A 72,089-nucleotide genomic window follows, 5' to 3' on the forward strand; every position below is an offset into this window, starting at 1 on the left:
TGCAACCGTGGGTGGGGGACCTCAATTGCTTCAGTTCATTTTTTTTTTCCTGGTATTTTCTTCTTCTCTGTTCAGGTTATTAGCCGCTACATGACTGGATTGCCCGAAAATGGAAAAACACGAACAGAACCAGGTAGGGGTTGTGAATAGCAGGGTGGGGGGGGGAGACTTTTCTTTTTCCAATTGTTGTTATTTGCAAATGGCCTTATTGTGTAGAAGTGTTTGGGAGGAGGGGGCGCTAGTGAGGGGAAAATAGCCAGAGAGTATTTTAAAATGCTGACAAAAAGACAACAGAAAAAAGGAACACAACATCTGGTAATTTGTTTCAGCAAGCTTAGCCTAATGATATAAGCAGATTACTTTCCAACAGAGTGGGAGAGGGACGTAGAGATTTTTTTTTGTCCCTTTTTATGCCCTTTATGGGTCTGTCCAATTAAAGATTGAGACAGAAGCCACTGCCATACCACACAGTAAGTCCATATTGGTGACTTTGTGTATGCTCTCCCATGCCATTTTATTAATCACATACACATGAAGTGGATTGTGATCACATCAGAAAATTGCTTGGCACACAGTGGCGGCTTGGGGCTTGTTGTGCAGCCTATTTCAGCACTTTAAAACGGGGAACCTCCCTGAATATCGAAGGTGGGTTGTAAGCCACTCAGTGTTACGGGTGTCCCTGGCCCGATTTGCTCCCTCTCCTCAGACAGCAGGGATCAGTGGTATGCTCAGATTGAAAGGGAGGGCAGGAACCTGGTGTGATGAAGGACACTGGCTCCCAGTCAATGTGTGGAGGAGGCTGGAGGATGAAACACACCATTAAGACCAATTTAGAGTGTTGCTCTAAATTTCAGCAGGACTGATCGATCCTGACAGGAGGGCATCGTAACGCCTGCCAGATCACTTAAACCACTGCCCCTTGTCTCACATTGCTTAATGTCATGTCATTGGCTATCACTCCTAGTCGAACATTGAGCTGCTGGATTTGGTTTCAATTACTACTTGTAGGATTACCTTTTATTTTTACACATCAGTAATCAATGAGGATTTGATAATAATGTCATAATGCAATCTCAGTATTGCATTGTCCTTTTCTCCCTCAATTCTTAATCCAAAGTGAAATCCTGTGAGACTAGCTGTCCTGTTGGTTTATTGATTTTTCTCCCTTGCTCTGTGAACACTGGACAGAAACTTGAAAGCTAAGGTACAGAAATAAGACTATACCTTACTCAAGGGTTTAGCTATCAGACACGGAGTTTACATGATAATAACAATAACACAGAATAACACAAGTTATTTATAGATAAATGCAACTTGGTGTTCATCACTGAACAAAACAAGACAGATGTCCCAAAATATGACAAAATAATAAAATAAAAGACCTCAACTCATTAGTTTTATGTTTGTCTCAGTAGCAAAAGGAGAATAAAACATTCCAAGCATAAGGATGAAACATTACAAAGTAAGATAGCAATAAATAGCTGAAATATGTGCACTGTTTCTAATTGATGAGAATTAATTACATTACGGTTTATCAAGTATTCGATGTAATTAATATATTTGAAGAAATATGCCCTGCGGTGTATAAATGTAGATTGTGTATGTTGTGATATGCAGCATCTGAGCAAACGCTGTGTATTATTATTACAGTGCCACTATGTGCCGGCACTGTGCTGACATTTTATATGCCATCTATTTATTAGTTGGGATGTTCATTGAGGCAGCTCAGGTTAAGTATCTTGCTCAGTGTCTGACTGGAGATATTGAACCTGCAGCCCTCTTGTCCCAAGTTCAGTTCCCTAACCACAACCAGTTTGCCCCTTTGAAGGATGAGGTCTCAGGAAGAGTGGTGCTATGTATACCACACAGACAGTGATCTATTCCATGTGTGATATCATGTTGCTCCATGTCACTGACTGATGTTACCTGTATCCACGATGATTAGATCCATGACTGCGCCTACACTTCCCTTATAAAATCAGTTCCTTTCTTTTAACCCACAAGGTGCCGAGTAGAGAAAAACGAGCGAGCGAGTGAATGAATGAGTGAGGGAGAAAGAATAAGTGAAGTTATTTTAAAAGATGATATTGCTTCATTGTGAGCTGTCATTCCATCCTTGACAAATGTTCCTCATCTGACTTGGTGACATGCTCCATTGTATAAATAGGTTATGAGCTAGAATGTAAGTTATGTAAGTCACAATGCTATGAGACATCTGCTAAGCACATTCATATGTAATGAAACATAATGTAATAAAAATAATGGCAGCAACATAGAAGATTTATCTCCCATTATAAACATCCTTGAGCTGTTTTATTGCAACCTTCCACCTGCGGCCTGACAACACATGGATTTTTGAAAATGGAGAGCTACTCTTAACAACAAAATTTTTATCTATCCTATTAAAAGTCTGCACACTTGGTACTGTTAAACATATTTATTAATTTCCTGACTAGCCTCATGTTGACTAGTGTTTGCAATAATAAGTGTGATAAACATCCAGTATATGAATACGGTTCTTGTCCTTGGGCTTACAGGAACATTAATTTAACAAATGTTGGATTTTGTGTGATAAAATGTGTAACTGGGCAATTAATTAAGAGTGAATCATCAATGTTGTGTGAAGTAGAAAATATTTTAATGATCTAAACCAAACTCCAATCATTTAAAACACACTAGAAAGTATTAATCAAGTGGTTTAATGTACAAATTTTCAGATATTGAGCATGAAATTTCATTTTGTCCATGATGAGGGAAATGAACTAGTAGCCCATTGTACCTTTTAATGATTTGCCTGCTGCGTATCTTCAGGGGCTGTCTGTGCCACCAGCTGAGGCGTTAATACAAATATAGCAGATAATTTGTGAACTAACCTGTTTTTAAGTGGCTTTCTCTAAATGTGTGACAGGCAGGTGGGGAAACATGGAAGAAGTAATTAGGTATTTGCTGTTATTGAACCATCCTGAGAATTCAGATTTTTCAGGGCACACAACTTTTAAGTCATATGATTTGGATGTTGGTCTACTTTATTTTTCTTTAAGGCATTATTTTTTTATTTGTTATCCATCCATCCCTCCTTCCCTTGTAATTGATATACAGAAAAATAAGACAACAAATCATTCTACAAAAAGAACATCGTTAAATAATCTCATTAGTTTAGCTGTTTCCTCCTTAAAAAGAAATAGTAGGGCAATTGATAAAGTCTAAGCTCCACCATCGCCGCCTCTCCATTTTGTAATCACAGGCAGTTTGGCAGCACAACATAATTAGTTTGCACACCAGATTTCCCATGAGTCCCAACCCAGCTCAAAGCCAATCCCTTCCTCATCAGCAGCCCAGAGACTAAACACCTACTTTATCTGGTTCCCCCAAGGCTGTCCATCCATGGGGAGTCAGGGTGCCCTCAAAAACACTGCCAATGAGGGCTCCAATGCCTCAGGCTGATATGGGTGAAACTTCAGATGGCAGATGGCACAGGAAAGGAAAGGACCATATCTTTAAGGTAGAACTGCCAAACGAAAGTGGAACATCATATCCTAGAGCCTTACGTCCCAGGGCTGAGATTAAAGCATGAAATACATGTTGAGAGAAGCCACAAATGTCTTCATTTCAAAAACTGTATGTGATCAAAGTGTCTGATGTGTGGAGGCATGCTGCAGGGTATTTTTACGTATGATTTCACCAGTCGACAATAACCAAGGAAATATTTCAGAGCTTGTTCAAATGTCATCATTGATAATCAGAACCGCTGAAGTTGAGTGTGACTTACTCCGACAGCTATCTTTAATAGAGCAAGTTAGTGTTGTGCTTGTATGTGCTTTACTTTCTATCATATAGTATCACAACAACATCATATGTACAACTTATTATCTTTTTAACTCAGGTTTGTATTTGAAAGAAATTGTGCAGAACGATCTCGTCTTTTGTCTCAACCTTATGCAGTTCACTCTTTTCATAGTAAGTATTTGTACATGTGCATACATCTGAATTACATCTGCCAGTCAACAGCAAGAAGTGATCAGGCAGTTTTTAATACCACTAGGCCCATCTGGGAGAAGGACCCTTTTCATTCGACATACTTGGCTGTTTGTTGCCTCACCATAATGGGCACGTTGAACGAGCTCTGAAGCAATAGCCAATTAAATGCCTTGAAGGGGATGCCTCGAGGCCCTGCATGAAAGGCTTCAGGTGTGAAATGCTTGTTTTTCAAGAGTACTGCAAATGTTGGCTGCTTTCAAGTTTGCTATTGCCCTGCTGGCTTCCCCTTTCAGCCCACCCCAACAGCCCTTCTCATGTGGAGGAGGGTAGAGGGTAGAGGTGATAGGCAAGAGAAGACCACTTAAGTACAATTTTCTATTCAGTGTTCCAAACCTGTGCACTCTCATGTTTTTCACCGCTGCCTCGTAACAGCGAACAGAGTTTCAGATGATGCAGACAATGGCTTTTTTAGCGCACAATGGAGAAAAGAGGAGAAGCTGAAGGGCAGACAGGGGGAAATATGGATGAGACAGAAAGTCTGCATGAATCCAAACCAGAGTCTGCAGTGGTTGGGTTATGGCGGGGGTTGACTGAGAGGGCTTAAAAGGAGATGGATTGTTTGCTAATTGTGGTCATTTCTGACCAGAACATGACGGGTTCAATGACTACTTTAATGCCTTATTGAATACAACAGAAACTTGAAATGCAATTGTGAGAGAAGCTTCTGTTTTAGACATTTGTTTTCAGCCCCTTCATGGGAGGGAAGAATGTTCATTCATCGCTCAAGTGTAAGAATTAGCTGCCATGTCTCTGTGCCTGTGCAGTAAATGGTTGTTAGCGCCAGCATTTATACCTTTAGTATTATATCCATTGTATTTATCCATACTGCTATATTTGTACTACTGTTTTTTAAAACACAGAAGTTGAGATACAGTCTTAGATCATTGAGGAGTAACATTAAAAGCTGCCTGTTGGGACTACGAGGGGATAAAGCCAGGGGATATTAATCTTACTAGGATCATACATCACCATGGTGTCAAGTGAGGAGACAAATGAATGGGCGACTGTTTATCTGAGCTAAGCTATGTGGTTTACCTAGCCACTGTTCAGGGCACATATTGCCGCTAATAAATTGGTTAAGTCTAAGTAGAGTGATTGTAATGAAGTTAAGGGACTGGCTCATCTGAGCTTTTGCCACTACAGCCAGCAATTCTCGCATCCCCCTTTTTATCTGTCCAGGTTGGGAGAGCCCTTTCGATAAGATGAAGAGAGGAGAAATCAAAATAAATGGAGTCCATTAAAAGCGGCAATGCATCAACTGCTTGATAAAGTGATTAATAAACAGGCTGGGATTGTGATTGATTAAAGCATTTAATCAAATGGTTGAAAAAAAGGCAGTATTGGCAGTGGTGCATAAATGTCCTGCATAGCTTAAATGTATAAAGCACTACATAACCATTATGTTTTTTTCTCTTAACTTACAAACTGGTGGCCATCTGAAACATTTGAAGTGTAAATTTTAGGTACAAAAAAAAAAAAAAAAAGCAAAAAAAAAAAAAGCTATGCACTCCTATTTTTACATAATTAATTGTAAGTGTCCCCTGATATGTAGACTTAGTGGCTCTCTCTCAAGTAATTTTTTTCCCATTTAAACAAAAGAGCAGTGATTGACTTGAGTGATAACATGCACTCATTAAAGACGTTTTAAATATTCCTGGATACATTTGCATTAGACTTCCAAACACTTAGTAATCAATGACTAAAATCACTTACAAATTCTAAGGTGGCGGATGAGTGGGCAGTGACAGGCTGGTAAGAACGTTTGCGAGACTTAAATGTCATTCAAATTTACTAATGCAAAGGGAAATACATAGAGCAGATTGACACGTCGAGCTCGGTAAAGTTCAGCCTTGATGTATAGCACATTAAGATAGGAAATTACAGATGTTGTAATTATCAGCAATGAATGACCTCATGTGCAAAAGGGTGTTGGGTTAAAGTACTTGTACTTAGCTTTTAAGATGTGTAGCACAAGAAAAGATTGGTACGTATCCGCAAATGGCATGCTTTTATTAAAATGAATGGGGCAAATTGGTAGAAAGTAATGTTAAGAATAATTTCCACTGTGAGAAGAAATGTATAATGTTCATTCACCTTTATGAGCAGCATGAGTTGGGAAGAGAGTGCGTTTATTCTGCGAGTTATTTTCATGGTTGGAAACAATCAGTTTACAATTTACATTCACATTTTTTAAAGGAAGTATTATACTACATAGAAATTACAAGCACAAATAAACTATTGTTTATTGTGCACTTTGCATATTTTTTATATTCTTTGTTTTTTTTTAAAGGCTTGTTTGCAGTGTAGAAGAATTAAAAGTTAGTAACAGGATTATGTGAGTGAGTTAGTGGAAGATCTAGAGGCCAAATAATCGTACAGACACAGTTTTAACCTAGGACACCCATCACTTGATTCACACTTGCTGTCTCATCACTGTGTCTGCATAAAAGGGGGTAGTCATCTAAATAGATCAGTAGCCGTGGTGCAAAGTAACAAAGTACATTTCATTTACTGAAGTAAGGACCTGGTATGGTAAAATTTCAACCGTAGTTTGCTTGTTTTCTTTCGTCTTACACTACACTATACTTTATTTCCACAATACTTCAAAGAAAGGTGTTGTACTGTTGCTAATTCTTGTTCAGGTTAAGATTATATCTACAAAATTATAACAGTAAACAACAGTAAAACAGCAGTATTTAATATTTCAAAGTAAAATGATGCAAGAATCATTCTTATTCTGTATTGGATTTTTTATTTTATGTTTACCTGTTTAAGAATATTTTGCTGAATCTAGTTGGAAATAACTTTTCTTGGAGCAGAATATTTTTGCAGTGCTGTATTGCTGCTATATTTAAGAAAATTATCTGTATACTGCAGCACTGCATCAAATTATCTTTTTCTGTATAGTGCTGTAATAGGCTAGCAATTTCACTCGAACAAGGAAAGTGCCAGTTCTGCCATTGAGCATTTTTTGGTTCAGTTGGCTGCTTATGTAAATCTGCCATTGTTGAATTTGCATTCTCATATGTGTGCTGCACCGAAATATGTTTATATACATTTAAAACACAATAACAAATATGCTATATAGGAAATACAATCTTTGGCTGGATTATGATCTATGTATGACAGAGGTTTTGTCAGGTTTGTGTCAGTCCACAAAAACATACATCTTGAAATGATGAGGTACATTAGTAATAGATTTGTGTTTGTTTGAGGTAATAACCATGTGACTCAGTTGAAATTGCCAGATTCAGTGCATGCTATTTAATCTGAAGTCTCCTACAAATGAATAGAAGTCAAATGAATGACACATGAATGACTTGTTAATTATGCAAATAGAGTGCTGCAGGAACCTGGTAAGTTGCGGGAACTCTGTCATCTAAAAGGGTATGGTGAGTGTGATAATGTAGCGGCTTGGCATGGCTCTCTTGATGTAATGACAGGTCAATTTGACTGGCTTTATGCTTTGCACCCTGGTTCTTTTCTCCAGCTCTGGTTTGGTTGCCCCTGCTGCCTCCCCCATCTCTTTTCTCGTGTCCCTTGGACTTTGATTTCTTCTTTGTTCAACTGGCTCCTTTACTGACACTTCCAAAGAATAAGAGATGCCACACAACCATGACCCTTTCACACCACACTGATGACCTCTGTCTCTTCCATGCATGACCCATCACCTAGAAGCTGACAGCTTGATTAATTGAGGAATGTTATGATTTATGAGTATTTTCTCAGCACGATTAACAAGGCAACAGGTGGCACAACCAAACAGCTAGCAAGAACATTTCTAAGAGAACGGGAAAACAATGGAGGATTATATTTAGAAACCATGTTTTGTCCAACACTGACTGTCAGTTTGGTTAAGCCATATATCATTTTGACTTTTTTGTCAACCACTGCAGTACGAATATCTTCACAGGAAGGTTTCTTTTGTGTCTGACTTGTCACTCCTGTTTAACAATGGAGTTAAGTAAAACAGCTTATTCAGTGTTCTGATTATCAACCTGTCACATACCTGGTCTAGATTTTCTATTGGTCTACGAAGATGTAACGTGTGAACAGCTAAACACCCAGTGAAAAGGTTCGCTTTGCATTTGTTAGATACAAGAAAATCTTTTTTAAGTCAGAGTCTATATTATATCTTTGAATGGTTCTTACCCCATGTGATTACTGATGACAGTGTGGTAACGTTTGACTCTGCATAGCAAGGGTGTCATTTAGAGAGCTGCATGGAGGAGGAAACAGTGTCAGTAGTGACACAGGGCCACGTCCAATTGTCTGCCCAAAGCTTTGCGAGTTAACTCACCTGACAGCTTCCTAGATAAATCTGTCTTGTAGTCGAAGCACTTATCTGTGTAACAGAAGTTGGTGGTCCGACTCAGGTGACAAGGGGATGGGGTTATTGAAGAGGTCATATGAGACCTTCTCATCAACTAAGTCACTCACACAGGAGCACTATAGAGCGGGATAGCCGTCTCTTGACACAGTGTCACCAGCAGACTGTCCAGCTGTGCGAAAATGCATGATAAGATGTGGCCTTTCCTCTTGACATGGATTCGTTCTGACCTTAGTTTGAAGCTGTGACAACTGATGGATGATTGATGGTGCAGTTTCAGCAGTGTCAGAAGAAGAAAAGCCCAGTTGGTTGAAGAAAGTGTTTCTCTGATCTGTAGTGATCTGGTTCTGACTTGTTTTCAACAACAGTATTCCACTAGTTTAAAAGCTTCATTCTTGTTACTGATAATTGCCCAGAAAGGGCTTTTTGTTTGTTTGACTGTTTCCATCAGAAACATCAAGAAAAACTTCCTTGTGACAATATTGAGTTTACTCCGGTTATTTTATTGTTTAGAAACAGCTTTGCTGCTTTTCAGTTCAGTTAGTAAGACTGCTAGAAAAACAGCCTCGTCTTGTGAGGATGCCATGACAGAGAGTTACTGGGTAAAGAAATTGCAGTGTTTACAAAGAATTCCCATCAATGAAAAATTAATTATCTGAGAGTCAGCAAAGGTTAATTTTGGTCAGAAACCTTTCGATCTGGAGGTGACCCCAGCAGTGCTGGTTGCCTCACTTCTGCCTAGCTGAGATGACACATGCAATGACCTGTGACATGGGCAGTGACAGCAGAGTAAACTGGGCCGTGCTCCACTGCCTCACCATGCCTGGAGAGCTTAGCAGGCTCCCAGCTGAGAAGAGCAGGTTAAAGCACAATGCTGCTCCCATGTCGCCAGCCCAGCCCATGATCAGTAGCTCCATCCCCAACAAACACTCCCCAGTCCTGCCACCCACCTCTGTTGTCTCCTAGAGACAGTGCTGCCCACCGCTGGTTGCCCCATATGTTTGGGCTGCACACAAGGTGGTTTCTCGGATACTGTGGTTGCTAATTATAAATTTAATTTGCATTTTAATTAGAATGGTGGAAAATTAAAGCCTGCCAGCTGGAGAATTTCAAAACGCTTTCCCTCCCTCCTTTTTCTGTCTCCCTCTTCCTTCCTAGTTTAGACTGAGCATGACTCTGTCCTGTACTCATTTGTATGAGCACAGCAGTAGCACCAGCACCTTTTTTTTAGCATGGGACACTGTGTGGTGTCACTTCTGAATTTTTCTTTTAATGTACACAGTGTTTTGCAAACTTTCTGTATGTGTAGCAACAACACCCATGTCCACCATCTACGTCTATACTAATGAAATCATTTGACACCTCACATGCTCATATGAATTCCAATAAGTTATTGAAAACCTTCTTGTTTAGTGGTTTGATTAGTAAAACAGGGTCTAAACCCTGTCACGGTGCTCAATTGACACACTTTACACATGCTGGGAAGTAAGTGATCTGCATGTGTGGGCTGGTAATATCATTCAGTTTTGGTCATTATTTTCCAATCTCCATAATTCGTCCCGTTCCCCATGTTGTTCCCCCATGGTTATTCTCATTCCCGCTCTCACCTCCCACAGGCGTCCTTGCTCAATAATTGTCATTAATTGATTGACAGCTCTGATAGACCCAACTAACCCCAGTTCTGCTCTCATGTCTATGTTTTAAATGAGAGCTTGTACATTCAGTGACCTTGTCTGCCCATCAGCTGTCAACGAATGTGAAGCCAATCCAGGGAATGTCTCACCTTAGCAAAGTAGACCATCCTAAATGATTGTAATTGGTTTGTGAATCTATCTTGTGTTGCGCAGTGTTGTGCATGGTAAAAGCTGGTTAAAGTTTTGTTTAAACTCTTTGTGTTGGTTGTCTTTTTCAAAGCATGCATCTATTACAGCAATACCATGCCTCTCTCTTTAAACCCAATATCCATCCCATATTTATGTTTTTGTGCACTTGTGCAAACGTTCCCCAGGACGGTGGCATTAAATTAAACAGAATTCAAAGATGTGCTTAGAATCCTGGAGACTGATCACAGCAGGGTGTCCTCTCATAGTGTAATTTCTCCAAATTCATGTCGAATTATATAAACAAGAGCTTTCAGTAAAAATAAGAAAAATCTCACTGGTTTTATTTGATATGAATCCAGAAAAGATCAGTGTACAAACCACCAAACAGAATATTGGAATATTATGATCACATTGCTCATTTCCATTGATAATTTTTCTCAGGGTGTTTTGCTTTAGAAAATAAAGACTGCAGCATTTTATATGAACATAAACATTAATAGATTTTCCATGACACATCTCCACCTTTTTAATACCGCTGAACTACTGTTAAAATAGGCGCTTTTATTTTTAATTTTTTTGTTGTATTTTTATTTTTTTTAACTCTAAATTAATCCATGCATGTACGGTGTCCCAGGCACATGTAATGTCTGTCATTCTTCCAGGTTGTTTTGGTTTGGGAGGCAGCCAGCCCCAGTTTTGCACCTCTTTGCAGGCCCAGTTTGATGTGGTGTGAATAACATTCAGACATCCACACACGCTGTCATTAGCATTCATTCAGAGAAGCAATGCAGGACACCCTCTCTACTCTGAGGGTGGCATTTGGCAAGGGCCAAATACACCTGGCAGAAACTCTCCATCTTTCTCCAGCCCATCATGTTCATCACATCATGTACACAGTTTTTGTTTTATCCCAAACATGTTTTATATAAGCTGATTACTTGATATAGAGACTACAGATTTATATATTTTTTATTTTATTATTTTATACCGTGAGGAAACTCTTATTACTGTCAGATGCCACTTTAATGCCATGGGCAGGCCAATTCATATCACATCTTTGATGTGATACAGTGGGAAAATCTTTCTAAAGCTGAGACTAGACTAATGATTAAATATAAAATAAAAGCACAAGAGAACAGTCCATTCAGTGACCCTCATAAGTCTGGCATGCAGCAGCTTCTCCCTCTAAGGCAGGGATCCATCAGCCTTGGTCTGGAGCAACAGTGGCTATGTGAAAAAGGCTTGGCAAGGGGAAGGCACACATTCTCCAGATCAGAATCTGTGGGCTGCTGTGTTTGGTACTCTGTATAACAATCCCCCTGTTTCTTTCTTGTGAGACATATCCACACTCCTACTACTTGAACCTTAGCATTTCTTTTTAGATTTAGTTTGTTTAGATTTGTTGTTGTACCATTGATGCCAAGGCCCCATGCTGATGTCAACATCATATTTTATGACACTATATGGTTATAGGTGTTGAAAGGTCTATTAACCAAACAAGTCATAATTCAAATATAATTTTTTTTATTGTTTTTTTATTTAGTTTTCAGCTTTTTATTCACATTTTCTCAACATATTTAGAATTTTAGTGAATAATATTCTTTTAGCTGAAAAAGGAGCCTTGGTAGTCGGCTATTGAAGACAGCTTTTAGTTTTATCTTTGTCAATTGTCAAATATTTGAGTGTATGGAGTGGTGTGATGAGGTGCAGAGACAGATATTTGAAGGGATTTTAACTCATTTGAGCAATTACATGCTTAACTGGCCCAAGATAATCTGTCATCCAAAGCTTCTGTCTCGGGCTCTGCCTCTCTTTTCCGATCCTCTACTCTCTCTCATACCCTCCTATGTGGCACAAGAGAAGCTCAGAATAGTGGGATTTAGAGCACAAAAGCTTACCCTGAATGGAATGAAGGCCTCTGAGAAATTAATTGCTTCTAACAAACAGCATGACTGCTAGCATGTTTTGTGTCCCATTCTTACCAGCCTCCAGAGGTACAGGGGTGGGCAACAGTTCTGGAAAGGGTGACCCTACAAATGAGGGACGTAGGCCACAGGAATTTGTACTTAGTCTATTTTAAATTCATTAAATTTTAATTCAGTGATGGATGTCCGCAATGACTTTATGTAGTGTATTTTTATTGCCAACATTATATGCTTTATCTAGCACATACTCGTATGTGTCATGTAGAGCGTGCAGTAGATAATAATGTTCTCTGTTGCTGTATCTGCAAGGAGCATTAAATTTGTGTTGTGTAAAATGTGTTGACATTAGAGACTTAAATGAATCCATGCTGCTAAATATAATGTCCATGCAGTGTGGCCTGTGGGTGGCAAAATGTAACAGGATATTTTGACAAGACTGTATGATTTTTCTACCAGGTTAAGTTTAAACTGCCATTCATTTACTGCATCAGGGTAAAAATATGGCATCTCCGTTAAATTTTCACAGGGCTTTCATATCAGGAAAAAATGTGTAGATAATTTTGCCACTATATCTTACAATATATTCGAATATATAATATTGATGATTTTTATTGATGATTCTTTTTCAGAATAGCCATAAACAGCCTGTAAACCATGCATTTCTCCATTAATTGAAAAAATATCTGTTGCAATTAATTAACTGTATACTGTAGATCTGGAGACCATTTAGAGAAGCATTAGCTAGGGCAGTTATGGGATTTACTTTTGTGAGGGTGTGTGGCATATTTGCCCCAGTTCTGTTCGCTGCATGCTCCCACTCCCACATGTCACCATTCTGTCTACCACCACCAGTGTGGCATCTATCATCCACCACAGACGCTGCGGCACCCCACAAAAGGAGGCTGGAGCATGCACAAAGACATTTGCATTTTTGCATCTCATTATGGTTATAATTGCATGCCAGTGTAAGCAGCTCACTCTCCATTATCTCGCGTAATTTTATCAGTGACGTTTGAAACGTGTGTTTAAATGTCAATTATTGACTACAAAAAAAGGAGTGACCTTTGTGGAGTCATCTCTCTCTCCTCCAGCCCCTGTTCATCTCTCTCTCTCTCTCCCCAGCTATCCCCTAGTTTTATTGAGTCCTCTCAGCTGCCTACGTTAACCAAATTGACTATCAGACTAAGATAACCTATGACATGTCACTTTTATTGAAATGTATGCTGTTAAAAATGTTAATATACATACTGTCAGCAACTTTTCTTAAGATCTCAGCTTTGATAAAGAAGTGTCCACAACACATCAGCTGTGACCAGTATTTGATTTATGTACTTGACATACACAAAAGTATAAAACCTAGGTAATTTTTATTATTTAACAAATCAAAATCTGAATTGAAGCCATCTAAAAGGGATTTTTATAACAGGGAAAACATCCTGTTACAATAAGAAAAATGTTGAAACATTTGTGAGAGCATTTCAGATCACCTAAAATTAGTAAGTTCTTTTTTGGAGAAATAAAACCCGTTAAGTTATTTGAACCTTTGTAGTTGTGTAATCCAGGACATTGCATTATTAGTCGCTGGACAGCAAGTTCTGTTAACTACCCAACCTTTATCCATTAGTGTAATTGGAAAATTGAAATACAGTTGTTTTAACAATGAGCAAAGTCTCGAAGTCTAAATGCATCTTATTATATCAAGTTAACTTTCTTGTTAAAGGCAACCCTTTTTCATCATAATGAGATACTGTGAAGGTTCTTTCGGTCTGGCAGCTCTGTGTTTCCATACATAGATATGTACACTTTATCAGGCATCAAGAGGGAAGTTTCATATTGTTTGTTTAGAGGTGTTACCTTGCTGGCATATGGCTTTCCAAACTTTAGTTTCTCATAAAATATTTAAAATATATATTTTTCAAAAGCTTTTGAAAAATGTAATTGAGTTTATGTTTCGTCATGTTTAGAAACTTCTTCAACCTCCTCATTATATAAAAGGTCAATCGTTGTTTTTCACTTCAAAAATGAATAATAAATCAATAGAGAATTGGCACTCTTCATTGCTTATGACTTTTTTTTGAGTTATTGTTGATAATTGGAGACACTGGATGTCTTTATATTTTCGGTGTGAGAGGATATTGCACATATAACAACATGCTGAACAGTTAATGCAGTGTGAAGTGCTGCAGCAGAATGAGCAGACATGTAATGAGCTGACAAGCGGAGGAACCACAATCTTTAAGAGTTTATCAAACTACGTGCACCTTCTAATTAAAGGAAGCACAACCCACCAGGATACATTTACATTTGATTTGATCTGGAGCTGAAAATCTCCCTATTAGCATCCTTCTCCCCATGAATATGACAGTAATTGCAGTTCCTGTTGTCCTTCTCTAGTTGAACACATTTAGAAAATTTACCTCGTACTGTAGGTTATTATTGTGTCGTACAGTCTGGGGAATCAAATAAATCACTTAGGTTATCTTATTAATTAAGTCAAAATAAGTGTGCTAGAGCTAATTTTATTCCCTCCAAATACCATGGGATCTCTCACTGCAACTAATGGCATACTTTGACATTTCATAGACTTAACAAATAACCTGAAGAAATTCATTTGGTTTTTCCAATTAGAGATCATTTTCTGTCTGTGACACTGTGTGTGTCTTTGTGGGTGTATGTATATGTATGTATACAAACACAAAAACGAGAAGATTAAATGTTGCCAAACCACATAAACAGACCAAAATAACTTTGTTGGAGTCGGATGGAGTCCAGAATATCTGGTGTGAACCTGGCCAGGACTACCACAGTGATAGTGCTGACAGTGGAACATGGAGGTGGGGATATGTTTATATGGGTGCTGTATGACGGCAAGCGGTGTAGGGGCATTTACATTTATCGATAACACTATGAATTCAAGTTCATATACTCAAATGCTCTACAAAGACAACTGCCAGTCTCAACTAGCTCAGCAGGAGAGGAACTTTCCAACATGACATGGTCCTTTTGCATAACTGTAAAAAAAATTAATCCTTGAAAAGGTTGTGAATTGACGTGATCTCCTGTCAAAACTGTTAGTTATTTGTTACCGTGCCAGCTGGTAAAGATGAAATGCCTCTAGGGTAGGTGCACTAAAATGAAGAAATGGAATTAGAAAATAAAATATAGACCTAAGTGAATCAGAATCTAAATCACGCACAGCTGAGGCTGAAGTTTAAGCCTCGTTATTCAGTGTAACTTTTATTTAGTTTGCCCAAAAATGTAGAGATAGCTTCACTTCACTCTCCTTCCAACCTGCAAAAGTCTTTGCTGGAGTGTTAACTGACTGTAGACACTAAATTTGAAATGTATCTGTCGTAACCTGTAGTGTTGCTGCTGTTGGTTCACAGGGGGTTGAAGCAACATTAAACCTGGTGGTACGTAGCAAGTCATATCTTGGAAGTTCTTCTTACTTAAGCGTAAGCTAAGCTACATCCATAACAGTGACACTGCCTTTGTCTGTAGTTCACGGTCCTCACAAAAGGTAAATTAACACTTGTTTCATTAAATGTGAAATTAACAGCACTATTGTCATGTACTGTGACAGTAGTGAGCTTTTTTGTTGTTAAATTGTTCCTGCAGGTTCTGTGCCTTCATATGTTTTAAAATATTTTTTATGTTTTTTGTCAGGGCATATTTCCTTTTTCTGTCACTAATGTAAGTAAAACCAAGTTTTACATATTAGGTGTTGTATGCTGCTTGAGCTTGTTTCTGATCTAGTTAGCTGTCAAGTAATGATTGCAAGCCACCAAGGTAGTGAAGCAGGCCCAAACCATAATACTTCCATCACCATGTTTCACTGGTGGGATAAAGTTCTTATACTTGAATGCACTGTTTGGTTGCAGGTAGCAGTATTCCTTTTGGAGAAGAGTGACACCTCGCAAGTCTGTCGTGCAAACCAGTGTTGTTCAGTGTTTCCCTGATGATGGAGCATTGTAAGAAGCTTCCAGAACCTGATTGTTAACACCTCCGTCTAATTTCTCCTTCAATTGAATTGATAATCTTAAAGCATTTACTTTACTGAACACAAATATTTAACAGACAATTATGAAGGGTTAAAGAACTTTAAGTGCCACTGTATAAACAATTCTAACTATAAGTTCATCATAATATTAGGCATAAGTTTCAGTGAGAGTACTGAATAGTTATTACATAGTTTCATCCCACACATTTACTTTAGTATTTGTTACCTTCTTCACTGATAAACACAAGCAAATGTTCTCCCAGCAACAGCCTAAAGCAGACAGTGAGATTTAGAGCAACAGTAGAAGCTAGGCATATGACAGTGCTGAACCTTAGTGCCCCTGCCCTCACCTGCCCCTCAGGCCCTCAGTGGAATAACACTTGATACATATCTCTTGAGCTCTCTGTCCACGCCTCCCTTTTATGGCCCATGGGCATGTGAAGACCCCAAGCCAGCCGTGCTTATCTGACCCTAACCTTGGCGTATGGTGACCTTGACCTGCACCTCACCCCTTCCTCATCCTCAGGGCTACATCTGTTCCTTTCCTTAGGACACCCAAGTAGTTAGTGATATTGAAACATCACCTTGGGGCTCCATTTGTTTTCTCTGGAGAGGTCAATGAGAGGCTGTCATTAGGACTGAACTTGATCCTCTGCTTCCCCATAAATTGGTCCATCCATGCAAGGAGTGAGTACACTGTAAATAATGAGCACATAATACCGAACATGAGATGAAATCTCAAAACTGACACTCTATACTCTCTACACTCTTTTTATGAGATATAGATCATTTATTCCCAGTCAAACATGACATATTACCAGATTAAAACTAAAAAAACACAAACAGGTGTGGAGCAGAAATTTAGCAAGCTAGGCTTGCAATGTTTTGTACAAAGGTTTCTGAAACAAAGAAACATGCCTTTGATCAAGCTAACATTTATTCTTGTTGTGACTTTTTTTTATCAAGTATAGTTTATAGCAACTTGGAATATACTGTACCTCAGCTGAAATAAAGCATACACTGTGTGAGCCTCACATTTGTTTAACTCATTGGTTTGTCTCAGGATGAAATCTTGATTGTGATGCCCTTTATTACTTTGCTTATTGTTTCAGCAGTTCTGTGAATTGGCTGACCTTTTTCTGAGTCTTTCCTTTATTCTCTCTAGCAGAAACAAGCGTCCTTGCCATCTATACCGTGAAAGACAGGGTTGATATTAATATTAATGAACATACACCTCACAATGTCAAGTTTTAATGGCTCTTAAATAAAATGATACTCATTGATAGTTAGTGGTGTGGGCAATACATATCACCCGAGGAATTATTTTAATAAATTATAAGGACGATTGGAATGTTTTTTTTTTTTTTTGTCGTAAAGATCAAATTCATGCCAGACAACATAAAGGAAAGATGTGTTTAGGAAACTGATGGGAGGAAAGGAGTCGTATCGTGTTCACTAAGTATGTGAAAATGTATTTTCCATCTCTATCAGTCTCATGGTATCATATCACACTGGAGTCAAGGGGGAGGCTAAAGGTTACAACTCTGAAACATGGCATTGATCCTAACACCTGACAGCATTTCTCTGTTCCTCATTGTCTCTTTGTTCTTTGTTATTATAACACATCAGTTTCTGGTTCTGTTATTGTTCTTTACATTGTAATATGTTAAAAACCAAGAAACATGGATAACAACAAAACAATTGCATTATTGTTACCCAGTGGTATTATATATCCGTGATCTGTATCAAAGACAGTAGTTTAGGACAAATTATTCTTTTTCTTTTTCTTTTTTTTTATATACCAAATTGGCCCAGATGTGAAGCTGAAAGCAAAGGTGTTGTCGAGCCTGGTGTGCTCTGCATATCATAAATCAGACCTAACTGACATTTTTTTTAAAGAGAATGAATATCCACCCACTCTCTGTGGAAGGGCCATGGTATTTGTATGGTCAATGTGACCTTTCTCCATACCCTCTCAGATTAGGTGTATGACATAGAAAATTGCGCTCTTGCTGCAGTCCATAAATCATACCAGGCCATTTTTTTCTTAAAGAGGTATGTAAATACCAGTGTACTAGCTAGGTAAACAACACTAACCCTGATACAAATGGCTTGAAAATTGAAGAAAAGCACCTTATTTTTCAGCTGAAATTGCTTTTGAAACCCAGTTCTGGCACATGGGATGAAGGAGCCATGAAATGATTTGTGCTGGGGGAATAGAAATGGGTTGATGATAACCACACTCGACACAGTTCCTGTGCTGTGGAGTTCTAGCAATGATCAAAGATATCATTGTTGCACATTATTTCTCCCCCCATACATACCCCAAATGCATCTGTATTTAAAGTGACATCCACCCCCATGCACTCAGAGTATATTTAGTTTTAGGGGACAAAGGCCCTCCACCACAGTACAGAGAGGGCCAAGCTTAACCAGTCAGTCCTGCTGCTGCCAAACAAGCCTTCAGAGAACTTGAATTAAACATTGGATAACATGGTGAAAATATTTAACATGTTTGCTTTGCAGAAATTTTTAAAAGTTACTCAGTTATTACACATTCAGTTATAGACGAAGGCTTCATCCGATTTGCAGGTTGCTACTTCTTCACAGGATGCATAAAATAGAGAGGTGTCTAAGCAAATAAAATTCCTACATTAAAGTCTGTGTCCAACTTACTGGTTGCAGTTTTGTTCTGCAACTGAAATGGAATATTTTCTACTGTTTTAAATCTAAGTGTGGGTCCGTGCCTTTTTTGGCAACTTTTCAGGTTGAGTCTCAAGGAGAGATACAGGGCACAACCCTTAACGGCTAAAGGGACAGCTAATTCCCAACATCTGGTACAAGCTGGTGCTGTCCTTAGTATCATCATGATTGTGGTATCACTGTGGTGGACGCTGCTTGGCAGCTTGTGGCATCAGACTGTTGAAGAATCACCCCCATCGTGTTCTTAGCGGAACGGGCGGAAAGCAAACTGTTTCATTTCAGCACGGTGGACCATTGATGCCTGCAGTAGATCCCCTGTTATCTAATCAAACAGCACTGGTCAGTTATGATGCCAACTCCTAAATCCACAGCTGTCTGTAAAGCCGTGGGGGGAGATTAACTGCTACCGTGCCAATGTCCTACATTCAAAGACTTCCTCTTAAGATCTCTTTTCCTGGAAAGTACAGTTATCCGTACAAGCAAACACAGACAGAGACACAGTCATACAGCCTAAAGTGAGAGTCCTTCATGCTGTAATGGAGCTATCACAAAGACCACACAGCTTGCATTTTGGAAGAAGACTTGATGCTTTCTGAACCCTCTTTGTCTGTGACCAGTAGAATATCTCCAAGTGGATGAGCCTGTTTTGTGACAGAGCATTGGAGGATTGTTATTTTGTAGGTACTGTCTTGTGTTTAAGATCTCCCATGAACAGAAGAGAATTAGAACTTACAAAGAAACATGGCCCAAGACATTTATCCTTTCTGTCTTACAGTCTGCAGAAGCCCTAATAAGACCACACGTTCTCCAGTTACCCTTCTATGTGGGTGAACATCATTATAACCCGGGAATCAGAGGCTTCCACATAGAAAAGAGCTCTGGGCACTTTTTTAATATTAATATCACAGTCTGGCATGGCAGTAATGATATTAGGGAGCTGACGGAATTCTCCACCCAGCTGGACATGTTAATTGAGAAGCCAGGATTTAAAGGCAAAGTTCACATTTGTGCAGATGGTGGGACAATACAAGATGGCAGACCTAGGTCAGTGTCATTTCCAAGCTATACCTTAATAGTCACATTTTTTTCTCTCCTTTTTTTCCTCAAGTTTGACACATACTAGTCTCTGAGGTCCATAGCAGTCTTTGGAACTGGTCCTTTTACCTCAGTGCCCTTGACAGAGTACTCGACTATATTCTATAGCTGATATAATCAGATGGAGTTTTCTCCACTTTCGGTGCGTGTATGTTTAGTTTGAATATGTCTGAATTTAATTGGTGATCACAAAGAAGAAACACTTTTTTGTGAAAATTAAATGCCAGTAATGTAAATGATAACAAAATCAATTTATTGCCATGTGATTATCCCCTTATTATACCCTTTCATAAGGTATAAATAGTACTTTAAAGTGGCTGGCTCTCCTTGATATTAATAAGCTGTTAGGGTGAATAGAAACATTGTTGGTTTGAGCTGCTCATTTTTTATCAGAAATACGTGTAGCAGCCGTAGGTTACTACACACCCTAGAGAACTGTACCTGAAAGTTATTGTACATATATCACATGAAACAGGACATAATGTCAGTGCCGTAGGGCCGAAGTTTATCTTACCCCGGCGTCTGTCCTCATAAGTTACTATTATTATTGTGTGGTATAATGTGGCCATAAATCAATAGACTTTGCATGACTTCAAATAATAATGCTAAATTTAAAGTAAATTATTAAGGCTGATTAAATGTGCATGTTGTACTACAGTGTATTCAGGCATCAGTAAAAGCTTGCTGCTGGGAAGTCTAACAGATGGGTTTATCTTTGGCGAGACGGATACTGTCACACTAAGCATCTACATCAAATTAGAGTACCCAGAGTGAGTCCTCCCCCCATTCTGACCAGACACCGGAAAGCAGGTGTCTGCTTAATAATTTGGTCAAAGATCAGTGAGTTAAAGGTTGAGGCCAATGGGCAGAGAGGGCCAGGGTCATCCTGGTGGTAGGGAGGTGGTGAGACATGATCTCCTCAAGTCTGGAATAGCCAAACCCCAAGGTCATCCATTAGTGCTCTGGCCCATTGGTGCTGTAAGACCCACAATAAATTTACTGTGTACCTTTAACCCTTTTAATATTCACCATGACCCAGATGAACAGATCAGCTCCCTCAGGGAGGGGCACATTACATTATTAGCATTGTGCATTCATTGACAGCTATTATATTGTAACAGTGTGTTATGGGTGACTTCATACAGTAAATACTTCAACGCAAATCATGGACAATATTTTCTTTAAGTGTGACTTCAGTACATTTCAATCAGTAAAATTGCCTGAATAAATCAACTTTGGAGTTGTGTTAATAATATTGTGAGCAAGATTGCATCTTTAATATAAATCACAAGATATTTTAATATCTAGAATCCCTCTCTTTGCCATCTACGATCAGTTTTCAACATGCAGATGATAGTGCTGGATCATTTTGAGAGAACATCTGAATTTTCACTGATTATTATCCAGTATTTCAAACAACGAGTAGCTTATTTGCTTTTAAAATGATATGTTTTTCTATTCTTACAAGAAAAGGTGAGACTGTAAGGAAGAAGGAGAATGAAATGTCAACAGTGTCAACCACTCCCCTTAAATAGGACTCTCCTATGATCCCTTGCTACCATACTCAGTCAGACCTTTCCAGGTGTCAAGACTGGCCGTCAGAAAAAGAAATTAAAGTGACATAGTGTTGACAGGAAGGAAAGACATTCCACTTTTCACCCCACTGAGGACAATGAGAGAGCCATCACCTCAGCTCAGACACGGGCACTAATGAATCAAGCAACACCTTAACTTCAGCAGTGCAGGGGACTTTTGGCTGGGGGCACCCATATAGTGTCATTGATAATGGGATCCTGTATTGAACCGCTGTTGATTTGATATCTACTGCAACCTCCTCCATGGCCAGCCATTTTGACACAGCTTAATTTTTCCCCTTGCTCAGAAAGACATTCTGTTACCAGGTGTTGCACATGTGTTAGGTCATTGGCTTCCGCGCTCAGAGCCTGAAGGTCTAGCAATACTTTATTAAACAAAGACGGCTCAATTTAATGTAGTTTACCTACAAGGGTTATGTGTAATAATGCAGGGAGTCAGCAATGTGTTTAAAAAATGGTGGGGCTCTTTTACTATATAGGTTACTGCATATAATAAGAGTGTAATATTATGCAAATCAATTCAGCATTTTTTGGATTAATATCCAGTATGTGTTTTTTGACACAGGAGAGGAAAAACAAAAGAAAACATTTATTCTCCCATAATTTTCTGTTATTAAGACAATTTTGTGAATTAGAATTTAAAGGGAAATACAAAAAAGCCCTTTTTTGATATAGTACTATAGGCTTCTACTATAAACAGACCTAATAGCATTGGTGTAGTTACGGACGCTGTGAACATCTGGCACACCACACCTTTGTGAGTAGAACTTTTGAACTAATGTTCTGCATATTGTGGACTTTAATTAGACTGTTTTACACTAATGTTGTTATAATTATTTAGTTCAACCAAATTGAAAACAGTAACAATACTGAAAGAATGTCCTATCATCCGGAGACCTGGAACATTTTAAGTTTGGGTATATTAGTCATTTTTACATTAAATAAGTCTATTGAATGAAAACAAACAAACAAACACATACATGACCCACCCTTCACACTTGCTTAAAGATGACTATTCTATAGATTTAAAATTAATATTGAACAAATAAAAGTTCAAACATGGTGCCAAGGTTTGGCCAGTGCCGATAACTGCAACAGATACAGACTCACTGCTCTTTATTAGGTACATCTGTACAGTCCGAACAGAACGGTTTTCCACTTTGCCACAAACCAACTTAATGAGCTTTAGCCCAGAAAAAACAGCTGCTTTTCTGGATTACGTTCCTATAGGGCTTCTTCTTTGCATGATAGAGCCCTAACTTGCGCATCTGGATGGTACAGCAAAGTGTAGTCCTGAGCGTGTGCAGTAACCTCGATCACAGAATCATGCCTGTTTTTAATGTAGTGATATCTGGGATCACTGGAATCCAATATTCAAATATTCTCTCAATCTTTCAATCAATCTGATATTATGTACTTTAGATGATGACTATCTTTACATATGAGATACTGTGACTCTGTAAGATGCTCTTTTTATACCCAGTGTTGTTTCTGTCCGAAACCTAATTAGTTGCTTGTTAGTACCACTTACTTTTGCAGCTTTTTGTTGCATTGGTCCCAATGTTTTTGAGACATGTGGCAGCCAGAAATTTCAAAATGTGTGTTACCATTTCTCATTTTCAACATTTGATATGTTTTCTATGTTCTGTTGTGACTAATGATGATCACCATTAGTACAATGGTACTATAATAGTACAATAGAGCCGACTTTGTAGATTTTGTGTATGTCCAGCCTCTTACATGTCTCCACTTTTCCATCCTTAAGCTATCTTTCATCATCCCACCCAACCACCGCCCCCCCCCCCCCCCTTAACTCCACGCCACATCACCCCCCACACAGACACACACCATGCACCCCCAGCTTCCCCCCGCGTGCAAGGCTGGTGGCTCCTTTGTGTGACCTGTTCTCACACTGTTCCATCTCCACATCACGCAGCCAGCCTTTCACAGCAGCAATTCACCAGCAACAATCACACACTCACGCCTCAAAAAAAGACCTCTTGCTCCCTTTGCCAACCAATTAAGAGCCATCTGGGCTTGGATGCAGTAAGAAAGCGATTGCAAAATTATAACTGTTTTCATATTTTCATGATATGCTTTTGATGCGGGGACTCAAATGTTAGAAAAAAACAGCTTTGTTTCCATCATATGTCTTTGCTTCTTTGAAATAGCATGCTTATCAATATTTTGTTTTGCTAATTTACACAGAGCTGGTGGAGGGCACAACACAGTTTAAAAACATGACAGAGTCAGCCATTGCTTTTGAAGCTGCCATGCAAGTGTGTGATTCCCAGTGAACTTGAGGTCATAGATTCCCAGTGGCTGCGTAGGGCAGGGAATGGAGAGCAGCAGGGTTCAAGCCTTGGGTCAGTGAAGCTTCAGAAGTGGTCAGCCAGCTTTGTCCCAGGAGGGATGATGGTGACAGATTCACATGTGTTTTCTCAAGGTCCACTGAACCCTATAGCTAGGATTCCAACTTAGAGCCTGCAAAAAGAGGGAGCACTCCTCTCATCTCCAGTTCACAGAACTCTAAAAAAGGGGCAGTTTGGATAGGTTCCAGGATGCCCCAACATGCACGAAATCCAGCCACAACCTCATGGTGGCACTGCCAAACCTCGTTTCGTTATTTTCCTCCTTGAATAATATGCAGCCCACATTAGTCCTCTGGCATGTTGAACTACAGTGTTGTCATGTAAGCTTTATAAGGCAAAAAGTGAATAGAAGCCTGTATGTTTTTTTTTTTCCTTTCAGTGTAACTAAGTTAAAAGGCTTACTTACCCCTAATCAAAATGGCAGGCACACTGGCATGGTATGTCCCAGCTGTGGCCCTGGCGCGCCACTTTCCTTCTCCCCGTACATTGTTCTGGGCAGCACATCCAAGAGCTCTTGCTGTGTTATGTACTTAACTGAGGTCAGAGTTGTCATTATCTGGGTCTTGTTGGCACTAGGGCCTCCTCTGATGATAGGACTCCCTTTCAGACCTGCAGCTTTTAGCACTCCCTAAGAGTTAACCTCTTGAAGACCAGGCAATCGACCACCTGCAAATCTAGCCCAGGGCTGGGACTGTGTTTAAAAGAGTATTCTTTATGACATTCTGTCACATGTGTGCTATTTGCCCTGACCTGGTGTAAGTTTAGCACACATGCTCTACGATTTACCTCTGATCTTTTTTTTTTTCCTCTTTGGTTGAGAGGGATTAGTAAAGTTTATATCTACAGACAGGGGACTTATGTGCAGTTGTTAATTAGATGGGTCACAATGACTGGAGGCACAGGCCCTGTCATCTGAAAACAAGGTAAAATTCAATGCCTGGATTTCAGCTCAGCAAGACACTAGGTACATATATCTGTCATATCACAAATTGAAATCTTGAGCGACATAGATACATGTGGTCTTTTGGCAAGAAATCGGGGAGTTACAATATGAGCTAAGTATTGTAGAGGTTTGAGTTTTATTTCTTATTAATAATGGCCATTTATTGTAGTAGCTTGTCTTTATTTGTGGTTTTCTTTACTATATATATACAGATATATGCATGTATACGTATATAATATACATTTTATAAGATCCCCCGTGCCTCTCTTGTTCTCTCATTGTCTTGCTCTCCCTCTCTGTCCTACAAAGGCACACACACACTGCAATATGCACACAACCAGACATGCACAACCCCTCTTAAAACCTGTTCTCCCCCCTATAGCAATTTTGTCAGAAGTTGACAATGTCTTGATTTAGTTGTCTGGCTGTTCCGGCCAGTTTTCCCTGCTGCGCTAATGTGAACAGGACATCCCGCTGGGCACCAAAGAATACCACTTCACGGCAGCCGCATAGCTGGCAGCTTTTATTTATGGCGCTACCAAAATGAATGGGTATTAGTGTCCAAACATTTCACCATGCTCCTGCAGCCACACACAAAAGCCACTGATTTCCAGCAAATCTGCACTTATTTTATTCAAGAAGACTAAAGCTAGGGAGAGGGAGAGAGACAGACAGACAGAGAAGAAGGAGAGAGAAAACATTTATAATGACTTAAAAGACCCCAAAAGAAGAATAGGAATTGCGTTTGAAAAGGATTTATGAGACAGAAATGGAAAAGGGAAAAAAATGACCCCTCTATTTCGCTGCGTTTTTGGGAGAGTTGAAAATGGAAAATATCTATATCCCTCAAATCATTCAACTTAAGTGCTTATATTCACAAAAACTGCACTTTCTCCACAATCACCCAGTTTTCAGTTGCTGTGTTTTGCCTGAAAATACAAAGCATTGTATTTTATAGGACTGTACTAGGAAGGAAAAAGTAATTTTATCATTGCCAAAATTGTCGATTTAAAGTGTCTTCAAAATCACTCTTGCTACCATTTTGCAATCCGGGCTGTCTCCTGTCTTGTTAACCTGTGAATTTTAAGTGGAAGGTTCTCATTAGATAGCAGTAGCACTGCTGACTCCTCTTGGCTTTTCTGTATAGGGAGCAGGCTGAAGCAGACTGCTCTCCTGGCCCGGCACTGCACTTTGCCTGTTCTCTGTGTCCAGGACCTCATCAGCACAGAGTCCGCCTGTCCTTGTGTCCTTGCCACTCACCTCCCTGCTCTTCATCTGTCATTCCTGCCCTTCTGCAAACACATGCCACTGACATTTTCAAAAACTCTGGCATTCACCCTCAATATGGATTTTTGTTGATTATAGCTGGTGAAGATTGCATGTATTATTGACTTTGCAATCCCATGACTATTTGCACAGCATTTTGCTCCCCTCTGCATCTCAGTGAAATCCAGCAATAATATCCCCCATGGTTTCTCATAATCTTTTTTCATTATCCTTTCTTTTTTCATATTTTTCTTTCTTTTATTTTTTTTCTATATATTTTACTAATCCCCTCTGGCCGCAACCCTTTCTTTATGCCACCAGAGATCAGCGTTTCTGCAATGCTTCGGTCACTGATGTCATTAAGATTGGGATCTGATACACTAGATGTCCATTGGTTAAATGCCCCTGGCCTGAACTCCCTATTGTCCCCTAATTCCAAGCGGCAGCTCTGTTTCACTTGCTGCATAATAGCCCATAGGTTAAAGTTCTGCTGCTTTTGCTTTGAATTTACATCTTTCACAGGCTGCAGTCTCTTATTCTGAACTGGCGTCTTTTTTTTTTCTCCTTTCATTTTTAGCCAGCCTCATTGCCTGCAGGCAGCACGTCTGTTCGTGCAGTAGCTTTCTTCACAATCTCCTACATCCAGGCATCTTTTGGAGGGTCAGAGGAGAACAACTTGACTTAACAGGTCAACGTAAGTGGGCTCCGCCCTTCACCAGAGGGGAAGCTATGGAGCCCTCCATTAGGAGCTGACCTCCGCGTTGCACCAGTCTGGCCCCATCTAGGCTATCACATGGCTCTGCCTGAGACAGGCTGCTCATTAAAGCCTGCTGCCCATAGCAGGATTAGGCCTTTTCATGGTTTATCCTCTACTCTGACAACTGACAATAGGCAAGGATAGCTGCTTCAAATGGAGTGTGCATATGAATCATGGAATTATAATTGCTCTTTCATGATGAGAATATTGGAAAATCTATCCACATGCACAATGCAAAGAATTAATTGGGGTCTGTTTTCAAGGGCACATTGCTACACTATATGAGCCCAAGAAAACGGGAAGGGTAGTAATGAGGCATTTCCAATACAGCACGGCATCTCTTTCACAGCACCTGTACACAGGCTGCTGTTTGCACACACACTCAAATACCTTCTGCCTGTAACCTTTACCCACATGTTACTTTCACTCAAGGTTTCACTTCACTTAATACACAATGGAGTACCGTGTTTACTTGTGTTGTGATGTTTTCAAAGAGCTACCCCATTAACAGTGGTGGCGCATTCCACACGGACCTAGTGGTAGCTTCCTAAGGGTGTGTGGGTTATGGAGGGCTGGAGCTTGGGCACCAAGTAGGAAACTAAGATGACACTACCTCTTGAGCAGTGTGGGAGGGAGAAGGCTCATAATAGCAAAGCAACAGAGCTGCTATCTGCAGCTCAAAGCCCCAGTCGTGCTTCCTATTTACACCACAACTCTGTCTGTTTTCATTATTCATATTTCATGTGGTATCATGGCATGAAAGAGGGTTATTTCCTTCATATTGGAGGGCAGGTTAGAGCTGGCTCTCAGGTCACATGGCTCGCAACAAGTCGGGGCGGGGGGCAGCTTTTCTGGATTCAAAGCATCAAAACAGCCTGCACAAATAGAAAACAACAACAATAAAAAAAAATACTTATATACTTATATACTTAAATAAAACCCAGTTCTTGTAGAAAACATAGCTTTATATTAATCTGGTAAGTGAAAACGTCCATATGGAAATCTAAAGGTAAAATTGTCACTTTTAAGTCATTGCTTATAATTGTGCAATGAATTAAAAAAAATCATTACCTAATTAAAAGTGTGAACAACACCGTCGTCATTTACATATGACGCTTTTTCACACTCATCTGTAATAACCACAACGTGATAAGAACCAGGTATATTTAAAAGGTGTTAATGAACTGCTGATTTAATACTCTCCTTTCTATTTCAAATAATTCTCCTATCAATAACCACCTGTCAATGTTCTGGAAAAACAATGCATGTTTAGTGTAGAGTAGTGTGTTGAAATGGAGGTTGTGTAACTGAGAGATTTATTTTAGATGAACTTTTCCGAATGTTTTGGAGGCTTCACAAAATATATAAATATGTTATATTTGATATGATATTCATAGATTAGATTTTATACTTTACACTCACTAATTGATCAAAATGTTTAGAAAGTCACAGGGTCTCAGTATTTTCTATTTTAATTATAAAGATACACATACATGATGATTACATGGTTAAAAGGACAGAACATATGGGAAGTTCATTTATTTTTCTAATCAACAGAGAAATTCTTTTGGAGAGCTGTTAAAAACAAAACAAAAAAAAAGGCTAGAGAAAAGAAGAACTGAAACTCTGTTAGCAACACAATTAAACTCTGGTAATGAGGTCAGACATCAGATCCAGTGCAAGTGATATCATTACACAGGCTGAACGGATCGGCCGCTCCAGCTGCTATGCTCTTGCTGTGGGATTAGACTCACTGTCTGAGGGCAGCACTTCTACTAGGCTGACCTTTGCCTGCCACTGGGGCACCATCCACCCCCTGGGCTCCTGGGGGCTTCGGCCCCAGGTCCTGGTGCCAGTGGCACCAACAGGACTGCAGAGAGGTGAACTGTGCTGCCACGTGGAATGACAGGACTCGCCATTCTATTAGGAAGCACAGAGACAGGCAGGCACCAGCACACAATCCGCTCTGTGTTGCCAACTATGAATTACTGGGTTCCTCTATTTCTGTCAGCTCATTTGTAAAAAAACAACTAACATTGACAAGGTGATAAAAGGACATTGTATCAGTGATTAGACTGCTTCATTTGAACCTGTTGATGGTTAAGATATGGCTCACAAGTAAAGCACAACCTCATGCTGTCTGGGAAAAGGAATCCTTTCTGTTTAGTTAAAATCATGGTTCATACTTGCAAACAAGATTGAAATAATGAAACATACAGATTGGTAGCTGTCTAATTTTCTTTGCCCATTGTCTAAAGCCTCGTTTGCAAAGTCCCTAGCAGGAGTCGGCTTAATTTGTCTTTTCTTATTTGGTCTGCTTGTGTGTTTTGTGCTGTTCTCTTTTTGTCTCCCATGATTACTTTGAGGATATCGTTATGACATTCAGCAGCAACAATAATTCTTCTGTTCTAATTCATATCAATTAGTAGGGGATGGTAATTCAAACTGACGGCACAGTGTATCTTGAAAGGCTTGTGAGGATGTTGTGGCGGCAGCATCACTGTGCAGCCAAAAGCCACCCTCCTTTCCCCTTTCTTCCCCCGTTCTGTCTTTCAGTCCACAACAAGGGGCTCCAAGCAAAGAGGACAATACGAGTCGGAGCCAGTACTTTGATAATTAGTTATTGATTGAGAACAATGGCAAGGCGTACACTGTCGTATTAGCTAGACGCCAGTAGGTCGCGACACCAAGAGCAGCCATCAAGAAACGAGGGCCAAAACATGCCTGACTCCCCTAATAAGATATTCCTTCATGTTTTTCTCTTTCATTTCCCTCCTCTTTTTCCTTCCTCAGGCATGTTAGTGTTTGGGCTACATGGGGTCAAAAGTATTAATGCTTGTGCACAAACAAGCGTCTGATGAAGGAGAATTTAATTAGAGAATGCCCACTCAAGCTTCTCATACCACATTGCATTTTTTTTTTTTGTGTGTGTGTTTTTTTTCCTTCTTTATATTTTCTTAGTAGAACGTTTCATTGCAAAATAAATAAATAAATACATTAAAAAAATATTGTGACATATCTATCTTTTTTGCAGTTGTTTTCTTAAGATATAAAAATAGCAATTGCCAAATGAAGCATGCAAAAACAAATTGAGAAACTTGAAACTGGATTGGATTTCAAAGACCACCTATTCATGAAGCATATGTCTGTATTAATTATATTTCATAGCAAAAGTTTGTTGAATAGGTATAATCTATTGTTTTTCAAACCTGAAATAACATTTAAAAAAAATGAAACAGAATCTGCAATAACCTGAGGTGTGTGTGTGTGTGTGTGTGTGTGTGTGTGTGTGTGTGTGTGTGTATCACATTCTGACTATAGCACTTTGTATCTATATTGATGACTTTATGATTAAGTGTAAGGTGTCATTTGGTGAAAGTTTTGCTTTTAACCAAGCTGTGTTTACATATTATAGAATATCCTCAAATAATTGGTGGGTCTGTTTGCTAAAAGGGGATATGTCAGGCTTGGTATTAGTGTGAAAGAAGCACCCGAACTCACTTCACCTGATCCATGGCCTGTAAAGATGCACCTGGCATTAAACAGACAGGGCAGGAGCATCAACTGAACAATGGAGGACTGTCAGGACCGACAGCAGGGCACGGCTCTACCATCACTGCTCTGACAGGGAGGGCCTCAGAGGGTAAACTGCTTTGCTGGAACTAATTAAACAGATGAAGTTATGACATGAATATGCAGATGTTGTTTACATTTTACCATATGGTATTATTTCAGGTAATAACGCACAGGAGAGCCTTCCCACTCATTAATGTGAAGGGATGGAGTGAAAACACTGTCTATCAGGAGACACTCCGAGCGTGTTCGAGAAATATGATCAGACTGACAAATTTATTTCAAGCCACTCAATTAGCATACGTGTAGATATTGTTACAGTTTGCTTTTATTTGTTAGCATACTAGATGTTGGACAGGCTATTTAATTTATATTTATGAATTTAGCAAATTTCCTCAAATAGATGTGTGAGATTTCGTCGAATTTAAAATGTAAAACTATCACAATATTGGCAGTGTCTTGTTAACCAGTATAATAATGTTTTACTATAACTTATCCACAGACTCCTGTTGGCAATTAAATTCAGGCAAGTCACTCATACGGTTGCAGAGATGTTACTCCTGCCATAAAACATGGTTTCATTCTTAATGCATAACCTGCTTTTTCCGGTGTTAAAACTAGTAGAACTGTCTCAGTTCTTTTCCCCCGGTTTTGTGTGCAGCCTTACCATTCCCCCGGAGCGGGTGCTGAGAGGTTAAGAGGGAAAGGGCCGATGGAGTCGCATTTAGCAAGAAGTGTGGGATCACGGGGGCCAGCTGGCGGGGTGATGGGGAGCGTAATTGTGCCCGCTGTGTGGATAGGGTGGGGGGTGAAAGGATGGGGTGAGAAGCCCTGTAAAAAAGGGAGGGGAGGGGACACCTCAATTACCTGTGCTCCCTCTGACCCCTCTCTCTCCCTCTGTCTCTCCATGGACAGACCCACTGTCTGAGAGGCGGGGCGCATTTCCACAGGCAGATGCACATCCCCCTCTTTTGTTGAAGATAGCATTCGCTGTGTTTCCCGAGCTGCAGAAACTTAATTGCAACAGTGAGGTCTGTAACGTGTTTCTCCTTTATTTGTCACTGTCAACAAATTTGAATTTTCTTCACAAAAAATAGAAAAGGAAAAAAAAAAAAACAAAGCATTTTTTTTTTGCTGTGTGTTTATGTTTGATCACGGTCAGGTGATATTAGATTAAACATGTACAACAATATAAAAAGCAAATTTATCTAAACTGAACAGTCCCCTCAAACATATTCAGCAGGTTACATGCAGCTGTCATAGTTTATTTTGGAGCTCCTGCTTGGGCTAATACAGTAAGTGACAGAGACCGGTGTAAAATCAATACTTCACAGGAGTGTGATGTCTTAATAAACTCTCTGTGTTGTTCAGACAGGAAAGCTAGACATGTACGAGAAGGACTACAGCGCGGGCCATTGTGAAGCTGTCAAGTCTACCCCTCAAAAGCAGATGAAGCTGTCAGATTATTAATATATTTATACTGACAGGCCCCGAGTCCACCCCTAAAACCCTCCCCTCTTTCAGAGTCTCTCAAAAAATATGCTCAGCTTCAAAGACAGAGGCCACAGGGTTGGATGCAAGGTCATAGGCCAAATACATTTTGAAAGCAAATTCTCTTCCTTTTGCAACCTGTTTTTATTGCTGTCGCTCCCCTTCTCTGTGGCGACCATTCAGCTGAAACTTAGGCTGAATTGGCAGCAGCTTTCAAAGCGCTTGGCAGCCTGGTGATCCTCAGGAGCTCTCAGCTGACATCTCTCTGGGCTTGTCTATGCTCAGGGGTCAGCGCAAGCCCTGACTCCCAGGACCCACTCACTCAGGCGCTACCATGAGTCAGTCCCGCAGACCGAAATTAAAATGTGAAAAGCTGCGCGACTGAAGGCATTCCTCGCCCCCCATGGCATTTTCCTTTCTCTGTGACAGTTCCTCTGAGACTGCTTTTTCTTTCATGTTTCTTTTTTCCCTTTAGATTATTTAACAACATGCGAACAGAGCTGTCAAGGAGAGACATGCTTGATCGACAGAGCAAGGGAGTGTCTAGTCAACATGGGGTTAAATTCGATTTTCTGCATGTTCAGTACGCTAGTCTCAAGCCAGTTATTGCTGTGGCTTGATGTTTTTTGATGGATCAATTATCCATTATAACATGTTGCGAAGCCAAACATAACGGCAACTATGACACCTGTCACAATGTTCTATTAGGGTAAGGAAATTGAAATAATTTAATGACAGCTAATTTAGTCTCTGTTTTGAATCTCATTATGGCCGCAGTAATTGTGTTCTATAAAAAAAATGAAAGTGAAATATGACTGCACACTCAAAGTAAGTACCCCAACTAGAGCTATTAATTTTATATCTCTCGCTGAAAACAGAAGTGAATAAATTGCGCTTTATCAGATTCAGACAAACACAAGTTTGAAAAGACTATGAGATCTTTTTTTTATTTTCCACTTTAAAGTCCAGTTTAGATTAAATTAAAGTCAGAGATAAACAGTAGAAAGCAGAGACTAGAAAAACAATGATAAAAAGTAAATGTCAATGTTATATGAAGAACTAAAGTTAGTGAACCTATAAAATATCTTGGAAATATATGTTTCATCTTTTCTTCTTTCTTTTAAATTAGCAATACATCTGTATCATTCAGGATTTTTTGTACTACACACATATGTGAACACATGTCAAAAATACCTTCCAAGCAGTTAGAAACCTAAATGAGAAATTAAAATTATTACCACATCATACTAATAACTAATAAGTCAAACACTTTGCTTGAGATTGGAACAAAAGTGCCGAGAGCTGAATAGATGAGATATGCTCGTCAATAACACGCATGTGAGAAAGCTGCGTGGGAGCGTCTTATCGGTACATGCGTGTATATACTTGAATTTGCAAGTAAAGAGCCTTATTGGGATTACCCACGGTACATTCTAGTTGGTATCATAAAGAGAAAGAGGGAGTAGATGTGTCTTTCCTTTTTTCAGGGATTTGGTAAGCTCTGTGTCAATGGTTTGGAGTTGAATTGCCTTGGATAGGTCCCCTCATTCCATGGAATGATCTCAGACCTAATTTACTGGGCAGCTCAGGATCCAAAGCATACAAGGCTCTTCTCTGCATAGAATGTGTGAAATAGATAGACCAGCCATCCCTCAGATGTGCTGAAGTAATCTTCAGCCAGAGCTGGTCCAGCAGGCCTCACCCCTAAAGGGATTGATGCAGTGTCAAAACCTTTGGCTCAGGGGTCATCCTCTCTTCTTGCCTCCAGAACTTGACAAAAGCTGAATTTCTTTCCCTCACTATTCGTTTCTCTTTTTTCTTCTATTGAATTCATCAGCAAGGGAGGCATGAGATGTGAGATGTGAATGAAACATTTTCATTAGAAGGGAGGAGAATCCCCGGTCAGAGACAAGGCCGGGGCTGATCTGAGCCAATGACATCCCCACCAATTCTTTTTTTTTTTTTTTTTTGTCCTTCTTACTTTCCCCAGCTGTCACTCTCTTCGGTATGTGGCAAGCTGATTGAAATCAGCACTGTGTCAGGGCCGTCATATCTCAGAAAGACATAAAACATGCAGAAACATCAATAAGCAACAGGACGCTGACAGCTCTCAGGCACTGATGGCGGCGAGGAGAGATGAGGGGAAGGTTAGGACTCTGGGGGGATGCTGTGCAGTTGAAGCGTCTTCTTCAGGCTTCACTGAGACTCAGGAAAGACAAGATAAAGTCTATCAGGTTATCGCCTAGTTCAAGTTGCTTCTCGGACAGCAAGGCCACTGGGACACGGGATGTCAGAAGATCTTTGCGTGTGTGTGTGTGTGTGTGTACAGTAGGAGTGTGTTTGTGTGGGCCTGGGTGCTCATGCAGGCAGGGAAAGAGCTGGAAATGACACTTGCTACCAATTGCAAACCTAGTTTCAAATGGTATTTTCAAAGTTAGGACAAAATCACTTTCCATTGCATAAACTTGTGTCATACAGTAAATGTAATTTTATCATATGTTCAAGCTGTCAAATTAAGAATTTAATTACATTTCTTGTTGTTTTTTTGTTTTGTTTTTTTTATTTTTAATTTACCAGGAATATTTTCTACTGCAGCACAGCGTATGAGCTTTTTTTTTTGGTGACACATTTGCTTGTAAAATGAGATTCATAATACACTAGTTATACCCAGTAGTGATGGCCAGGAGATGCTTTGGGAGTTTCAGTGTGTATTTAATTCACTAATGGGAGGTAAAGGTGATAGTCTGTTAGATCACAGCCTGACACTACCTCTTACCACTGCTAATTAGACAAGTTTTTAGACCAGAAAAACTGCTGAATCTCTTGTTTCTCACACCCGATAATGGCCATCACAGTGCCCTAACCTACCTGTTTAGAATGATGATACAGGACAAATAATCAGCTTTACAAGATCCTGACATTGACGAGGTAAATTCACCAATAATTAGCATGACACAGGAGTTGATGAAGGGAGTGGAGTTTTGACTGGAGCTGAAGTTTCCCCAAAGTTGAAGCCTATTATTTTTTTTTGTGTCGACAGGTTAACATTGTGGACAGACACCCATCTGCATATCAAATGTGACTCCCATTATTTTATGTTTCTCTCCGCTAACAGCGCCTCCCAGCACTCCTCCATGTTCTCCTCCATCTGCCTCCTGTCCATTGATCAGCCTTCCAGGGCATCAGTCTGTTTAACATCTGCTACAAGTTGCAACAGCTCAGGTAACTATCTAACTGCTCTCCAACGCCTATTGATCTTCATGTCCACCTGCAGGAACATCTGTTTCAGCATGTCGTTTGTCAACGCGACGAGCTACCTTGTTTCGCTTCACATCTTGTCCACTTTCACTATCTCTCACAAAGAGATTTTACTCCTAAATGCTTGTTAAGTGGCTGTTTGCAGTGTAATGAATGGTGAATTTTCTCATTCATAATTATTGTAGGTATAGTAGCTATAATGGGAAAATTCATCTTTATCTTAGAAGATTATATTTAAAGATTAATTTCCCAGTACATCTACCCAGTTCCCAACTAAAATCAACTTTAAATTATGTTATGAAAAAACTATATTTAATTGCAAAAACTTTTATAATTTTACTTATTACTATACTTTTGGAGACGTTGCTGTGTCTAGTGTAAAGTTTAGTTTTTCACTCTATAAACTATCCATATTGATTGAGTATTATTTTTTTCTGCATAATGATCTAAATAATTGAAAACTATTATATTTTCAGAAAATCTAATTTCAACAGGATGTCATGCACAATGCAAACTGCATAATAAAATACTTTTATTGAAATTGAATAATTATCTTTTGACTTAAATTTACCAAATACATATTGAAATGTGCAAATAAAAAAATCTATTTAAAATTAAAGTTGTTTACCAGCTGGCATTGAAAGAAAACACCTCTTTTCATTGCTTTTAATGTTATACTGGGCAGAAAGCACAAGAGAGAGTCATGGGCCAAGTGGAACTTGCATCTTCGAATTTGTCTCCTTCGCAGGCTTCCAGAGCTCGGAGGAACCGCTGCTGCACTGTTTAATTTGCTCCTTTGTAATGATGGGGCATAGGTTAGTTAATTTCAATTTTTGATTTCAAAAGCTATCAAATACAGCTCAGATGAGAAATCAATTTTCCCAGCTGCCCTCGCTTTGTGGTGAAAAGAACTCCCTCCATTGGTGAACAGCCCATCACATGACCGAGTCAGGGATTAGCTCAGTAGGCCCATGTTGCCACCACCTCAATTACAGACTGCCTCTTGTCATTTACCTCTATAACATCTCATTCTCAGACACAACTCATATTTAATTCATGAAAGCTTGCTCAAAAGTAATTGTAATATATTGTCGATTTATAGAATACTGGGCCAAATTTCGACTGCAACATAATGCGTTGCATACCGGCAGCAGTAATTGTGTCATTTTCTTTAATTCGGATAAACAAAGCTATAGCAGAGAATACGTATTTTAGGACTAATTTAAATTTCTAAAAATATTGTAATATAAAAATCGTGCAACTTCTGCAGATATTATAATATAATTATGTAACAAAGTTGATTTTAATTTGAAAGGCAGTATCTTGTGTCAGGCTGCAGATAGTGACCACCACTGATCATCAGTGTCATTATTAAGACTGAAAAAGCGACACAACAACACTAGACTAGACGGTATATAAGTCTTTCTGTTGCATTGTAAATACACTTGTTACATATCAGTTATACATAACATATTGCGAACCATGCAGCTGCACAGTAGCAGTTAAGCGGAGCGCTGCGGTGGAGACTACTGAACCACTATTATAGAAATAAACATCCTAAATCATATTAGCTTTATATTTTTTTTACATTCTCATGAAGCTTTGGGTTTGGAAATTAAATCCGTTCCAACATTTCCTTCTCTCAAACAAACCCTCCTTTCCCAAAATCCACAATTTGTCCAGCAATCAAAGAATCCCCCTTTCATATGGATCAGTTCATCAGGCACAAAGTAGTGGTAAAGGAGGCAATTTCTGAGCATATCATGAGATTATATCCGTTTGACAGTTGCGTTATTCTATGTGGTTTCCATGACAACTGTTTGGGTGAGGCCTCCAATAAAACCAACCTCAGCTGTCATCTCTTCACCTAAAAGCTTTGTAATTGCTCTCATTTGCATACTACAATTAAGTGTGTTAGCTCACAGCAAGAACAATCAACCTCCACTAAAGACTGGGGATAGTATAATTATTATATCAGTGGATTTGTATAAAACATTACTGACGAGCCTTTGTTTGACGTCGGCATTGTGCTGTCAGGCTAGTTTTACCACGTGTATATTCTTAAATATACATATTTCACAGACAGGCATGGGCAATGCAAAGATACTGGTTAAACTGCGGTGATTACTATTTTCAGGCATTGCCTTACAACCACGTAAAAATATACTTTTTTCAGAAATGATCATTTAGGTTTCTGCCTGTCGGTCAATGCAGTGAAATATATTTTTATCCATTTTGATAGGAGACTTTTTGACTCCACGGTGCACTTGACTTGCTAGAAACAGAATGATTTGCAGTAGTTGGAGACAGTTTGAACTGCTGCTTGAATGGAAAGGTTATGTGCTACTGGGCTCTAAGCATTGTTTCGCTTTCCCTCAGATGGGCAGAGGCTGTAATGAAGAGCTCTTGAACTCCGAGTTAGAGAAGCTGTGACAGGAGTTCAGGAGGATGCCTCTTTGGCTCTGCTGGACTTAGGACACGCACACACACATAGATACGCACACTGGTGCATATACAGACTGGGCACAAATGCAAACGCAACAACAAACAGCTGATGTAGAAATCAAAATGAAGCTGTCAGTCATACAAACTGTTTCTTTTCATTTAAAGTGTTTAATGTCCAATGTTCCTTCTTATACAGGAAAAAAATGTCAAATCTACACTGCACCCCTGGCCTTTTATTTTCTGCTTTCCTCTGAATAATATTTATTTTGCTTTGACATGAAATTAGAGGTTAGAAACTTTGTATCAGAAATATCTTCATTGAGGCATAACTCGAGTTTGTGAACCGTTACAGCAGCCGTATTTCCAGCCGTCTGAGCTTTATCAAGCTTGTGACACTGCAGCACATGTTTAGACAGGTACATTTTATTTGGAGTTTTCTTTTTTTTTTTTTTTTTGCCTTCGGGCCCTGAATTGAAATGGAAGACCAAATGGCACAAATGGCAAGTGCACCATTCCTAGCTCTGTGCAGCCTCCCAACACAAACTGGTCAAGCAGAAATGAGACCTGCATCAATTTTAATTTGTATTTATCCTGCTGATGACCTGCTCCTTTCACTCTGCCGTTGGTGGCACAAATTACACCCATCATAACTCTGATTCTAATGGCCCACGGTGTGCTATCAGAAAATTAACATGGTTATATACCACCGGCGGGTTCAAGGTGTCACAACACAATTATACAATCACGCAACCTGACGAGCTCTGACTGGTCGCTGGTGTATGACAACTAAGCTGGAGGGCTACACTGTCTGTCACATCCAGGCACGTAAGATAAGTTCAGTGAAGAGTAGACTGTGCCTCAGTGTCTGCTTCTCTCTATCTAAATCAGTTAAATATCACAAGGCTGCTGGAGTCTGGGGTGATTTATTTTTTCTTTTTGGAGGGGGAGGTAGAAAGACCCACATCTGAACTTATCTTTGACTTGTCAGGTTTTTATTCAGCACAGCAAATTGAGCTTGCAGAATTTGTAAAAACATAAATCAAAGTGATATAACATGGGCTGCCTGTGTATCATTAATAGAATTAAGCCATCAATGAGGTAAGTTTAATGTAAAACCTTCTACATACTGCAGTGCTGTGCTGCGGCTCACTTTGACTTTCAATCAACCCTAATCCTTGTATCTCATAAAACTTAGACCAAGAAAAAGAGGGGAAGCTCCCCTGCCTGGATCCCCAGTGTGCTCTCAGTGTCAAGCCATTAGGATGTGTGAAATGAGGTGCCACTCATGAGTTATAATGCTGCACATCTGTAGATGCAATGGTAAAATATAGCCCTTCAATGCTCAGTTCTCCGTTGGAGTTGGGAAAATAATTCGGCTCTGATAGTGGTCCATCTAGCAATATCCCAATTCAAAGTCACAAAGATATGAAGAGGGCTGTTGGATAAATTCAAAATAATCCACTTCAGGATTGCTGTGAGATTAGTGGGTGGGTGTGTATGGGGGGGGGGGGGGGGGGGGGGGGGGGGGGGTTTGCTTGTGTGTCTGTGTGCATAAGCAAACGTGTGTCTATGTGAGAACGATGAATAAAATACAGTATATGAAAAACGAAAAACTTTCACATAATGTAGGATGATGTTACTAATGCGATTATCAGCCTTGGTGATGAAAAGAAACGACGCACGGGAATAAGGAAAATGACAAATGCAATGTTTACTTTCCCAGAAGAATTAAGTGCCCAAACAACTTTTTAAGAGCCAACAGGGACTTTCAGGAAATCTATTTACAGTTTAAAGTATGTCTATTGTATCTAATTTGAAAGCACATCAATAGAAGACACATATTTCTGTAACCAGTTGTTACAGAACTGCAATCAATGAAAGTTATATTGACTACTGCTATAGTTAGATGCACATAACAAAAGCATGCTAGCAGCAGTCTGCTCGACTGAAATATTTACCCAGAGGTACTGTAGATGTAACAATGATACGGAAATAAAGCTAATAAGTGTCACTTTGATGTGACAACAAATTATACATGGTTCTATCAGATCTCATTTCCATTCCACAACACAGAGACAGAGAATACCCTGAAGCATGGCTGTTAATGGGAGCCTCTATCAAGCATCATGGAAAGCCTGCCTCATTACTCACTCCAGCACAACTGTGCCCAGGGTGGTCGATTTCCCCAATGGACACTGGTTCACAGACCAGAAACGCACTGTGAGGCATATGACTTGTTTTTCAATGCACAGGGCACAGATGCCATCATGCTGCAAGTGTGTGAAATCACTTTATGAGGAAATTCATTTAAGCTAAACGAGAGACTTTCTCCTTTACAAAAAAAATTAAATATCAACTTACACATTTAAAAAAAAAATCATTTTTAAAAATGAATTTCTCTTTTAATGATGGACAGATGCACACACTGACCATTTTATTAGCTACACTTCTACAATCTTATGCAATCCAATTCAGCACTGCTATGAATTCTGCTTTTACTAGGTTATAATTTATCTGTTTTGTTGAAACTGTAAGAAAAGTTATAACTCTACTATATGTTTAATATTTAAGTCATAATAGGTGGTGGAGTTGTACTGGAGTGCATTATATTAAGAGGTGTTAGTAGTGTTTTATCCATCCTATTTACATAAATGTCGCAGCTGCTGCTTTGGGTCGCATTAAATTGTAGGTGTACCTAATATAGTGGCCAGTGAGTGTTGCTGGTTGTTTTCCAGGCTATAGAAAATTGCCATATATATGTAGCTATCCACTCATCTTCGTTTTCGTTGTACCTTTGATGCTATATGACCTGATTGGTATTCAGAGAGAATTTTCCATTTGGGAGGGCACCAAAATACTCACATAACCTTCCATCCCTTCCAGCCCGAGTAATGAATATTTCAAAACCTTGATGCATATTGGTCATCTGTATTTCGTTTGTCTGTATAATCTTAGGAGCCCGTTTCCCACGGTTGTGGCTGTAACAGAGAATAGTGGTACTCGGGTTATTTGTCCTCACAATTTGCAGTCACCATTGCTCTCTGGATTTACTATCTCTACCCCTGTTTCTAGCTTCCCTGACAAAGTCAATAGGGGGCATCCCTCATCTGTCAAAAACAAACATCAGAATACCTCTCATGCTTTTTTTCTTCCTTCCCCCTTCTCTCCGTGTGTGTCTCTCACTGTTTATTAGACATACTGTAGGTTTTTCACTCAGTGCACATTATGAGATTATTAGTCGGGTGCCTTGGCAACCCTAATCAATATAAACAAGTAAGAGCAGTCAAAACGTATGAGGCAGAAAGTCCCAGAGAAGTAGCTGACCCTCTGGTGACTCTCTCACCCAGAGGGGTGGCAGCAGCACTTGCTGTGTGGGTTTCAGTGCAATCTGTGGAGCAGATGGCTGGAGTCCTGGGCAGAGAGCAGCAGGTCTCAGCCTGCATGTCACAGGGATGATGTGAGCTGGCTCCCTCTGAGCTTTAGTTAATACCTTCCAGTATCACAGACTTGTTAAGGGCCTGGGCAAAACTCACCAACTCTTTACAAAACAACAACAAACTCTGTTTGTGTTTCTCTTTGTCTTTCTCTCGCCTATCTTGGGAGGCAGTACATGTTTTCTGGTAAGAATTGCCCTGGTTAATTAATATTATTTAGAATTGAATTTATAGAATTTGTGAGAAAAAAATATGTTTATTCAATCTTGGTATTGATATACTGTATATAATATATTAGATGTTGAATAGTTTTATTGCAGAACCTTTCAATAATAATACTCACATGGCAGTATATGTCATTGCCACAAACCAACTGACTTTAACATTGAATATTCCTTACAGTGGCATAATACATCTAAGAAAAGTGATTTAATTGATTTATTATGATGATTATAAAATATGTAACACATTATAATTTACTCAAATAGCTTAATGCAGTAATAATTATCATTAGTGTTTTTCTAAGATAATGTCCCTGACTAGATAATTTTACATTAAAGTTCTGATTACAATGAAATCATTAAAGTAAAATCACCAACTTGATAAATAAACATTTGTTTGACTTTTGTTCATCACCATCTCTCTCTCTGCCACTTACTGGCAGGTAGAGTAGGCTAGGCCAAGCCTTGTGAGGTGCAAGTGCTGCTGCCTCTCCTCCTCTCTCTCCTCATATTATATAAAGAGTGGCAGCAGGCAGAGTGACAGACTGCCCCAAGAGATGACACCTGTCACTGAGGGGAGTGCTGCTAATCTACAAGCCTCATTTTGTTTGAACTCTTTGTCACCTTGCCGTCAAATCCTCATCTTCTCAGCCACTGCCAGCTTCCCTTCCCTCTGCTTCCCTGCTCGCTCTGCTTTGCCCAATCTCTCCACAATATATAGTACACCATCACTGCACACAGCACGCTCATCCAGACAAACCATCATTCCCTGCTGCAACATACTGGTGTAGCCTGCAAATATTTATTAGTTGAATGTCCTTATTTTTAATTATGTATAAATAAATAATTGTGAGTACTTTTTGACAAAGTGGGGGGGGGGGGAAGTCAAATCCTGACAGCTCAATGTCTTTTTCAGACGTGTGTAAAATTGCTTATGTTGCCGCAGCGTATGAGGAGATGAGGCGTCCTTGTTCAAATGTTTTTATTTTCCGAACAAAGCCCCATTCATTCGTATTGAGATTTGTCTAAGTTAAAGTGATCTGAATAGAAATGCACTCTGGAGTGGCCCAGTCTCTATGGAGCAGCACACTCCACCCCCTGGCCAAATATCTATATTGTCCACTTCTACAGACTGTGCTTTGTAATTATAATATAATTCATTATGTCTATGCTGCATGTGTCACAAAGGAGGAGTCCTCCCCAAAATCCTCCTGTGCTGTTCAAGCTGACCGAACACATTCTTGTTCCCATTTTAATGCCTGCGGCTTGGAAATACCCTCTCACACCCCCATAAACAATAGATTTTCCTATTTTGCTTAATTGAGATATCACCAGCAAATCTGACAGCTCACACCAGCCCCTAACTCAGGCTGAGAGAACTCTGTATAGTTTTAGGAAATGGACAGGAAAAGGAGGATAAATAAGATTAAATTATTAAATATGTAATATTATTACTACATCATCATCATTATTATTATCATCTATGTCTCTCAGAATGTAGAAAACAAGAGTATTTACCACATAATTCAAAATGGGTGCTGTAAACATTCATGTTAACGCTGAGTTTCCTCCCATTTTAAGATAAATTCTGACGGCAGAAAGAGAAAGAAAAGACATGATACTTTCCAAGTTTCAGTGGAGACAACAGCCAACTTCTTTAAATTCTTCCATTAAGTGGAATTATCTTTTCCAGACACATTTTGTATGAATGCGTCCAAAAATCCCCATTTCATTTGGATTGCACAGGGTTTAATTTAATCCTTTTGCTTATTAAAAAAATAAGATGCAGCATCTTTAACAATAGAAAGGCTAGTCTGCATCGAACACAATAGCTGAGGTTAAATTGAAGGTTGTGTATACTCTTTGCTGTATTAAAATAACATTCACATTCAGATAAAAACAGACATCACTTGTTCATATTATATAGCATTGCGCAAGGGAGCATTTGTACACACAAAGCAAAAATGCAATACAGAGGTACTGTTTTCTGTCTTCTGATGTTAAAAATATTATTTTCCCATTTTTTATTCTGTAGTTACCAAATTTTAGGTCTGAACAGTAAATACATACAGGCTCACGTGACAAGTATATTTGGATGGTTATAAGTTGATTTCGCACAAATATTTTTTGTTAACGTTGTCCAGTAGAATTCTTAATAATTTATGAGCATCAATCAGAAATTTAAACCTCTATTTGAACTCCTTCATGATCAGCATGTCAAGTCAGAAAATTTCTTATGAAATCCGCAACTCTTTTAACATTTGGATAAGACTCAATAGTTGTTATTGTGCATTAAATAATATCCTATGTACAGAATAATTATAAGGATACTTTACAAAACTGTATTAAAATTTGAAATGTAAGCTCTTACATTTAACTAATATGTATTTCAGTAATTTGAATACATATTTTTCTAGTAACAGAGAAAATATCAGTCAACATTAATCATGTTAACAAATACAATCTATGAGTATTGACAGTGATGAAGCTTTTGTGATTTCAACCATGTTTGCTCATCAGACAGTAGAGAAAAGGAAAATGTTTGTAGCCACCACAGAAAGAAAATTTGAAAATCAAACATTTCTCCCAGCATTTTTCTCACACCATGTTTTCATCAAGACTTTAAAGTTTCAAAGAGTGCTCCAAACATGGCTGACACAATGATTTAGAAGAATGCAAAGATTTCACAAAGGTAAGTTTGATGTCCTCCTTACCGCTTGTCACAGGCAGTATTATTTGGACATCAAATGTAACATTCAAACATTCATTTTAGCTTAGACAGACTCTACCTTGTGATGCATTGTCCACCCCATCCCCCTGTCTTTGTGTCTGGGGAAAGTCACATGGCTGTTGGGAAACAAATAATTTCATTGGCTATATTCAGAGCATGTCTAAAAAGGGCACAGCAGCTTGTCTTGGGAGTCAAGAACTAGGTACAGTGTCTTCTGCGATGGGATGGCCAACACAAATGGGCTGGCGCACCTATCCAATTAACACCCTGCCTGCCAATCCCTGTCAGGTCACATGCTTGACTCCCATGGCATGCTCTACCTGTCTCTGCTGCTCTCAACACATGCCCAGCTCCAATATAGAATTAACGCTGCTTTTCACCTGGTCACGCTGACATGCCATAGATTAGAATGGTGGAGCATGGAGATATGCTAGGCACTCCAAATGAGGGCACCTTGGGTTAAGATTTCAAATGCAGTGGGGCTATTGTTTTGCCACTCCTTTAATATTAATTAAACTCTGAGGTGAAAATGTTCTATACCAAACTCAGCTTCATTCCGTCACAAGTGAACACCTGATAAGAGATTTTATTTAATGACCATGTGGATGTTACAACTTATCACACCAGTTAAGACCTTAATAGGACACACAGGCTAAGTGGTTCTTTTGTTTACACTTACAATTTATAATTTCAAACAATGTTCCTTTGGGATTAATAAAGTTTTTTTTTTTTATCTTGAATCTTTATGACACATATGCATTTTTTGATAAAGATGTTTTTTTACTGCCCCAATCCTTATAGAAAACATAGTGCAGATGATTAGTATCCCTGTCAAAGAAACAGAACAACTCTACAATACTTCTCAGAGTAGCACATGATAGCTAATGTCTGCACATATTGTTTTAGAAGTGTTTATTTATTTGTGTTTGCATAAATAGTCCAGCTATGTAAAGCTCAGAGAGAAGACAGTAACATTCTTGCATCTTATATTAAAAGGCAGTTTAGTCACCTCATGTAGTAGTGCAATTTCATGTTTGCAAGTGCAGCTGTTGTATATTATAGTTTGCATAACATCTGTCAGACTTCAAAGATAATGACAGTTCAACTTGGTTAATAGTTAATAAATACAGCTGCGAGATTAAGTACAAGTATGGTGCATATCTTGTTTGTGCCAGGTTTTATTTCATATTGGACTAAAGCCTTAACAGCCACCACACTGTAGCTCCCAGTCATCTATCTATCAAAGCAGAAAGTTATTTTGTTGTTCTATCCAACATTGCTGTCTACAGAAGATGAGTACAGATATTTGCTTTGTCTCATGCATGTTACTGTGATGTCACAAGTTTTCTTCTTCTTCTCTCTCTCTTTTAAGTTGAGTTCTTGGTCAATTCCTGAATGTGGCAGAAAGATGTCTGGATAGAACCAGTGGAGACTGACACACAGTGCTGACCAGCTGGTATGTTTTGCTTACCCAAATTACCTCCTAATTACCTCCCTTTTTTAGGAAAAAAAACAAATATAATTTGTCCTCTAGTACAAACTTTTATTTAATGCTGCAATTATAATGTTTTGGCAAACAGGGAGCAGAAGAGGTCAAAAACGAACTGACATTCAATTCTTACATATAAACACACCATTATAACTTGAGTTTTAGCAAACATTTGCCTACACAGATATCTTGCAGACATAGAACAACATTGGAATCTGATTAGCGTTGTCTGGCCAACCAGCAAACAATATTAAATATCATTTTTACTCTGTTTTGGTCTCATCATCAGAATCTTGCAAGATGACCAGATAATTAGAAAAGATGTGCACTGATTTTATGAGAGCTCATTGCTTGTTTGCTAAAAGCAGCTGCCTGTTGCTGGAAAAGAGACAAAGAGCTCTGTGAGACTCATCGAGTAAATGGACAAGTTGTGAAATCGAAATACTTAACCTGAAACAAAAAAAAGGCCTGTGAAAAAAACCTGTGAATGTTAATTTTTGGTCAGTTGATCACTGGAAGCAACCATTACTTGATATCGAGTCACTTCATTCAGTATTGAATAACACTGATATATGCAATTTTAAACAGTCTACAATATGACATGAAGGTTTTATTTATACACTTTCATAGCATGTGAATTGTATTTTCCAAAAATTAGCAACTGTAGAAAAAAACTGAAATCCCTGGATTTGTAAAAAGTTTTTAATTTTATACTCTGGATAGTGTTAATTGCCAGTGAATTCAGAACATTGTGCCCAAATGCTAACCTATCAGCACTGGCTAACAGAGAACGTCTTTACGTTCGAGAAACACCAACTCTGTCTCCTACAAATTACATTTCTATAAAACTAATTTGCAACAGTGATTACATTTTGGGGAAAAAATAACAGTCAATCAACATAGAGGAAATGTTGTTAATTAACATCTGGCAAGTCTCAAAAATGTTGATAATGAACGTATCGGAGCAAAATGTTCCCAGACAACGTATTTCATTTGTTTTCAATGAACATATCTAATCGTGAAATAATATCTGCTTGAAGTGACTACATCATCATTAAACTTTTTATGGTTATGTTTAAAGCCTCGTAGCACTTGGATAAGTTTAAAGAAATAGTATAGTCTTGGTTTAATAAAGAAAAATTCTACAACTTAAATGTCAAAACAAAATGCAATTATCAACATTTAACTGAAACTACAATCTTTCCCTGACCTTAACCAAAGTTGTTTTTGAACTGTGATTACATTTTTACAGGGAATTTAATTACTGACTAGATTGTGTTCCAATGCAATTTGTAACAATTTCCAAGTGCTTTTTATATTAATGAAAACAAAGTCACAAAGGGATGGTTGGGATGGATGGTGGGTATACAATACATTACATGTCTGTCACAATAGAGATCTGAATTCAACTTCAGTCCCATGTGCAGTACGTCAATCTTTACTAAACCTAAAGTGCCAAGAGTGCCTAAATATAACAAAACTAAATTAAAAAAAAAAAAAGAAAAAGAATGGTGTACTCAAAAACTGCATGTTGTACTGCAAGCACTGATATTTTGGCAGTAGACAAATACTAATTAAATTTTACAGTATAGTTATAAATGATAAACTGATTAACTTATGTGAATGTTAACTCTTGTTTGGTTGGATGTGTGTTGCTTTTGCAAGTTGAAAGTGTTTTAATGGTTTTTTGAAAGTTAGTTTACTGTATCATGTAACATATTTTTATGTTGTGTAAAACTTCACAGAAAGGGAAACAGTGCAAAACGCACTGTTTGTCAGTTATTCCACACCTTAGTTCTGGACTGAAACTACAAAATGACTTGTAGATTGTTTCTGTGACACCAGGTTCAGATGTTCATGGTCCCATTGCATCCCAGTACATCTGTAGCCTGTAGATGTACTAAGAGAGTTACTGATAAGGCTCTGAAGTGCACTACTGGGTGTGTTGTGCTACCATGACATCAATAATAAATAGATCTCACATCTTTTGACATTGGGTCAACATAAGTCAGCAGTTTCACAGCACTTTAAGTAACAAAAATATGCACTGCATACCAGTTATCCCAAAATTGCTGTTCAGTTTATGGAAAGTGAAATATTTTCAAGAACTTAAAACAAGTCCAGCTGCCACTGAACACCAATTTTTCTATAACCATGACATGGATGATGGAGAATCCTCACTGATACAGACATAGACAGAATTGTTGGCATCTTTCTGTTAAAGAAGGTTACAGAAATAACATGGAACTGAAAAAAATTAAAATAAAAATGTACAAAAGAATTATTAATGAAAATTAAACACTTTTGACCCACTCCTCACAAGCAAACTGTGTCTGCTGTCTCGGGTTTGAAGGGTGCCCTCTCGAGACTGCATCTTTCAGCTCTTTCAACAGATGTTTAATATGATTTTGACCATTTTTGGGTATTTTTAGCTGTGTTTTGGATTATTATCCTGTTAGAGGACCATGACCTGTGACTGAGACCAGTCCTTCTGACACCTGGCAGCATGTTTTGCTCCAGAATGCCTTTATTTAGATTTCATTGTACCCCGCACAGATTTAAGACTCCCTATGCCAGATGCAGCAAAGCAGCCCCAGAACATAACAAAGCCTCCTCCTTGTCTCACAGTAGGTACAATGTTCTTTTCTTTGTAAGAAATTCTTTTGTCTCATCTGTCCAAAGGACAACATCCCAGAAACTTTGTGGCTTTGTCAATATGCATTTTGTCATTTTTTTATGATTTGCTTCCAACTGTGGAGTCCTCCTCGGTCGCCATCCATTAAGTCAACTTTGGCTCAAATAATGATGGTGCACTTTGAAACTGATGTACCTTGTCCTTGGATTTGACCTCTAGTCTCTTTGATGTTCCAGTCTTTGATTATCATTTGTGTTATCCATCTCTTTAATGTGTCACCGACTGTCCGCTTGCGGCCACATCCAGGGAGGTTGGCATCAGTCCTGTGGACCTTAAACTTCTGAATTTTATGTGCAACTGTAGTCACAGGAACATCAAGCTTCTAGGAGATGGTCTTTTAGCCTTTAAGTTTAACATGTTTGTCTATGATTTTTATTCTAACCTTCTGAGACAACTCTCTCCTTAGCTTTCTGTGGTCCATGTTGAGTGTGGTACACACTATGATATCAAACAGCACAGTGACTTTTTGCCCTTTAAATAGACAGACTGATTACAAGTTTGATGACATATGTGATGCCTATTACAGGACACACTTCAGTTTACCATGTATCTATGGTTAAAATATTTTCAGTCTTTTCTAGGAGTATCACCATTTTGAATCACAACTCAAAAGCAATGATGTCTGATTTTCATGAGTTTGATTTTAGTACATGTTTATTTTTTATTACTTTTGGCAATTTAAAGTTATGTTAGTGTCCTTTGTGGGTTATTCTTTTTTTAATAATGGAAGAGTATCAACAATTTGTCCATGTCTGTACATACCAGTTAATAACCTGATTCAAGTCCTGGCAGTGTTTGGTCTTTGGTCAAACTTGGTTGACCAAGTTTACATGGAGGGAAGCTGGTGAGGTAGAGTGCCCACTATAGTGTTGGAGGGCAACAACACGAACAAGGGCGGGGCTCTTGTAAGAATGAACACCTTGATTGTTGCAGATGGCGAGCATCCCACACGGAAATGGCTGAAAGTTGATTTACTTTAAGGAACCTCTAATGAGTCTATCAAATTTGCCTATCACCTGAACATGTGTTTCAATGGGAAACATAACTCAATGATATTTTGTACAGAACAATAGGCAATATGCAATATCATTGTTTTTGTTGTTTCCCATGGACAGTAAATAGGATGATATTGTAGGTTCGGCAGTAGCTCAGGGGGTAGAGCAGTCGCCTACGGACCCCAGGGTGAGTGATTCGATTCCCGGTTCCTCCTGGCTACCTGCTGAGGTGTCCTTGGACAAGACACCGAAACCCCGCAGTAGCACCGACTCAGTCTGGCAGCTGTCCAAAAATGAATTACCCCAAGGGGATTAATAAAGTATACATTATTATTATTATTATTATTATAATCGTTCTTCTCAATGATGAATACATACTACTTGAGGTTTTAGGTACTACCAAGTAATACCTTCATGTCATATTGTAGACTTTTCAGTACATGCCCTTAATAGTAGTACTATTAGTACTACTCCAACTATTACTACTACTAATAATAAAAAACAATGCAATAATACGGTAATCAGTAATAGATTAGATAGACTCTGTTGTAATATATAATATTTAAATATTTATTTATTTATTTATATTTTAGATGTGACTGTGTTATTGAATAAGATTTATGTGTGATTTTCTTTTCTTTTTTTGTTAATATTATTATTAAACCCAGACACAGCGTCCACTGTGTCCTCTGTGCAGATAAGAGTTGGATTTGATACATGACTCCCTGTATGTATGTATAAAGATTCAATAATACTTTAACAACGACTTTTCTCTCTGTCAACTTGAGCGAGAGAAATATCATTAGGCCAGGTTTGCCAGAGATGAATTTTGCTATCTTGGGATGTTACAAACCATTAACATCAAGCAAAGACGTATCACTTACCAGGACTGAGTATTGTATGTGAAAGGCTACACTCACCTCAGTGGATCCCAATGGATATTAAGCTAACAGTTTGGGATTCCAGTGGGCATCTTGGCAGAGATCCTCTTTATTAGAATGTAAGTCAATGGCACAAATATAATCTAGGTGATGTGAAGCTTTTTGGACAACTCAACCCAGCAGCTTTGTAGCAAAGGGTGAAGCTTGTCTACACCGCATGTAATTTGCAGATTCTTTATTCTGTATTGTGTACACTGACAGGTTTGTGATTTGTTTGCACTTCATGGGTGTCTAATTGATTAAGATTAAAGGAGGATGGTTTGTCTGGCTGTTGAAGAAAATTCTTGGCTGATTTGTATTTGCTGTGCCCATGCTTTTTAAGTGCATGGGACCCTCTAACTAACTACACACCTAACATGAGCCAACTCAGGCCACATGCTGGTCTGCATGCTGGTTCACATGCACCACATGACACAGCAGCTGAATAAAGCCATCAGTTACTTACTAAACAACTGGGCTCGTGGCACTGCTATCTGTTCCAGGGAGCAAAACTGAATTTAAAAGAAGATGCTAAATTAAATGTGTTCATATATTAAGAAATAACTAGAGATAAGAGTTGGATTTGATAGAATAAGTGGTGGGTTATAATAAAGTGGCATTCCTGGTTTCTGGGTATTAAGAAGTAAAAGCAATTTTATTTCCTTACAATATTAATGTTTGCAGTGAGGACTCTGTGATGTGCTTATAATTGAATGGGCAAAATTCAAGAAACCGCTACTTGTTTTAATTAAACCATAAATTTGAAGGTAGAAGTGAAGTGGGTTGAATAACAAAGGAAAATATGTCAAAGTGAGAGAAGTGGTTTTATTTTCCAGCTGCAAGCTAAAACTAAACTACAAAGTACAACAACTGAATCCTGTCCTACTTCACTTGCTTTGATAGTGGACCACCATGTTATAAATAATGTATTAAAGGATTTCAAATGCACTGAAAGAGAGCTGCTTTCAGAAGAATGAAAGTTCCTTTACTAGTGCATGAAAAAAAACATGTTAACTCTTTGCAGCCCAAACGCAATCAGAGTTATAAAGGACTTCATATATTTTCTTTTGTATTGTCCAGGTTAAGAGAGTGTTTGGTTTCCTTTTTACAGTTTGTGGTAGCTTATTTTTTTCTGCCAAAAGGTGTTTGAGGCCTACTGGGACCACTTAAAAGTTTATGCAGAGTACTAGCCAAGTTGGACAAAAAAGCCTTGAAGTATACACACACTGGCCCCTTTCTCAGAACCTCTCAGCTCTGGCTAGGGGGAGTGTTGTTGGTTTATGAGAGGGAAAATAGCCCCAGCCTTCTGCAAAAGTGAAATGGGATTAAGGCCTTTGTTCAGCCCACAATGGTGAGGGGAATTAGCAATAGTTGTAGGCACTTAGAAGAGCTCTCACACAGAAGCTTATCCCAGATTTTGCACAATAATCATTTGAATATCAACAGTGTTTTGCAACTACAGCGCTAATGTATAAACCTCTCTCTTTTAGATATCGAAATCCCCAAAAGGATTTTTTACCAATGGCTACATCAGAAATATTCACAGTCTTTATAAAGAATCATAATTTTGAGTATCATCAAACTTCATGTAGCAGAAAAGTTTAAATGGTGGTGAGGACAAGTTGACGCTCTGGGCAGCATTTTGAACTTTTATATTAGTTATGATAGAAGCTTATTTTTGTTTGTTTGTTGACTTAAATTGTAATTAAATCTCATGTGATTAATTCCCTTTATGTTATTATATCTTGTAGCCACTATTTCTTATGTCAAACCAAAGATCATCTGATGCTCATGTTATGAAATTTCAGCATTGCTGCTAATTTATTTAAAAGATTTAAAGAATTGTTACCATAGTTTTGCAGCATTTTAAAGCAAAGAATTCTATTGTGTACATTTTCACATGGATACTGTGGCATAACCCTTTTTATAAATGTACACTACTTTTTTCTGCTACAATATGGTGTTTATCTTTAAAAAATTGTTTTGGCCATATTAGTAGAAAATCAGAGGATCTCCAACTCTGTGTGACTGCGGCATAAGACTTGTCTGGGATCAAGCGGATCCACTGATAAGCGTAGCTCTCACAGAGGAGGAATAATTCAGAGCTTCTGCCTCAGTTGAGTCTCACAAGACGGGCTTCAAGAAGTGTGATGGCCTCAGCATTTTTGCCCACACAGTGAAAACGTATTGTCCAAATCACAAAACATTGAGTGAGATCAGCAGACTTGTCAAGAGGCCCTGGCTTGAATATGAATGATGAGAGAAGAGCAGGGTGGTCCTAGTGCTGTTTTGGTGTTAGGCAGGTGAAAATAAGCTCAACTGTCCCCGCCAGCTGCCCATCGCTAAATCAGAAATAGGAGAGCAGAGTTTACCAAATTAAAAAAAAAGGGAGAAAAAAGTAGCTGTTTAGTACTTTTATGCAAATTAACTCCAGTGACACACAGAAATCATCCACAGATATTGGTGTAATTGTACTGAATTTCCGTGGCATGATTGCATATTGTAAAACCCAACATGTAATCATAACACCATCTTTCTCGAATATGATACTTCAGGTAAACCCTGAGCTCTCCCACTGAAATGAAAAGGCAGTAGGTGTTTTTCACAGTATAGCCATGTGTGTATTTTCTGTCAAAATGAAGAAATTAAGACATAACACCTCCCCTTCTTTCCTGTCCTTAACACATGCACGCATGCTAGTTCAATTCACTCGAGTGTCTGCATAGTTTCTGCATTCAATTGGATACAATGATGCACAAGATGAATAAAGTTATCTCTGCAGCTGAATGGGATGTTGCTGGTGGGAGGGAACAGGGAGGTTCCCAATACGCCTGAGCTGAAAAGAGCTCAGCTTTGAGGGCCAGTGCTGCAAGGGTCAGGGCCCAGCTGCTTTTAGGGGTGAAAGGGACACCAGCGGGCTGGACTGGCTCAAGAAACCTAACAAAACCAATCGTGTCAAATAAAGACATCCCAGATTGGACGTTGACAGATCTCTTCCCGAAGTTGCTGAACACACTTCACACATTCAAACTCTGGTTTGTATCATGTGTCACAGTCAGAGTCCCATTCCACTTGTAAAGAGTCCAACATATAAACCTTTATTTTATTTTTTGGCTTTATTTTCTTTTGGTGTTTGGGTCTGAAATCAACAGTTCTACACAGGTAGGATATATATTTTTAATCATTTTAATTCAGTCAGTTAACTAATATTGTCATAATAAGGAAACCTTAAAAACAAGCTATAGTCAAACTTGATTTTATTTTTTATCCTTTGGGTCACTTTCACTTTCTAAAATGTTTATATGGCCTTGTTCAATGCAGATATTTGATCTTAGCATTACTATCAGGTGGTATGATGATTTTTTCACACTTTGGACATAGTCTGATGTGTTGAAGTGTGTTCGTAAAAACCACCACACACTGCTTTAGAAGTGGTTTGTTGATAGGTTTATTTTGCTTTCAAATTGCAATGTTAATGGTGCTTCTATCTACCATTTGGGGAAAAAAGACCTTAGGTCTTCTCTGTCTCTGAGTTTATAGATTTCATAGGGTGCAGGAATTCACTAAGTATGAATTTGTGGGGGGTAAGTAGGATAATCATCAGGCCACATTATAAGGAATTGATGGTTCATTTTCCCTGTCAGCAATAGCAGAGCTTTGCCCAAAGATGTGCCGACCTGTGCAGATGGGGTTCAAAGCCAATTTCCATGTTAAAAACTCCACACGCTCCAGAAATCCCTCTGACTGAAACTCGTTGATCAGTGTATGTGACAAGTCTGTCTTTTAAAACAGGTCTACTCGTGTAAGTAGATGGAAGTGTACAACTGTACAACAAACGGTCTGGCCAGGTTTGAGTGTAGTAATGGTGTTGTTTTCATGCATACCCAGAGGCAATGACATAAAGACAAAAGATGGCTCTGGAGTGTGCTGTCAAAATGGAAAATATGGGCCATTATATGTGTCATACAGTAATTACACAAACTGTAAAAAGTCGTCCTTTTTATCTTCTTTTTTTTTTTTTTTTAAGTTTTATTCTCCCTTTCATCAAATGTGTGTCAAGTGTCGTTACAAAGCTTTAGTTCTTGCCAGAAAATCAGTTCGGCCATTCATCATCAGCTCACATTTGAATTCATTTTCCTTCAGGCTGTTTTTTTTTTTTTTTTTTTTTTTTCCTCGCCTATGTGCCGAGTTTACTCAGAGACATAAAATCTGTGAGAAGAATAAAGAGATCACTGGGACGGCGGGAATTTGTTTGATGAGTTACGAGATGAACCAATTTAAAAAAGGAGAAAAATACATCTGCCAACTCTGATCCTTGGTATCCTGAGGTTCACAGCGTTTACGTCACTCTTTATCATGCTGTCAACTGCTGTCTGGATCCTACGTGTTTGCATACATGCACAGACATACATATAATGTGCATTGTGCAGGGAGAGAGGAATTTTACTTGTAAGTTGCACATAATTACTGCATCCCAGAATTGGCTTTGGCTTTTTTTTTTTTTTTTTAAGCCTTCTATCTTAATTGCAATCACATATTCTTCAAGAAGAGAGGCAATTGGAGAACAGTCTCATTTTTTAGACTTTGTTCTTTGTTCACTCTTATCACACGACTCTGTGTAATGGTGTCTGTGCTATAAACTGTTAGCCTGCTCCACTGTGCTGGATATATTATATCCATTGAAATGCCTGCTAGCTGCAGAGTATTAAGTATGGTGAAAACACAATCTTGGTGGGGTCTGTGCGACAAAAGATAGAGGCATGATGACTTATTAAACACAGCCAACCTGCAGCATGGCTTTTCTCATTACCTTTTCAATTCCCAGACTATAAAGCCTATGGATCTGGTGACAAAACTCTTGCCATGTAATTCTCTCTCAGGCTGCTTTCATCAGCCGATTTTGTGGAGAAATATGAAGCTGATTTTATCGTCCTCTATAAATTCACAAAAGGCCCTCAAGTTGCCCCCATGGAAGACATGCCTCGTCTCAGTGATGTGCCACCACTATTGCTGATCCCAAGCATTTGATAACAGTACCTCTCCTTTTTAATGATTTGACAGGCATCAGACACGAGCCCTATAGACACAGCATTTTTAATACACTTTTCTTTGCTTGTTTACACCAGGCTGCCCAGATGAAAGAATATATCTACCATCTCTTTCTGTCTCAAGAAGTGATATATAATATAACCTCTAGCAGCTGGAAAGCTGCTAATGTTTTGCTTCTGTTTTCAAAATAGTGATTTTTTAAAAAATAATACAGCTTTAAGCTGTAAGAGTATTTTTAATCAGGATTATCTTTAAGTTGTAGTCATCATTCCTGTTTTATTTTAGCATCATACATATAAATCTCATTTCAGAGTGCTCCACAAGTCTTTGTTCCAGTAGAAACTGTTTTATTTGTCCACAAAACAGACAAATAGCAACAATTCACAGCTGTCAAGTGACTTGTAAATAAAAAAAACATACTACACAAACTACAAATTACTTGTTGGGAAAGCAGAAGAAATAAGCAATAATAAGACAGTTACTGTCATATATTATTAGATTTCATTTGTGTCTGTTTTACCCACTTGCATTCACTTTTCCTCTCATCTAATTGTCTCGTGTGGTTTCTGGCTCATTTGCAGTGTCCCACCATACAGCAGGGAATGTTTCCTTTGAAATGTTTTGACTATGTTGTCATTTATAAAACTTTCATCATGCATATGTACCTAATCATTTGAAATTCAGATGCCTTAGCCCAAAGCTTGGCTGCAACTTTCATCAGCTCAGTCTTTTTAAAAATAGAAATCTTGCAATTGTGAAATTTCCAGTTTGAAATGGATACTCAGCTTCCCTACTGTGCTGTGGCTGTATTTAAAGTGAGAGTGCTTCAGATGGACTTTTACATGCACAGTTTTATCTACATAAATGTAAGTTCTGAGGAGGATTTGTTGTGATGGTTAAAATTAGTGGGCATGTTTGTGGTTTATAATATTTCTGTATACAAACATTTCTGCTTCATGTGCCAGTCTGGTTTTGATCAGCGTTGCTTGGACTAACATCCCCACCCCCCCACCCCCAGTACTAATTAGATTTCCTACATTATAATGTTTGATACTGCCTCAAGGTTCGGTCCCTTCTATCAAAACATTTTTGCAAATATTCCCTCCTGTTAACTCTTTGTGAGCCTGTGTTACATAATTATTTAATATTTGCTATCTTCGCCTCCATAGGGAAAATATTATCTGCAATAATCATTGTCATCATCATGATTTTCTTCGTGGTCTGTTGGCTCCAAATAAGTAATTTAGTTGTAAAGCAGCTTCATTTATTTTGCCTATTCATTTTTCTTCCTATCATATATCTAAATACAAATCTTCATTTTATAACTGACAGCTTATTACCTCTGAGCACATGCTGATAAATTTAATTCCAATGAGTTAGCTTCCATTTTCGGATCCCATTATCCACTAATATGGCAGCAGCGTGTGGGAGGAGAAAAACTTCAGGACAAGAACTCAGAAAATAAAATATATTCCTTTATATATGCATTATTATTATTATTATTATTATTATTATTATTATTATTATTATTATTATTATTATTATTATTTAGACATTTATATTTTGTCTTCACATTTTAATAAATAAAGAAATACAATTTCTTGCCTTTTTATTTCATAAGTTAATAACAACATTTGATCCAAGCCATTGAAAACTTGTGCTTTAAAATTGGTTATTTTATTTTATTATTATTATTTTTTATGTATTGTTTAATTTTTAAAAAAGATCTGACCTAATTATAGCAGTGGCTTTATTAGAAGCCCCACGTAAAGCACAACTCTGTGTGTGTAAAGTGTGATGTGAGACTTTTAATGATGAAAGTGTTTTTATGTGTGTGTAGTTTGTGTCGTCAGTTCATTGAGAAATATATGTTTCTTTATCAACGTATAGCTTCTAGAAGAGCAGTATAATGCCATAGTTGGGTCTATATTGGTGAAGTAAGTAAGTAAGTAAGTAAACAATTATTATTAGCTTTGATGTTGGCCTGAATAGCACTCAATTAACAATGTGGCTAATGAGCCCATTAAGGATGAAAGTGTTCTCAACAGGTATGAGAGGATACTGCTGTTTTTGGAGTCTCAGTTCTCAGCATTGAATGCAGCATGAATAACAGTGCTCGTTCTCAATCGCTTCAAAGGCCAAACCTCTACAGCCCAGAGTGCAGAGTTAAATAAAGGTTTGCTTGCAACAGAAAAGAAAATATACCATGAATAAATATTTTAAATATGACACGTTTCAGAACAAGCAGATGTCTTTTGAGAAATAACCTAGAGTGATTGTGGGACTTATCATGCTGTTAGAAACAGAAAAACTCCCCATTCTCTCCAGTTGTTAAGCATCAAAATGAAATCTTCTTTAAAAAGCCCCTTATATCACAATAGAGGAAATTAATTTCTGTGGTTTACACATTTCAACAAATTGTATTTTAATTATGTTTTAGTTAAAGTAAATGGAGTTTTCCTCAGTCTGGCTTGTCTGTCGCAAAGAAAGAAAACTGAAAAGGAAAAAAGACTGGGAGGCTTTCTGCAGCCCCAGCGTTTCCTCTGAAGGACTTCCCACTGAAAACGCACTGAAAGCCTGGTGGATTATTTCTTCATTATCTACTTCTGGATTCCAAAAGTTGAATTTAACTAGCAACAACTTTTTTTTTCTTTTTTTTTTACTTTTGTTTTGCTTTTAATTTTATAGACAGGAAACTGTTTTTTATTTTATTTTACAACGCAGAATAAAATAAAAATACAAAGCATGTCAAATTATCATTTCCCTGTAAACTGTAAAAAAAAAAAAAAAATGACCTCAAAAAATTTTCTTCCATGTTGTTGCAACATTGTGAGATGTTATTTTATTTATGTGTGATAAGGGCAAATCATTCAGTGGGACTTTTTGTTCTCTGAAACCAAGTAAAAAAACAAACACTCTCTATTAAATATTTAATTCAGCTTTTATTCATACACAGGTAGAAAGCTAAATTATTTTTTTCTAAAAGGAAAAAAACAGTGGAGAAAAAGGGCAGAAACTGTATTTAAAACAGTCACTGTGCACCAAAAAATGACAATAAGTAAATAAAATGATATAACAGTGTGTTGAATGAATTTATCTATTTGTAAAACCTGCTTGTCTGCAGAAGTTTCAGAATGTTATCAGTAGTTTCAGCTCAAGAATAGCTTGAGGTGTTTTGAGTGTAAATCCGTCTAAAGCTGCCAGCACTGACATACACAGCATATGCTAAATACAGATAAGAGTATTTTTAATAGATCTGCAAAAAGTCTCCCCACATAGCTCAATGGATGTGCTTTGAATGTATTTGATAAGTTGGCTTAAGCTGAATGCTGTATCCCAATGCAACATTGTGCTACTGGGTGAGCCCATCACAAACTAGCCTTCCAGTAAAGACCACTTCCAGGGGAGGGATTATAGAAAAGCCTTTGAGATCAGCTTCATGTCCTACTAGAGTTTCTGATTATAAATAGTGCGATGTTACAGAAAAAAATAGACATTGCCAAGGATCATATGGAAAATATGTTTTTGCAATGTTCTTCCCTACAAACCAGTCGAAAGACTTCAAAATCCCTAAGATGATATTGTACTGTTTAATTATAACTAGTAAAGAATTTTGATTATTGTCAACATATTTTTCTTCTTAAAATACATTTAAATACCACCAAAATCACCTTTCTCACAAATCAATCTCTTTAAATAGGAGCAAGGGTGTGGAACTGGAAAGTACAAAAGTCATATACTGAAAAAGACAATGAATGAATTGAATTTATTGCTGCCATTATACTCACAAGTTACCCTGTGGTCAGACTCCTGTGTATTAATTTATGTCTGTGCTGCAAGTTGAGTGAACTCAGGCCGTGAACTTTGCCTCTCATTATTTTGAATGTGAGGAGGGGACTTCTCTTACTTCCAGTTGTATTTCTTTACAGTGAAGTAGTAAATTAAGGTTTACCATCACATAAACAGAGAAGATAGATAGATAGATAGATAGATAGATAGATAGATAGATAGATAGATAGATAGATAGATAGATAGCGGTACATGTCCACTGTCTTTGTGTCCCTTTAGCTCTCATCAGGTCATCTGATTATGTGGCTGAAGAAATAAGAGGGGCAGATAAGCCTCTTTTATGCTTCCAAACCACTTAAAGAGCTGAAGCACCAGCTTCTGTTACTATACTGCAAGGGAAGAAAACAAGTCATTTGTGTACTACAAAATGGCTTCTCTCTAAAATGCCACAGAGCTATAATCTCATGGAGAACAGTTTCCTCAAATCCCTAATTATATGCTATTTAAAAAAAAAAGGGGGACTTTCACAACAATTTCATACATGGGAACGTGCAATAACACAAAATAAAGTAACATAACATGCTTTATTTAATTTTCCCTCATTTCTTTTTGATGTTTCAAGCTGCTTTTACTATAATGAAATCTCTTTTCTTTCTTGTATTTATTCTAAATTGTAGAATAGTAATTTTTTGTTCTTGCAAAATAAAGAAATAAATAAAGATATTGTCTTGACTTGTGGTGTGAGACAAATAAAATAGAATCTAAGATTGTGTTTTATTCTGTAATATGGAAATGTCCTCAGTTCCTGCTATATGTCACGAGGGCATCTCTTCTCTGCCTTCTTAATAACGTAGTTCTGCAGGCCTCTACTGTAATATATTTCACCAATAAAGCAATTCCAAAGCCAGCCTGGCCTTTTGACCACCACTGAGAACGTGGAAAGCAGCAGGCCGCCTTTGCTAACTAGGCTTACTCTCTAATATTAGATACCTGTCCCCTGGCTTTTCAGAGTGGGGCTTAGCAGTTGATATTTTCATTTGGTCCTGCCAAGATGCGACACCCCCGCTTTAATCTTGTGTTTGACGTTAAGCGCTCTGTTCATGAAAAGTCCTGATGAACTTCAACCTTAGGGTGGTGCTGTCATACAAAAATGATGTGGTGGGGGAGTGAAACTGGCTGGTCTATCCTTGACCTCTCCCATTGGCCTGCCAAAGTCTTTCCCCTGCCCTTCTTAATCAGGTGGGACCCTTCCCTTTTAGAGTGGAAGATAGTTTATTCCCTGCATCCAGCTGCTTCTTTTATACTAACTGGCACAGATGTCCGTGGATAAAGACGTAGCAGAGAAATTTTGAAAGGAGAAAGTGATGCTGCGGTGTGCTTTTTATTGGCAGGTAAAGAAAAATAAACAGAAGTCAGTAAAGAAAATTGTGGATTATCAAATGTTAGAAAAAGTCAATTACAAAAAAATAAAATTAAGATCAAGAAATAGATTTTAATCACATTCTACTCAGTGGCACTTTTTTCCCATTGATGAAAAACACACATCATTCGTGAACAGCATATTGCTGATATGCACGATTAATGGGCTGAATTGTAAATAGCTATTGAGAAGCAATTACTCTTTACTATTTCATCTGAGCTGGAGAACATCAGTATACACCTGCAGGTATTAAATGTGTTTGAAAATATCAGAACACGAGCGAAGTAGGAGTAGACTTGTGAATTTCTTAGGATGGGTAATTACCCCTCCATTCAGCTGCAGATATTGTGCGCTGCTTCCATGTTAGCATTTATCATGATGTTGAGGACAAACAAGTCACTTCACTGCAGTCGTTAAGATGAGTTTCCCTACTGATTGATGTGTGGAATCAATTGCTCCCCATAGCATCCATGTCAGTCTATTACCACACAGCCTGGTAATGATAGGCTGTTCTCCACAAGATTATAGAGCTCTGTCACAAAGCAACAAAGACTTGCTTCCCTGTGTCTGACCTGGTCTACTATAATTGAGAATAGTTTCATTTTTATTCTGTAGGTAAACAGAATAAAAAAATGACGATAATGATGGAAGGATGTCTTTATTGTATTCAAAATTATGTTTCTTTTATGGTCTAATTCGATGAATTATTAATACCATTGAACGGCGGAATCAAAACGGCTGTTTTACTGTGGAGAGCTTGGAAAAACTGTGCATGTTCATCATTTTGCCTTCAAGAGTTTTGTTCTCGAATCTTGTTAAAGTAAATTACTACATTGGACACATTTTTCAGAGAGATTTTTCCCTGTATGTTTTTTTACAATATACATTTCAACAGTCACAGACGCTTTGTAAGCATATCACTGATCAGAATTTGAGCCAGAGACCACACTTTCCAATGCAAACATATTTGAAGTCGTCAAAACAACAGGTGTTTTGCCCCTCTGTGTAACTGTCCTTTTTTTTTTTTTTTTTTTATGTGACTACACCATAGCTCTCCTACTGCCAAGCTGACTACCATCCAAAGCAGTAAGTGCCAGAAGCATTGCAACTCATTTAGTTGGTGGCCCAGAGATGTGCCACACAGCCCTGATCCTGATTACACATCATCAAAGATGAGTTCTTCGACAATTTGATTATGTTTTTGAGCTTGAATAAAATCGACATGCCCGGTCTTCCTCTGAAATGACTAATTGAAAAGACTTTAGAGTTTAGGTTTAATACATAATAACAATTGGCATTTTCTTCGGGTTGACCTCAATCATCGGAGTAGAACTACAGTATGTGCTGCATTTAATTACCTACAGTGAAATTTGATTATCAGAAAATATGGTGCATATCAAGTGATTTACTGCCTTAAGTAATATTATTCCGTATAGTTAGAGTTGGAGACAGATGACATGAGAACTTCAGTCAAGACAAAAGACACTAGCTAATGAGACTGGTTAGTGATTCAAATTTATGGAAATTTTATTAATTACAGACACCTATCTTTCATCTGTACCATTTGGTGGTGAAGTAATTAAAACCAACAATGACAGTCCCAGCAGTGGGGGAGGGAGGAGGGTTGTGGTGGGGGGGCAAGATCAAAGAAAGTGGAGGAGTCAGGAGAAAGTCCCGTACATACTGAACTGGGCCTGGCCGTGGGCAACAGGGCCTCATTAAAGTCAGACTGTGTTGATCATCAATTAACCTGCTTTGTTTTGCTTCTGATTTGAAACTTGCGTAACACCACTTTCCCTCTGCTCTTCAGTGACTAACGTTTGTGGATGATGTTTGGCTGGAGGTGACCAAGGCGCACTGTGCTGCTTTGTGTCATGGAGGCATAACTTTTGATTAGTTGATTGGACAGGCCGGTTGCCCCGGTTCAAATTAACTGGTCTCCGTACATAATGGTTATGATTCTGTAAGAATATCGTTAACTGCTGTTGATCAGAGGATATGTATGTAGTTCAGGTAGTTATTCTTTCAGATCTTGCCATAGAAGTGTTGTTGTTCTCAGAGTAACCATTAATATTTAAGTTGTTTAACTGACTCAAACTCTGAAGTGAACATTACCACTTAATACAGAGGAGCACATCACAAAGTCTCACTGCTGACAAAGAACACCAGGAGCCCGTGCTAATGGATGAACAGTCTTACCTTTTATTATGAGCAGTGGAGGTCACATTTAAAATGAGAGATTAGCTGCTCATCACAATATTGCTGGATTATCAAATACCTGCAATGAAAGCAACCCCTGGCTGTCAGTCGATAAGAGTTTGACTGCATTTCGAATTAATTTTGCTCAGCTTAGAGAGCACAGACTCCTATCTTGTTATTGATCGCGGCGTTAATCCATAACCAAGCTCATCCTTTCCCTATGGAACGAGCAGGAAAATAGAAAACGATCACTGTGGAGCACTCTTGACTCTGTATTAAAACTGCAGCAGACTTAAGAGTGATTAGAGTTCATTATTTAAGACTGTGTTCCCAGACTATTGTTTCACTCATCTCGTCATTTGGTATTGATCTGTATGTGTTTATTGTTCTTTTTACAGTTTTATACCAACATTTATTCTGCTCTGTATTCCTTTGGTCTGGGTTGTGGTTATACATGGCGATTGATTGATTTCCCCGACAGCAGGAACACTTCACACCTCAGCTACTTTCTCTGTTTGTCTTTTCCAACAGAGGGACCTCCTCTGTGGATGAAATTTAGCCCTGACCTCTGACCTTTGGGTTCAGCGTTTGTCTACAGTCCAGTGACCACAAACAACTCCTGGATTGCTGTAAATGTCAGTGCAGCGGTGTCTCCGCCCTCTCCCCTGTGAACCATAGGGCTGCACTCAGCCTGCACTAATAGGACACTTTCATGAGAGCTCCATCATCAGTTATGCTGTATTTGATATCTCAGGTTTTCTTCTGAGAGTGCAACAAACAAACAGCAATGACTGTGATTTCTTTCACTTTTTCTACTTGTTTCAAACCAAACTCCCAGAACTTCATAAAATCCCAAACTATTGACAGTCTTATTCTGGAAATTAAAGATATCAGGTACATATTTAAAACATTTTGCCTAAAGAGTGCAGCAGGAGCTGCTGGAAGTGACCCATTTAGCACACAAAGCAGCTGGTACCATCTATCATGAGACTCAGTTATAATAGATTGTAATTCATGTACTGAAGACATTGGTTGTAATGCATCCCATTTTGAAGCACTTTGGCTCACCCTTCCCCCACCCATAAACACGCACACTCCCTTTCTCTCCTCGCCGGGCCTCCCGAGGTTGGTGTCTCTGCGTTAGGACTCTATTGTTGCCTACTGCTGGATAATGCCCTTATTAATTGTACCTCTTTGTAAGGTGTCAGCTGTAGCCTCAGATTGAGATGGATGGATCTCTGGAGTCTGCTCCCTGGCCCAGACGCTCTATCTCTGCACAACACACAGATGCAACAGTGAGTGCTGCCACACTATGACTAAAAGCTGAGATAAAACAGGCATTTTTAATGATTCCACCAAAAAAAAGGGGGGAAAAAAAAAAAAGGAAACGTGTTTCCAAACCGAAAAACCTATTTCTGTCATTGCAAGGTGAGCTTGCATGTGTTGTGTTTTAATTATCTGAATATCTGAGCGACGGATCCATAGCAGTGATGAAATATCTTTTTTTATTGATTATTTTAGTGTGTTGCAGAAATTCTAGTTAATTAGGCGGCTTGAAGCCTCCATGAGATCAACAGCATTAACACCAAATCCTTTCCCTCTCATTAAAGGAAACAGAGTCAATTTAATTAATGCATATTAATCCCCACTGATGCTCATTTTAGCTTTAAAAAAAGCATGGCACCGTGGATGTCACATTCATACATTTAAGAAAAAGGCAGGTTGATCATTGATTTGAATAGTTTGACGGCATTTTTCCTTTTTATTTAGATTCTTATTGAATTTCCACTGATGAGATTACCTGTAGACATGGTTACCAAGAATCCTACAAAGTGGATTTTGTTTGGTGTGTGTTTATTTGATAATATTAGTTTAAATTAGAGCCACTAATAGCACCTGTCAGTGGAATCACATAGATAATATAATTGCCAGGGATATTGTGGTTCACAGTTCTTTTGTGTTAATAAAATACATTTACAAAGGGAAATAGATTTTTTTCAAAATCATATCATTTAAAATGTATTTTAGTTTAAAAAATATAACACACCAATGTCAACACGCTGCTGTGGTGATAATCCCAATATTCATTTTGTCCATATCACCCCCTCCAGCTTCTGTTTCACTGCTACTAACCGGCTTCCTGCTGTTAGCTCTCTTAACGTGGCTTTATGAACGCCAGTGGATGCCACTTTAACTGACTCAAACATCATAATCACACAGTTACCAGTATTGTTGAGGTTATGACAGCGACTTGATCTTAAACCTTGAGAACGTGTAGTGGAAAAATTCACATCACCAGAAAGAGGTTTGTAGATGTTTGGAGAAAACGCTTTGCATAAGTTTGATAAATACTCTTAATGTGAAGGAACATATTTATTTTCTGCTACTTTTTTTTTTTTTTTGCACTTTATCCTGCTCCTCACCAAACTCTTATTATTAATGTTCTGAAATTGCAATAAAAATTTTTGATTAACTTCAACTTATTATTGTCAGATTTTGTTATTATAACCACATTATTTGAGAAGTTAAATGAAAAATGTCATGAATTCACAATCTTTTAATGTCCTTTTTATAATGAACACCTTTCTATCTATATATTTATTTATTTATTTTATATTTTTAAAGCACATTGACCACAGTTCTTGTTAGAGACAATACAGTAGCAGAACGGGCAGAAGACTGAAGTAGAAAAGAGGAGGGGTAGAAAAAAAAAAACACACACAAACCAGAAAATGGAGATCCATTCCCTTCAGATCCCATTTAGAGAGGGCCTGCACATTTTTAAAGTGTCAATTGTTTTTGTCTCTTGAAGTGTAGATGGAATGTTTGAATTCCAGTATTAACTGTAGTGCCTGCTGAGTTAAATTATGGTCCCTGGGCTGTGGGGTGGGAGTAATCAATAAGAATACACGAGGCAGTGTGTAATGTGTCTGCTCCTAGCAGCAGGGACACTGTCCCCCTTACCCTGTCCCCCAGCAGGTTAGATAAATATGATACTGAAACAGGGCACACTGGATTATATGATATCAATGTAGAATCAGGAAAGTGCTATTACACTCCCCTAGCCCACTGTGAGTACTATTGACAAGGTTGGCTTTGAACACGGTAGTGTACTGCTCTCTCTCTCTCTCTCTCTCTGTTTCCTCTTTTTCTCCCTCTCTCTCTCTCTCTCTTCCTCTGCATAATGTGAAGAACCACAAGAGCGAAGGGATCTATATTTCACTTAGCTTTGATTAAAATGCCTATTTTATGCCTCTGCCTTGAAGTTGTGTTTATTGCACCCACATGTTAATGTGTGAAGGGCACGCTGTGATCATATTTTCTAAATTCCCAGATGTGTTTTTTGCATAAAGAACTAATAACATAATGTAAAATCAATATGTAATTGACTTGATTTTGAACGCTTCACGACATGGTGCTCTTAGCATCCCTACTGATAACTGGATCTTTTCACTTTCTCGTGTTGACTCTGTCAAATGTCTATTAACCAGTGTTCTGATGTTGCTGTTTGGCTGCTTATTAGTTGTTGATACAGTAACCTCATATCACTGATCCACTCAGACTATTGATTAACTCTCCCTCCTCAGCGGTGAAGGGATCAAACCTGGCATGTCTAAAAGGCCATTATCAGCGTCCACTTCAGATAACCTGCTTCAACCTGATACAGTCCATCTCACAGGTCGCAACCTCTCTGTCCTCTCCAGCCGCCTAACCCCACCCCCAACAATCATTATCGTTCTTGTGTTAAATGACATGCAGGTCAAGAAAACTGCACCATGTTGATGCCTCAGATGTGAATAATCCATGTTGATGTAAGACGGCTCCTGCAAAATGTCATGCCTCTGGTTCATCAGGTAGATTTTAGCATAAAAGTAAATGGCAAGTGTATTAACAGCAGTGGGAGATGCAGCATAATAAATTTCATCTACCGTAGGTGTAGTGTAGGGGCATTTTGGAAAACATGTAAGCTCCTAAATACAACTTTTTAAAACAAAGTTTTTGGGGGTAAACATTGACTGATAACAGACAGATAATTTCAATTAAAGGTTTAAAGCAGTAACCCTCAGTCTTCAATGGTACACTTCATTTAGGAATTCAATCATTCCTTTATTTCAATTAAACCACTAACAAGTGTGCCGGGGTCTGGGCACCGTTGTTGCACCGTTACGCTTTCCAAAATGCATTTTTCATTCTGAGAGGAATCTAGATATTAAAGCTTTTTTTTTTTTAGGCCAGGTATTAGTGACATCACGGTCACTTTCACACAAAAGATTTGGCAGAAGCTGATTTGCATAAGGTCAGAGTCAAGCTCCTGATGGAAGTTGTGCAGCATCTCTGTCTCTTAGCAACACTCTTTCTCTTGTGGTGTCTGTTGAATTGACTAGTCCTTAGCACTTATCTTTCACCAAGAAAATTCATAATGAAATGCCACCCGGCAACCTGCATCTATCGCCAAGAGACACCCCTCACTTCTCTCTTGGGTTGCAATACTTTTGCACTGAAATTGATAAATCAGCACATTGTTTAATGGCAGACAGCAGACAGGAATGTCAGCGCTATGTGTTTGTTCTTGCTTAGATTTCCAGCGACTTTGGTTTTAGGAGGGATAAACATGTTTATTAAGAATTGTGCCAAGATTAGAAGCAAATTAGCAGGTAATTGGAGACACCTGCAAAACAAAGGGAAGGATGGAGAGGTGGTAGGATGGAGGGTGATAAAGGAAGAGATTGGGCTTCTGAGCTGGCCTCCACCCATTTAGTGGTGGGGGAGGCTTTTAAAAAGAGGGGATTTGGTATGTTGAGAAAATGACTTCTGTACTCTTCCATGGTGACAGAATCCAGATGCTGCCAAGAGATGTTAATAGAGGGTCAAATTTTGAACAATAGTATCCATCATTGCTTTCACAACTGCCTCCGTCCTCCAAGCTGAACGCTTTCTCTGGTTAAAAGAAGAGATGTGCTCCAATTACTGTTTTTGGCAAAGGCAGCCAGCCATAAACTATACTGTAATTACTGCTCTGATGATGATTTCTATCATCCTTTTCACCTTGGTCACATGTGGTCTTTGCCCAGCACATTTAAACTTTCTGTGACAGGTCAGATCCATACACATTTATCGCCCACTCCCTCACATCCTCCTCATGTCTCTCTTCCCCCCTCCTCTCCTCTAGCGCAGGTTTTCCCTTCTGTTCTACGCAGTGCTCGTCAACAACATTCAAGTCAGGACAGGTGCTTGGCGGACATTAAACCTGCTGTTTTCTGCCCGCCGTGTTTCACGACTCATTTCCAGGCAGAGTCTTGCTCTGAGGAACTCCGCCTGAGGAAACGTGTCCGTGCACTGGGAATTACCTCAGCTCCCTGTGCTTTTGCGCGCAGAAACACATGTCCTCTTAAACTGGCAAATGTCACAGCAGTACGGAAACATAACAATAATAATAATAATAATAATAATAATAATAATAATAATAATAATAATAATGAAATCGAAATATTTTGGAAAGGACGTTGTTTGCGGCAGGATGAACCTCACTACAGTTTTCTAAATAAGAAAAAAGCCGCTTCGTTGCATGGTGCTCTGGACACCTGGACAAATTATTTACTGCAGGTGGTAAGCTCATTACATCTCTAAACAATGATACGTCCGGGCTTTAATTAGCAACAGAGTGACCACTGAACCAAAGGAACAAACAGTGAATAACACAGTGGATCTGTTCTGTTCCATTTTATTTATTTGTGCTCTCACTATTTTTGGATATTTGAATTACTGCAAGTGCGCCTTAATTCACGCTGCGATAAATCGACGGACGTGTCCTTTACGCATGCTGTCAATAAATTCTTTAGTCTACAGTATTTTAGCTATTTCTATTTAGGCTGTGTGAGACATATAAGCCACGCGCTTTGACGCTTTATTTTCCACAAAAATCAGCGTCTCAAGTGACCGAGCGGGGTTTTTCTCTGCGCTCCTGTTCCCACGCTGCTGCTCTCCGCTGCCAGAGGTCGTCCACTTCTGTCGCGCGGCTTCAGTCACTTCAACGTCACCAAACGACTAATTGTCACCCTTTAATAGCGACTTAATTTGGCCCCTCAGGCTCATGCAAACCTGTGTGAATTTGTACCAGCGCAAATTGTTGTAAATAAATAAACCTTTTAGTGAAGCGCATCGATTGACGCGTGCTTGCTTGCTTGCGTGAGTGCGCGCGTTTGACAGGCAGAGGGAAACCACCTGCTCTATCTGTCCATCTCCGGATCATGGACTCACCAAGTAGGTCTAATTTCTGAGACGTTCAGCTGGGATATGTCTCAATTGGGGCTGAGATCAGAGGCTGTGATTGTCTGTTGGTTCAGATTGGGTTGCGCAGTGCAATTCTGGGAACTTTTATTGCAATCTACAGATTGTAATGATGGAGAGCCCTCGATGTGGCAGCACTGATTACATCAGTCGGTCTCCGCTTCTACCTTTCATCTCAGGTATTTATTCGTTCTGCGCCAGCTCGGAAAACGCACAGCTTCTATACGTCTCTGTCATTGTTCATATAGGGACGGACTCTCCATTACTGTGGGCAAGATTATCAATCTGACAGTTTTATTTAGTGCTTTTATTAATTATTTTACTTTCTTAAAAATGTTTAATTATAGAGCAGACTAACTGAATCTGGGAAAATAGGATCACTCATTTGCATTATGTTAAATTACATTTCCAATTTCCTCTTTGCTGCTTACTAAGAGCTTTGTAATTAGATATAGGCCAATTTTTTTTTTTTTTTTTTTGCCTGAGTCTAACTGGAGGGCAGGAGGCTCCTCCTCGCTCCTTTAATAAATGATGCTTCCACGCACAGTTACTCTAAACCAGTGAGTTTTCAGATCAACTTTCACAGAAAAACTACAAGAGAAAAAAAAAATACAAGGAAATGTTCTGCATATAAAAAGTTATCAAAGCATCAACAGGGAAAATGTGAGAAATTCTGTTTTATTAATAAAAAGTATTTTATTACTGGGCTGTTAATTCTGATGTATGTCATAGTTGATCAATGTGTAGTAATTAAAACAAAAAAAAAAAAAAAAATATATATATATATATATATATATATATATATATATATATATATATATATATGCAATTTGCATTTTAGTAGCTCATGATATATTTTGTTTGTCTGTCAAGTAACTAAAAACTGAACATACAAATAAATGTAGTTTATTAAAAACAAAATAGGATTCTGTCCTTTTTGCAGGAGAGTGGAAGCATAAAGTACCATTAAATAGAAAAAACTGCAGTGAAGCACTTAAGCATAGTACTTAAGTAAATATTAGTTTGTAAGTCTACTGCACAGTTGAACCAAAGCTACTTCACAGTGGATGTTTCCTTCATAACCTGAGTGCATGTAAATTGTGTTCATGTAAACTGTAATGTGTCTTTCTTTTACTTGTTTTATTATCATTTACTACTGTTGTAGATAAAAGAACACATCCACAGACTCACTTGCTGAGCAGTTTTCCAGAGGTGGAAGAAGTATTCAGTTGTTTTTCACAAAGTCAAAGTAGCAGAACAACAGCGAATAAATAATCTCTCACAAATAAAAGTCAGTGTAGAGAGGAGTTGTACTATATCAAAACACACTGAGCAGAGTGGCTGCTTGTAAAGTGGCGCTGACTAAACCTAAATGCAAATATACAGAGCAGCATGTTTTAATATGTTGTATATTTAAAATAATAATCTGAAAGCAACTGTTGCAGCAGTGTAAAGTACCCTGACCTACAAATGTTCAAATAAAGTACTCGAGTAATTGTACTGTGTTACTTTCCGCTGCCTCAGCTGACAGTAAATCACGCTCATCTGTCAGCAGGTTGTGATCAGTATCACTTTGTGATTTCCAGCGTGTTCTTATGAGAACCATCTTTGTGGCATATGGTGATGCTTCCTCCCTCAGCCACACCTGACTGATCCTCTCCTCTCTCTGCACAGATGATATCACACAGCTAACTGCGACACGACTCCCAAAAGGCTCTGCTTTACAGTGAAACATGTCATCTGACCATGTCACCCAGCTAAACCCAAATATTGTGCATTGTTGGTAAGGAGAGGTCAAGCAACTTGTGAGTCTGGTATTTCAGGCTGTGCTCTCTAATTAAGTATTCATGAAGCAGCAGTGAGAACAAAGTATAGGTTTACGCGACAGTGGTGGTTCCGACTGCATCTTCCTCCCCCCCTCCTCCATGTGTAATGCTCGGCTTTCCCCCACAGGCAGACAGGCCATCACTCCTAGTGTACTTCCAGCAATGATATCAAAAAGGTTTTTTGGTCAAGCCAAAGAGAGGTCACTCTAATAATACCCAAGGTCAGTGGTGGGAGCCAGCAAGTCTCCCAGTCATTATTCATTTGTTCACAGAGTTAATGACAGTTGCAGGGGGACGAGAACTTGGAGCCAGTAGCCATGTGATGTCACCAACACATGCCAAGGGATTAGGAGGGCAGGCAGGGGACAAGAAGTGTGGATTATACAAGAAAAAAAAAAAACAACAACCTTTACTGCTCCATCACCCAACGCGTTGTGTTTACCGCTGGAGTTATGACAAATACATGGAGATATCGCTGTACTGTGATAAGTGGCTGATATTGAAACTGACAGTGAGAGAAATAAATAAGTAAAACAGCCTTGCGTTAGTATTAATAATGTTTTTATTTAGTCGTATCCAACTCTAATGTTCTCTTGGAAGATACTTAACATGTTTAATGACCTCAGTTTGATGAGAGAACATGTTTTTAAGCCAAACGCCATCATTCATTTGCAGCCTTTTGGTAAGTGACAAAATATTGTGGATGTTTTCGTGGTGGGAGGTGATCCAACAATTTCACTTTCTCTAATTTACTTCCCTTTTACAAATTATAGTGTTTCATAGTCGCCACATTATATGCAATGTTGTAGTTAAGCACAGTGACAACACTGGTGTAAAAAAAATTTAAAAAAGAAAAGGAACTGGAGCCTGTGGCTTTCACACAGAGAGAATGAACAATGAACACACCTTATTCAGTCATTGGGCAGGCAGCGCACAGTGAACAATGAACCCCTCCCTCCTGTCTAGCACCATGTCTGATAATGACCACATCCTCCACCACTGATAGCGCTCCTCTTTTATGACCTACATGTGCATAAATAGGGCTCAGATAAAACATTCTGGGAGGATATTGAGAATTTGGTCAGCTGTGCATGTGTCGAAAAACTGAATTTGTATTTTTCATGTTTTCTTTTTTTTTTTTCCATAGCATCGTATGAAAAAGCCAGATGCTGCATATGTACCTGCTGGTGATCCATGAAGTGAAACAGTGTGGTTTTGCTTCCTGCACCTAAAATGTTCCATATGTTGTTTTGTCTAAATAACATTTAGTTAAACTCTTTGTTGCAAAGCAACTGTTAAAGTATTGCACCCTATCTGAGCTGCTCTGCTGTTTCCTCACATACATCTGTTGAATAATATGTAATAATATGCATTTTGACAAACCATGCTGCAGGAATCCACCACTCTGGCCCATACAGT

This window comes from Anabas testudineus, chromosome 6 (assembly GCF_900324465.2).
Source record: "Anabas testudineus chromosome 6, fAnaTes1.2, whole genome shotgun sequence".
Lineage (NCBI taxonomy): Eukaryota > Metazoa > Chordata > Actinopteri > Anabantiformes > Anabantidae > Anabas > Anabas testudineus.